We start from the raw sequence: 60,948 nt of genomic DNA on the forward strand, positions 1-60,948 counted from the left end.
TGGCTGCGTCCAGCCCCACTCACTGCCACCCCTATCCCGCAGCGTCTCTCCTCGGCTCGTGTTCCTCCTCCCCGCCTCTCCGCGGAGGGATGTGCCAGGGACGACTGCTCCAACTCCTCTCGCTTTGGTTTGCGGCCAGCGGACAAGGCGCCCGGCCCCGGCGCATCCCCCCTCCGGACTGTGAAGCTGCCGCACGCCGCCTCCGTCCCTCTGTCCCGCTGTCTGTCCGTCCACCCCCAGGACCTCTTCCCTGGCTGAGCTTCACCGCCCGGCCGTGCCGCAACCCGGCCGGGGTGGCGGGGGCTCGGTGCCGGGCTCGCCTCGCCCGTGGCTCGGCTGAAGGAAACGAAAGGCAAATCGGGTTTTTGCATGTTTTCTGGCATGAATTAAAACACTTAACTTGTGTATGTGTGAGTGTAAGTTTGTTTGTTCTAGCGTTTGTGTAACCGTTAGCAACAGGTCTTGGCCCAACGGATTGATCCATCAAGGTTTTCATCTTGCGTCGGTGAAGACTTGGCTCTGAGAAATACTAACTGTCCTTGTCTCACCCCTTCGCCCACCTCCGCCCTCCCCCTTCCCAGTACGACCAGAAGAATTTGAAAAATGTTTTTTTATTTTTTTTTTTTTTCCTCCAAGTACGATGCACTGGGTTTCTGTTCTCATCCATTCTCCCGTTTTAAAGTCAGGGTTCTTATATTATTTCTTTCAGACTGCTATATATAGAAAGGCTGTAAAATATCTAACCTCTTTTTTTCTTCTTTTCCACATCCCTCTGATTGGAGAGCATCCAGTCCTGCCAAATAATCAGCCATCCTTATGGGAATACCGAACAAAAAAAAAAAAAGTACGAGTATTTTTGTACCATGTGTAATAAGGAAATATTTATGCATCATAAAGAATTTCTTGTGTGTTTGTGTGCAATTAATTATTATTATTATTAAAAGAGAAATTGTAATCCTGTAAGATAAGTTAATGTTTAGTTAAAAGCTTGAACAGAGAAGGGTTGTCTTCTGTAACAATGATTCAGTCAGGCATAGTAAACAAGAAATTGTGCAATTTTTGTTTTAGCATCTTATTGCTTGGTATTGAAGTGCTTTAAGTATTATATGACCATGGCTGTCTCGCTTGTATTAAAAGATTTGAGAGTAAGTTGCTCTATACTTGCTGATCCTATGAGAATGTGAAACTGGATAATATATGAAATGCAACAGACAAACAAAAATATACCCAGAGGCTGCTGTGACTCTTTCTGGTGGTCTGGAGTGTTTTCTTCTGGGGCTGGGCATGGCCTGGGGCAGTGTGTGGGGCTCCTGGCCCCTGCCAGGGGTGTTTGGGGGGCTTCCTTCTGCCCCCTGGGCACAGGGCAGCATGGTTAAGGGGCTGTTGGTGCTGAGCTTCTCCAGGAGGCCTCCAAGAACAGGCAACCACCATGGCTTTGGGTGTTTTTCTTCCCCCTCCCCGGGGCCTGGGGTGGCCTCTCCTCCGTGCCAGCGCAGTTCCTTGCTGCAGAGATGTCCATAGAAGGCAAAACGGCCGGGGAGCTGCAGCAGCGCCCAGCTCCTCCTCCACTGCCGGGCTCGGGGCGAGCTGGGGCTGCAGGAGGGCGAGAGGCTCCCCCGGCGCTTCTGCCCTTATCAGTACCTGCCAGAGCAGCCCCGGGAGCAGCGGCCCTGGCCGAGGGGTAGTTGCTTTTCCAGGGGCCCTGCCGGCACAAAATCATCACTGGGGGCTTCTAACTGTGCTGGGAGGGCAGCCCTGTGATTATAAAAAAAGCTTCCCTAATCCCTGCCACCCTACAAAGGCTGTCTCCCCGCCAGCACAGCGGGATGGGGTGCCACCCGTGGCCTCCCTGTGTGGTACAGCGCACAGGGTGGGATGCGGAGTCAGCGGGACCCTGTGCAGCGTCCTGCCCCAAGGCTCGGTGTTTTCCTCTCTTCCCCAGGGCTTCAAGGCTGCTTGGCCAAGGCAAGGAGCGGGAGGAAAATAAACCAAAAAAAAAAGAAGAGAAAGAGGCGGCTCTAAATATAGCTCCACTGGCCACCGTGCCTGGGAACGGGCTTGGCCGCATGGGGAAGCAGCTCAGAGCAGGGTCATGGGGTGAAGGCAGCGGGGCCAGCGGTTGCCCTCCCTGCTGCTGCCTGAATTGGGGCCAGCTCGGCTGCGGGGCAGCTCTGCCCTGCCGGCTCCACCCGCACCTCACAGAGCTGCTCGCCTGAGCGGAAACACTTCTGGAGAGCATCCGCGGCGATGGGAGTGTGCAAGGCTTTAAATTATAAAGGAGATTTTTTTTTTTTTGGAGAAAAAAAAAAAAAAAAAGAAAGCCTTTAGCACATGCATTAACATGGCCAGGCAATGAATAATTTATGCCTGGCTCTATTAAGCTTTTACACCGGGACTGGTGCAGCGCAGCTCGCCTCGGAGCTAAAGTAGGTCACGTCTGCGCCGAGGGTCCCTGGGCCGGTGCCACCATGGGTGGGCGAGGAGTGGGCACGTGTCTGCGTCCATGTGGGCATGCGAGGGGCACAGGACCGTGTGTGCACCAGCGATGCCCCTGCCCTGATGCATTTAAGGGGTGTGAAGCTGTGGTGCTGCTTGCATTTACCCTGACCCCAACCTGGCTGAGTTGTGTCCTGCAGGAAGGGCTGCTGGCATGGAGCTCCAGGGCGCAGAGCTTGGACAGCTCAGCCACGCTTGTAGCAAGCCAGGGCATCTTCACGGAGGCCAGTGGGACATCCAGGTGCAATACTCAGTTCCTACTTGAAACGAGGTTCATAGGAAAGGAGAGCAAACACTTAACGCCTGCGTTTGTCCACAGACCAGCTGATCACAGGGGACCACAGCTCCTGTCCCCGAGGCCAGGGGTGTTTGGCAGAGCTGCTGCTCTCTTGGTGCTGTTGCTGTCACTGGTCTTTGAGAGTGTCCAGATGCCTCTAGGCCGCACAGGTTGCGTGCTCTAGCACCTTCACCCTATTTCTGCTGATGAAAGCAATGCAAGCAGCTCCTGCAAGTAATTAAAATGGCTCCTGCAAAGCCCAGCAGCTTCCATCTGCTGGTCTGCAGCGGCAGCGCAGGCAGAAAAGCCTCTGTCATGGTCTTTCCACATGGCATCCCTCCTCTCTCAGGCCAAAGTCCTTCATGGCTGAAGACCATTTTACCTCAGGACCAGTCATGTCCTCCAGTTCCTCATATGCTGCACAGACATCAACAGCCTCAGCCATGGACCAGCACATGGACCAGCTCTGCAGAGCCCCAGCCCAGATGCTGCATGTGGGGCTGAATAAAAATTGACTGGCCAAGCTGCTTGGTGATGGAGGCACTTGATACCACACCTCTTGGAGAGGTGGGTTTGGCTGGCGGGCGTACAGGTAGGCTAACCCAAGCCAGAAACATCACTGTGAGGGCAGAAAGAGCCAGGATATGCTGGAGAACAAGCGGGGAACACGCTGTTTGCACCTTGTCTTGCATTTCTTTATTGCACAGTGCCCCCTTTCATGAGTTTTGATCACCTGCCAGGCTGGTATAGATAAGACAGCAGATTGTCTTACAGCTCCAGAAATCCCTCTGATTTGCTATTCCCCTAACCACCCACTAGTTAAATTAGTCCCCAACCCCACAAGAAGTCTGTTGAGACTTGGATGCAGCATCTCAATATCCCAAACAGGGAGCACAGAAGGATAAAGGTGAAATATAAGAGGCTGCATAGGGATCATATAAAACCTGTAGGGACAAATTGTCGTGACGGGACAGGCCCTTGCTGTGTGCATTGAGACGAGCAGCCTGGAGTCAAGGCGCATTAATGAGCTGCACAGTACAGTGGGAAAGCCAGGAGGTGGCATCCAAGTCCTGAGCACACGATAGCTGGACACTTTTCCGAAGCAAGAGCTTAGCAGGAGGTTGTTGCAGCTTGGGATGGCAAGGGGGCAAGGGGAACACACACCTGGATTTTGTCTTGCACCATCCTCTTCCCCTTGGGAGGGGCAAAGTGTAGGCAATTAGACAGACACTTTGTATTGAACAGAGGAAGAGTTCGCTTTTTATTTTTTTTAATTAATTAATTAATTAATTTTAATTTTGGTCAGCTATAGCATCTCCACCCAAAAAATCCACTGGATCTCAGTGGGCTTGCTGGGAGGCTCTGGGACAGGTGTAGCCCAACCTGTCTGCAGTGGGATGGGCATCAGCACTGTCTGAGGTCGGGGGGGATCCCCTGAGGATGGAAAGCCCCCTGGGTGCTTGTCCCAGGGAGCAACTTCTGGTATTCCTCGTTAAAATCAAAAGGCAGAAAACCACAGCAGCCTTATGTGATGACATGGCAATGGCACATTCAGCTCTTCATTAGGAACCATGGTATAGCAACCACACAGACCTCCACCCCACGGGCTTTTGGGGGCCCTTTTTCCTGAAAAAGAGGGGAGAAAATGTCAGGGAACCAATGAAGCTTGGCAGTGGGCAAACTGGTCCATCTTTTTTTGCAAGTGAGGATGAGGAGACAACGGGTGTTACCACCACCCTACGGCGGTGTTGGGGTGAGGCAGCAGATGGCACTAGGAGATCGGGAAGGACTGAGCGAGCCAAGATGCCTGGATGGAGCAGAAGCCACCTCTGGACTTGCAGCTCATGGACCCTAACGCTGCTGGGCAGGAGACCAAGAGGAAAGAATTGACTGCAGCAACCCAAGCCCCGGGCCAGAGAGAGCATGGGAGCACCAGACCCTGACAGACCCCCTAGAAGTGTCTGCAAATGCATGCAAAAATGTCCTGCCCCCTTCATCTAGAGCACTCAAAACAGGAGAAATACCAGCTTCAATATGATGCAGATGGGTTGGGGTCTCCTGGATGTTTGTCCTGCTATGGGAATCCACAGCTCACCCCTTCCCTCCATTTCCCACACCCTCCAGGCACGGCAGACCGAGCACACGTTATCTGGTTGGCCTCATCCACTGGGCTTCATCTGGTGGGCTTCATCCCCTGAGCATCACTGTGATTGACACACTGTTGGTGTCCCCCACCAGGTCACCGGAGTGACTGGGAACCCTCAAAAATCTCCTGGGAACCAAATCTCCATGCCATTCACACCAGGACAGGAATTTCAGCAGGCAAGGGGAGGATTTCAGCTTGGGCCAACATGTCAATGCCAAATGGCATAGTCTTCCTCATGCTTCCTCAGTGAGGTTGGTACCTGCTTCTTCTGCAGGGGCTTCCCCTTCTCTGCCCACCTCCAGTGGTGGGCCAAGCTCATGTAGGATGTGCTGGAGTTTCTCAGCTTGTCCAGCCCCACCAAAAGGTAGCTGGATGAGTGCTGGGGAGTCGTGAGCCAGGCCTCAGGCCCACACTTTGGGCCTTTTGGGTATTTCCAGCTGGGAAATTGTGGGTGCAGTGCTGGAAGTCCCCCTGAAAACGGCTTTTCTGTTTGTTTTCCCAAGGCAGCAGGGGAAAAGCTGTGCCCCTACGTCTGCACTGTGGCACTCGGTGGCACAGAGGAGACCGTAGGGAACAGTGAAAGCAATGGGTGAGCTGAGATAAATTTTGGAAAAACACAGCCTGGGAGAAGCCACTCAGCTGAGGGTGCCCACGTGTGGCCCAGTACGAGGTGCCTGCTGGCCCCGCGGCTCCAGCCCCTTCCCCCAAGCGCCTTGCTCTGGCAACAGGCCCTGGTGCTGCCGACGGGCCGAGCCTCGAGTACCATCACTGGCCAAAGTCAACAACAGCCAGTACTGTTTCCGTGTACCTGGCTCCCTAAGGCTCCCTAATGTGTTGATAGATGGCCTGATAAGCACATCTCTGTACTGCAGGAAGCTTTGTGGCTTCACCCACCTTCCTGCCAGCCTCTCACGACCAGCATTTTGGCTTTTAAATCCCAGACCTGACTGCCATGCGGAAATACGGCTTCTGTGCCAGAGGAATACTCGAAACACCAGGGTTGGGCAGCCGGCAGCAGGACCTGGGTGGAACTGGCTCCCCAGGGGTGCTTGTCCTTTCAAGATGCTGGAGCACACGGCCCTCGTGGTGCCTGGGTGTTTGGGAAGCAGGCATTACCTCCGGTGTCACCGCTGCATGGGGAAATGTGCTAAAGATCTCCGCTGCTCTGGGAGTCTGTGAGGCCAGACCACTTGACAAAACCCTTTGGTTTTCATCCTTGCTCTTGGATGAATCAAGGCCAGCCAGGGATGAAGGCTTCGCAGGTGGAGTGGCCGAGAACTTTGGGCATGGAAAGCGCTGCCCTGCTGAATCGCCTGCACGGAGCGAGTTTTTCAGCCAGAAATGAATGCATTTATCAGGCTTACCACCACCACTCCCCATGCCCCACGGCTGAGTCTTTATGAGGATATTACTCAACAAGAGCATCTCCAGTCCCAGGGGCTCATCTCTGCAAGAAAAGCACTCCCAAGCAGATCACTGACCACAAGTTGTGACTCTGCTGTTCCTGAACCACTCCTTGCATTTGTGTCCTGAGCACATCAAAATGCTGACAAGGAGAAAGGGTAAAACTTGATTACATTTCATTTTAAAACACATGTTTTTGGGTTACTCCTCTAGTGTAGGCACTTAGAGATGGGGATCAGTAAGGAAACATTGCTTTTCCAGGGAAATTGTCACCTGCAAGGACATTCCCTATTTTACAGAGGTGGTTTTGGGGGTGGTCTGGGGAAACTGGGATGAATTATTTCTCTTTTGCAGGTGAGCCCAGATGCAGCAGCATCCTTCTAAAACACTATCACTGAGTTTTTCAACAGCTGCATCTTAAAACGCCATCTCTTGGCTTGAGCTGAGCATTTGGACAGGGACTTTTCTTAAGGTCCAAAAAAAAAAAAAAAAGGCTTTCTTGGAAATCCCAGGGACCACTTGGCCTGTTGTCCTGGTTTCCTTTCTCAAAACAAAAGAAAATGAAACAAAATAAAAACAAAACAAAACAAAAACACAAAACAAACAAACAAACAGAAAACTTACCATTGCTAAAGACTGAAAGATAACAACTTGGGAAGTATTGAGTTCAGAAGATGGATATAGCTTTATTAAAAAGACAAAAGAAAGCTTATATCTGACATACGTAAAACAAACAGACAAAAAAACAGGTCATAGAAGCTTAAAACTATTTTAATACTGTGCTAAGACTAAATAGTTTTTCTTAACATTTATCTTAAGTGTCTCTGTTCTATTTTAAAATGTTTATTTTTCACTTCTGATGGAGAAATTCTGTGGTTAGGGAAAAAATGAAACCCCTCGGGAAAGAAGGGGAAATTCCAGTTGGATATAAGGGAAAAAAATCACATTGAGAGTGATGGAGCTGCCTGACAGCAACAGGGAAGCGAAGTGGGATCTCCAACCTTGGAGACTTCCAGTGCATGCCTGGAGAAGGCCTTGGGCATCCTGCCTTGACTTGGAGCAGGAGTGTGGACCGAGCTCCCCAGAGATCCCTTCAGCCCTCAGACTTTCTCTGATTCCTGCACTTTATGGAGACATTGAAGGGGAGAAGGGATACATCTGGCTGAGCATTTCTCTCTGGCCACGCTCCATAGGAAGTCATTTATCACTTAATACATGTAGATAAACTTTGTTTTAACAAATCTTTGCTCTAAAAAGAAAGTTTCTAGCTCAGAACAAAAAAAAAATACATATTGTTTTAGGGATTACATTTATCTTACCCACTGAATGCAGCCAGGATTTTCCAGAGAATTTAAGCATTTCTTAGTGTTTAGGCACTTCTCATCACACATGCCCTTACAAAAACACTATGTAAATGGAAAATGGAAGCTAACAGCTTTTTGAACTGTCTATAGTCCTAAGAAATATTATTACGCACATACACACACACAGCTAAAGCTGGTAAGTGCCTTGGGTGTCTGAAATATTTTGTGGTTATGTGAAAGGCGATCTCCCAGAGGTATTTGTTTGTGTATCGGATCAGAGTAAAGCTGCAGTGCACTTAAGGATCTTGATCTAGAAAGTGGAAGCAAACACTGGTGACACAGAAGATGGTGTTGAGTGAGGCTTGGAAAAAACAAGGCAGGTTTTCTCACATTTTCTGAGTGGGGATAGCCAAAACTATGGGGCTTTTGTTTCTGAGCAAAGTCCTAAGTGTGAATATTAGATTGGAAACATCTGCAGGGGTAGCTCCAAATGAAAGGGAGGAGATGGCCAAGGTCAAAGTCATGATGAGAAGGGGAGACCTGGGCTGAGCTGCTGTGGATAAAACCAACCCCAGCCACCAGAACTAATTTTTGTTTGTTTGTTTGTTTTCAGCAGACTGTGGAAAATAGTATAGTTATAGCTACTTCCATTTCAATTCACACTGTTCACGTCATTCCAGTGTAACCTTCTTGCATGAACAAGGCAGGATGCGAGGCAGTTTTGGGGCAGATACAGGAGAAACCCAAGTGACAGAGGACTGCTAAGAGCTAGAGAGGAACACCTTCTCCTGAGCTCGAGATGACGGAAAGGTACTAGGAGAGAAGATGCTGACTTCTAGTCAGCATTTAGTGGGGCATGTGCCCTTCCTTGGACAAGGTCCACCACACTTCTTCTCAGGAAGACTTATGGGGCTAGGGAAAGGTGCACTTTGATCTCCAGCATCAGAATATGCTGCTGTGTCTGTTTTCCTCCTGTGGATTTTGGACTGATTCCCAAATGCCCTCTGCCTGTCATTCGCCTCCCACCCTTTTACTCTTTTCCTGGGCTTTCCCACTGCTGTGGGTATTTCTGGTCACTATGTAAGTGCGCATCAGCTCTTTGTGGGGAAAAATGATGTCGGCTGTTTTCAATCATTTTGAAAAAAATCTTTTAGGAAATTGTGCATATAGACTTAATATCAGCATCGATGCATGTGTGACTGGGACCTTTGGGAGCAAAGCTTGGGCTAAAGAACAAAGAAGTGTTGTGCAGGAAAACATGTATTTTGGTAGAGAAATGCTACATGGGCCATTTGTTTCAAAATAATGTCATTAAAAATAACGCTGTGAGAAGATGACTATAGAAGGATGACCATGGAAAAATAAAAGCAAATGCACAGAATGCATTTTCCTCATTTTCAGGACTAAACAGCCTCTCTGTGCCATTATATGTATAAATCAAATTTCTCCTAATAATTGCACAAAGATCTCCAGCAGAGAGGATAAGCCGAACTGGTGAGTCAGGCACATTGCACAGGACCGAGGTCATGCTTGATTGACACAGAAGTGGCCTCTCTAGATGTTTTCCAGTGTGAAAAAAATCACAAAACTGAAGGACTGGGTTTCATTTGCCCCAGCGGAGCACTTTCAGAGTGCTGCAAGCAATTCAGTACATCTCCGTGACTCGTGCTCTCACAGGTAGCTGGGCCTTTGCTCTCCTCGCTCCTTGTTTGCCCCCGTGACAGCCCCTCCTGGGCGAGGCTTGAGCACCACGATGCTCGTCTCACTGCCAACAGCGGCAACCTGCAGGAGCAGGAGGTTTTAGAGGTGCTGCAGGGATGGGACCCGATGGGTGGTGATGGAGAGATTTGTGAAGTCACTGCCTTGCTTGCGAGGTGTCTCAAAGCAGCCTCTCCTTTCCAGTCTGATGGAAACAACAGGCAACCTGGTGCAGCTCACAGTAACAAACAAACAAACAAAACCAAACAAAAACCAACACAAAACCTCTGTTGTCTTCTTGGAGAGGGTGGCTTCTCCACCCATGGAGCCACACCGTGCCTTTCCCTTTGAGTCATCTTTGCCCACAGCCAGACCAAGTTCTTCTTCTCTTCCTCAGATGAAGTATTTTGGACTATTCCAGCAGTAGGGGAAGGCTCTGGGCTTTTTCCCAGCTCTGATATCTCATTTTCTTCTGACCCTTTGCATCCTGACATCCCCCCTCGTCTTGTTCCTCCAAAACTGCATGGCTGCCCTTCCCCATGGGCTGTTTCCCAGCTAGAAAGGACAATTCTGGACACATCCATGTCAACGGGGACTTTGCCTTGCAGAGCTGCAGCTGTACTGGTGAGACAGGAGATACCACGGGTGCCAGCAGTGCTCCAGGCTGGGCCTGGGCCATGGGGTCTCCATGCGTGCCAAGCACACGAATCCTGCAGGACTTTGTGCTGGAGAAGTTTCTACAGCAAACTCAGATTGTTAAGTAGAGAATTGCCCAGGCTCAGGCAAGAAACATCTGAGTATTAAAACTTCTGCTAAAGTCCTAGACAGAAGCACAGCTTGTCCTGCTGCACACCAGGTCCCATAGTAACAAATGCCTGTGAAATCCTCGTTATTGTCTTGGTGCAGATACCCATCCCTCAGCTGGTGATGGGTATGCAGGGATCCTGACCAAATGGATTCCTGGCAGGAGGGTTAGAATACAACATTTTCTACATTAGAAAAAAAAAAATGCAAGCTGCAATTCTGTCAGAGGCTCACTGCAGGTTTGTAAAGCTAACTGCCAAAAACCCTGTGTAGAAGGAGCCATTGCCAAGATGAAGAAGGGTCCAAAGCAGGATGGCTGAATCCAAGGCACGCGATCATTTTCATTGAGGTTTTAATTCTATTGTACTGAAGTCTAAAACTACTTTTTTTTTTTTTTTTTTTTTTTTTTTTTTAATCACCAATATTCATCTCTAAGAACCCCAAAGCACACTGGATTATGGCCAGAGATGGTTTTCTGCCCCCCTGTGTGGCTACCATTGTGAGAATACAGAAATTGGCAATGCAAAGTGTGGGCAAGAGCTGCAGTGTTCTGTCGAGTTTGTCCCCAGGAGTAAGCAGTGAGCAAGTAAACAAGGACACAATCCTGGTGTTCAATTATGAAAGAGCTTCCCTAATAAGACGAGCAGCTTCCAGTTCAGTCAGTGCTTTAGTAGACAAGAAAACACAGGACTGAGTCAATCCTGAAATCTCTTAATGTGTAACCCAGCTGCTATGCTGGAAAGATGAAGGGGACGAGCAGGTCATACGTGGCATCTCAAAGACCAAGCCATTACCGACAGTCTGCAAGTTAGGGCCAGACTTGACATCTTCCTGGCCACTTTCCATCTTAGCCCAGGGATGTAGAAGGTGGCCATCTGCCAAGGGTTAAAAGAGCAGCCTCCATACTGTGCCACCAATCCACCAAACAAGTTTGATGCAGCCTTTGCCGGGTTTCTCAAGCACCATCCTGTTTCTTTCTAGGCTCTGGGCTTCTACTTCTTGCCAGGGCATGTTGCAGGCGAGTCAGCCAAACCTTCAGGGTGGAACTCAGAGTTCCCAACACCCCATGAAGATATCACATGGCATAGCAAACCCTGCTATAAACCAGAAGAGATTATTCAACTAAAGGGAATCAAAGTAGCAAGGCAGGAATCAAAAAATAAGAGGTTTATAAGAAATTTTCTCCTTGCAGTTGACCTTTCCTCCAGACCTGGGGTTAGTGAGCTCCGTGGCTTTGAGTCCAGCTCTGCGTGGGGCCACCAGTCCTGTGTAATGTACGAAATTAGAAGAAGCAAATCACACAGTGCTAAGAGTTGTCTGGGGGAAGCCTTGCAGATGGGCTCTTGGGCCGGTCTCCAGGGCAAGCTTCAGCACAGGATGCATCCCCCTACATGAGCAGGTCAGTTCAGCTATGCAAAGGAGTTGCAGCCCATGGGTGTTTTCTGCCACTGGGAGCAGTTGGTAGTCCACATGCTGAAAATAGCTGAGCATTCATCAGAGCTACCTCTTATTCCAGCTGCCAGCCTGACATCTTCTCTGGCTCGTGGCTCCCTACGTTGGGACAGCTCTTGCTTTAACATCCTGGCATGCATGGTTTTCCTCCTCAGCTCAACTCAAACTGTTTTTCCATGCTCAGCCTCCTCCTTCAGCACTTGCTCTTCCACTGCATTTCTCAAGGAATGCCATTCGAATGTGGACTGTGGGCTGTTCTCACCAAGCCCAGCTCATCTTTCCAACCACACCCAGCTTTTAGTTATTTGGCCCAAAAAGGCTGCTCCAGATCATACCAGCTTCTCACAGTGTGAGGGTGAGTATGCAAGTCCCACATACCTATCACAAAAGTAATGCGTAGTCTCTGGCACCTCCTAATACAAATGCCTCAGAAAAAAAGCTGACAGTAAATGGAAAAAATATGTAGCAAGGCCAGTATGTGAGAGATTAGCAGCTTCACACCTCCAAAAGTGTCCAGAGGAAAATGTGGGAGCACCAAGAACATCAGAACATCTGGCCAAGGTAGTTTCCATAAGCTGGAGGTACCTCAAGACTTTCTGAAGACACACTGTGGAACAATACTTGGATGGGGAAAATTTTATCACTGATCCCTACAGACTGGTAGAGAGCCACTCAAGACTGAGACAGCAGAGTAGCAAAAACGAGATGCAGAGATCTGGGACTCCCCGTGTCTTGCAGAGGAGACAGGGAACCTGCCCCATACCTGTAGGTGACAAGACCAGGAGGAACCAAAAGAGAAGCCAAGGGAGAACTCTGGGAGGAGTGGGGAATGAGGCAGTGTGTGATTGCAGAGATATGTTTGCACTTTGGGTGTTACCTTTGAGGGCAAGGGAGAGGGCTGTATGCGACTCTCCACAAGACTGCAAAGAGGTAAGAGGGTTGAGAGGAAGGAGGGGAGGAGGACTTGCAGGAAAAGAGGAGGTTCCCTAGAAGGATATCTGGTGTCGTCTGGAAAGGGGAAATGCTTCCCAAGGATGAGGTCTGGAAGGGTGGGATGATATGCCAGGAACAGGATGGGAATGCCATGTAGCAGTAGACAAGAGAGGGACTGAATGGGAGCTGTGTTTCCCTTGTGGCTGAGTATTTCAGAGTGGGCAGTGCTTTGTGACCTCCCTGAGCTGCTCTTCCCCCTTGGCAGAGGTACTCCTTGAGTCCTTGGCAGTCCTGACAGCAATCAGGAGCTTCATCTGCTGTTAGAAGATCAACAGTCTTTGGGAAGGAGATTATTTGTCCCCAGTCTCTGCTGCTCTCATCAGTAAGAGAGGTTTCCCTGAGTCCTTTGGATGTTTCAGGAGCTGGACTTCTGTGCAACAATCAGGCAGACTTAAGGTGGCACCAGGGTTTGTCCCATGTTTGCAGGGCTCCTGCTGTCTGGGGAGAATTTTCTGTCAGTGGCATCCCACCCTGCCCAAGAGCAACCTCCCCTGGATCCAGGAGGCATTCAGGAGCCCTCTGGGTCCCAACACTGGGCACATTCCAAGTCCCTGCTCCGGGGGACATTCATTGCATGGACCACTTGTGTTCATCTCATCTGCTCATGGTGCAGAGCTGTTTCTTTCCTCAGCATCTTTCCCCTGGACATTTACCCAAATACTCTAAATTGTTTTTGTTGAAATCTCAACCTATTTTGACCATATGGACTGTTAACACTGTCTGGGGACCAAGATGGGGAAATTCCACTGGGGCCAACAGTTATCCTCCTGCTCATACTCATCTCATAAACTGGGTCCACATGACAGATTAGAAACGAGAGCTTCACCTCCTGAGAAGAAGAAGTTTTTCAGGCCCCTGTGAGATCCAGAATTCATTTCCAGCCCTGCGTGGTTGAATTCATTGTAAATAGGTCACTTTTTTTTTAACAAGAAGCAATGTCAACATTTTTTCTTTTTCTAACTTCCCAAACAAACCTTGAGCATTAGGTCAATAACCTGGTACCTAGTTTCCTTGCTGCACTTGGTGTTTTTGTTTCCCTCTGTTTCCTCATCTGTTGAAGGAGTGTGGTTTATGACTCATTTCACAGCACTTAGATATTTGAGATGTGTTTAAAGACATGATGTTTTTATGGCATCCCTTTGCACTGCTGGTGTTGTACTTCACTGTGGATGGTGCAGACATGGATCAGATGTGATTACAAAGCAAAGCAAACAGCTGCCTCCAGCCTGCTGCTGCTGGTGCTAAAAATGGCCAGGCTCTTCCAGGAAACATGCTGTGGGGAATGGTCTGACACGAGGAAGAGACAAAGTGCAAAATCTGATACCCAACCACAGCCTGCTTTGGGGTATCGATCCCTGCTGAGAAGCACCTCAACTTTCTGTGTAGCCTGGTTCCTGTGTGGAGAATGTGGTAACTTCCTCATGTGTTATCCAAGCTCTGTTGCTGTTCCTCACCACCCTCCCTGTCTCCAGCACATAGCCCAGCATTCCCTGTCTGCCTCCAAGACTCCTTGTAGCTATTCCTTCTCTGGTCACCAGTCCACAGCTCTCACCAAGCCCTGCTTGTTTTGTGGTCTGTTATCCCACGTCTCTCCTCCACCTGCAGGGAACTTTCTGCTCTTTCATCCAGTCCCACAGGTATGAAACAGCTCCTCCCAAACTGGAGACATCTCTCTTGCAAGGATCTGTCTATCAGTGCCCAGCTTCCCAAGAGGACTTAATGGTGATTTCCAGGCTGTGCCACTAGCCTGGAAAAAGCTCTGATAAGCATCCAAGCAGCTTCTCTGTCCTTCCATTATCAAAGGACATGGCTCTTTCCTATGGAAAAAGATGGTGACATACAAACAGCCCCAAATTTAGGCTGCTGACTCTATTGCTGAGCTGTGCTTTGTAGTCATATGTGCCAAGCTGTTTCTCTGTGGATGAATGCAAGTACCACATGGCTGGGTCTTAAACCATTCTGGTATTAATGGTGTGTGAAGAGAAGCAGAAGAAACTGAAGAAAGGCAAAGAGACAAGCACAATAATCAGGCTTATACAGGCAGGTAGCTTCAGGGCAGTACACAAAGAAAGGGATGCCACAATAGAGGAGAAGTAACATCACTGACTGCTTGACTTTGCCTGCATTCATGGAATCAGGACTTTGAGTAAATCCTTCTGGAGGGGTGTTGGAGAAATTGGTCACTACAAAATCCAGCAGAGGGTCACTAATATGGCTGAGGCTGGAGAACATGGTATATGAGGAGATGCTGTAGCAGCTGGGCATGTCTCACCTGGAAAAATAAAGTTTCTGGGGAATGCAACTGCTGCCTTCAGTTACCTATAGAGAAGACAGAAACAGACTTTTCTCAGAGGTGCCCAGAGCAAGGACAACTGCTCAAACTGCACTAGGGACATTCTGGTTGGACGTAAGGAAAAAATTTCACCATGTGTGGTGCAGCTGTGGGACAAGCCCAAAGATTTGGAAGGAGATCGCCACCCATGAGGACATCTCCAGCCAAAATGGAGAAGACCCCGAACAACCTGATGTAGATTTGAATTTAACCTTGCCTTTGCCTGGAGACCCCTGCTGGCTCCTTCTAGCTTACATCTCTCTGTGATTGTATGATGACAAACTTTGGTAACTGCATTTGTTTGCCCCATTTATCTCATCTTGATGTGTAAAGCTCCTGTGGGGCCAGAAAGGATCAGATAACTAGATTTTATTTTGTTGTTTTGATGTGTTGTGTATTAGAGAGGTCACTGCTCATAGGGCATTAAAAACTTGACTGCTGGTGTCTCCTGCTCACCTTTGCAGGGTTAATACTGAAATTGAGTTCAGGCAGGAATTGAATTCAGGCAGGAATTTCAGTAGGGCATTGCATAGCTGTAGCATGTGGATGATCGTGGATTAAACATTACCAAGTACTCCAGGCTTCTCTCCTGGATCAAGACTCTTGCAGTCCAGTTGCCACGTCTGGGCAGCTGGCTTGGACCACCTCCCATGCTTAGCTCTCATGCATGCGAGGTGGGGAGGCAAGTTGCTAGAGGAGATTTGGCAGCGTCTTTTGTGAAAACTAGATGTAAAGTCAGTAAGATTGTACTTAAAGAAAAAAAAAAAAAAAAAAGGACTGGAGCAATTGTATGGGCGTGATACGCTGGGCTTGACCTGACTTTGGGGTGACAATGTCAGTCTTTGAAATGCACTAGCAAACAAATCTTGCTGCTTGTAAAGCTATTTTATGTCTGCAGACACCTGGGAGAAAATTTTGCCCTGTAAGCTTCCGGGAGCAGGACCAGACCTCGGGGCTTTCTGCTCCCATCAGCCTTGGGTTCAAACCCTCCCCTACATGTACCCGAGTGCTTCAACCACTAGGTACTTATGTAAATGTAGAGAGATTTGCCACCATCCAATGGCTTAGGAAATCTGGCTGAAAAGGGGTGTTTCTAGGCAAGTGAAGTAGGAGTTGGTCATGGAGTAAAGCAGCGCCTCTCTGGGTTGAAGCCCTGATCTTGGATCACTAAATGCCACCAAATTGTCGTGGGTGACAACTGGGCAGTTTGCTCCTGCTTTTGAGACAAAAGCTACACCCACCTCTGCCAGAACAGGAGAAAGTGCATGCCCTTCATGCTCCCAAAAGGCTGCCACAGGCTCTCCATATAGTTGTCTCATAATGAGATTACAAATGATCATCTGACCATTACAGTACAGGGGAAAAAAAAAAAAAAAAAGGGAAAAAAAAAAGTTAAATATTAATGGATGGGAGGATCTGAAATGTGATGTTCCGTAAGTGTGGAGAAGGAAGTGAGCAGCTGATGATTGATTCCCATGAAATTATAAATAGAAGCTACATACAAGCTATGCAAATAACTAACTGTATGCTTAGGAGATTTCTAATTGGTTGAATCACAGCATCCATGGAAAAGGCAGAGTGAGTGATGGCACGTACACACAACAATAGGTGAAGGTCTTGACTCAGAGCAGAATGATCTTGCAAAAATTGATAACCAGCAGCCACGAAGTCTCCCAGGATGGATCCTCTTTTGTCATTACCCAGCTATCTGGGCAGTTAGAAGTGTTGTATCTCCCTGTATTCCTCTATCTGTCTTCTTGATGCAGCATCTTGTGAAGTGCTAGGAGGGCAAGGAGCAGAAGCAAACTCTGTGGAGCCCTCAAAACCCAAATAGAGGAAAGGAATTGCTTTGGAGTGTGTGGTCGTGGTGCATAAATATTTTAAAGTAAGGAATGCTGGTAGATATTTTGAGCTCCAGCCCTGTTTGCATGTTTGGCAACACAGGATCACATTTTTGGAAGAAATCCTTTCGAGAGAAAACTATGAGGGTTTGATGATGACTTCATGGCTGAGAAGCAGTCACGGAATTGCCGTTCTTCAGGAGGGAGTGTCCTATTGTGTTTTTTGACTGATTTTTTTTTCTAACTGTTGACAAAGGTGCTGGTAGATCTGAACAAATGGCCACACAAGGCCCCCAAGCCAACACGAGACCCAAGGCCGTCCCATCATTTGGGACAGCTGCAGTAGCTACCTCCTACTTACTGCAGGGAGCCTGGGGTCCGAGGAACTGTCCTCATCCTGCTCTTTGCTTCCTCTCGCTCAGTCACTGTACATCTTCCTCTAAGACCTGTGGATGAGTCCCCTGAGCCCATGCCACCACTCTCCACATCTGAAATGGTCCAGGAGTGTTTCATAACTAGCAAACAAGGAAAATGCTGATGTTGACTGACATAAGCGAACAGAGTTACAGTCATGTCAACAAAGCACTTATCTCCTCACAAAGCAGGGAAACAATGATTCTGACTATTTAGGTAAACACATTTATGTTAAGCTAATACAAAATGAAGCTGTTTCTGTCAGTAAGGATTGTTTTGCAAAGTCAATTTATGATTGAAATATGACCTTTGTAGCACCACTACTGTGCACTTGAGGGAAATGTGTATGACCTCTGTGGTTAGAAAAAGTTGGACACTCATATGCTTCCGTGAAAAAGAAACAAATGTGCAACTAAGTCCTAGGTATGTTTTGTTTACAGCTTTCTTTGGTTGGCAGTCAAAAGACCTCGCCAGGTAGCTAAGAAGAAAAACAAATGGAAATAGGCCATGGCAAGAGCTTCAAAACTTCTTCTAAAACGGGATGCCTGAGGACTTCATTGAAGCTGGCAAAGTCCTTATGATCTTGAAGCAAAAGCACTCAGTCTGCATGCTGGACCTCCCTGCCAGGCAGCAAATACTGGCAGAGAAAATACAGAAAACATGAAGTGCACCTGATCCAGAAGGAAAGTGTAAAAGAGGCGGGGAGGAAATCAAAGACCTGGTGCTGACAGTCATGGCAGAGGGGAGCAGAAGAGCTGAAGGGACCAGTTCTCCTGCCTCTACAAAAAGGTGCTTGTCTGCCCAAACACTGGCAAGGATCCACCTTCCTCCACATCTTGCTGCAGGGCAGGGAGCAAAGACTTGTCATGTGTTGGCTGAGGGTATCACTGCACCTTGAGAAGAGCCAGCACCACCAGCTCCTCCTGGAAGAGGAGAAGACGGCACTGAAGAACTTTAAATATACTGGGCTCTTCAAAGCATCCCCTGGTGTGCAAAAGCACATTTAAAGCAGCAGAAAAGTCACTTCTGCAGTAAGACAAAGCACGTGGGGACTGCAAGACACTTTTTTTAGCTTGCTGAATGCACCTGCCATCAGCTCGGCCTGTTGCTCTGGGCCCGTTTGTTACATACAGAGGAAATCTTGGTGTGTGCTGCAAAATGCAAGGAGCCAAAGCTGCTATTGCAAGGGAGCTCTGAGAAATGGGAGCGGTTTCAATCAGAGAAATTATCTGGGACAAACACTGAGCCTGTGAGAAATTTCCTGTGACAAAAGGAAGGATTAGGCTGCATGGAAATCGCCAGCTTCATAGGCATCCCTGGTCATGCTTTATTCTGGGCAACTCTGCTTATTCAGGCATTTATTTGAAAATCAGCAGTTTCCTCTGCAAAGTGTAGTTTGGAGGCTAACAGCACTACGTCCCACAAAGGGGAGCCATGAGCTGGTGCCTCAGAAAAACGAGCGTGTTCAGGAGGAGATGGCCTCTCACCATCTTTCTGCAATTTGCAGAAATGTAAATACTCTGGCTTGTTCCACTGAGGACTCATCAGGAGCTGTGCTGGTGTGTAAACACTGAGTAACACGTTTCGTCACGGCTTCCCTCGTACACACGCTCCTGCCCTCATTATAACCACAGGGACAGCTCATGGCCACTGATTACGCGCTGACTGTTACTCTGATAAACGTTGCCATGAATGACTGATACAGCTGACCCCGATATGAAGACAAGAAACGTTATCAGCCCCAGTCTGCCTTCAAGGTCACACGCAATTACAAAAAGGAAAGTAAGCTCAGAGATACTCCCATTCATGTAAGCAAGCAAATACAGCAGGAAAACGTAGTAACATTAGAAGTTCGAGCTATTTTTAAATGGCTCTGCGAAGTGCTGCATGACACATCCTGAGCATTTACTACTATTATTATTATTTTTCCAAGGAAGTGCCAGCTCAAACAGCTTTCACTTCAAGCTGCTTGGGGACACCGGGGTGAGCGAATTCCTTGATACCTCTGCCAACGCTGCTTGCAAAAGATCTCGGATGCAAAGCACCTTATCGCTGAAACTTCCTGAAAGCCCAAGCTTTTTCCCCAAAAAGCAATCCCTGCCACCGAGCTCTCCTCGTTCAAACCGTGCTCGGAGAGCACTCCCCGCAGCGCGGACCAGGCCTCGGGCCCGCATTTTGCTGCCTTAAAGCCCAATTTCGAGGGGTGCCCCGGGGAGAAGGAGGGGGGGACGAGGCCTGAGGCAGGCCCGGGGCTGCAGGCACCGAGCCCGCGGGGCCTGGGGGCGGTGCCGGGCCCTGCGCGGAGGGCGGCCGGGGGCAGAGGGCGGCCCCCACCGGCGGAGGCCCCGCCGCCGGCCCTTGGACCCGGGCTCCGAGCCCAGCCGAGCCGAGCCGAGCCATGGCGGCGCCGGGGCAGAACCTGGCCGTGGTGGTGCACCGAGCCGGGGACCTGCGCCTGGTACGGGCCGGGGCGGGGATGGGGACGGGCCCGGGGCTCGGCTCGGCTCGGCGGGACCCGGCAGCGGGGACGGCTCCGCAGCGCCGCGGCCGGGCCCGCGGGGTTCGGGGGGAGGCGGCGCGGCCTCGCCGGGGCCCCCGGGGCTGCGGGAGGTGGCGGCCGGGGCCGGAGCCGGGGCCGGAGCCGGAGCCGGAGCCGTGCTCCCGGAGGGCACCCCCCGAGCAAAGGCGGCCCGGAGGGGGCGAGCCGGGAGCGGCGGCGTGCCTCGGCGGCTCGGTTTGCGAGGGCAACCAGCGACAGGTTTTTGTGTTTTTTTTTTTTTTTTTTTTTGGATACCCAAGCAGCTCGCCCTGTTTTACCTCTATTTTACCGTGGCTGCGCAAGGCGAGCAGCACGTGCCCGAGGGCAGGCGGTGTTGGCGTGGGTTCGCTGCCAGCGGTGACACAGCCGCAGGCTTCGCTGGAAGAGCCTGCAGCAGCTCGCCCTGGCTTCCACGGCGAGCAAAAGGCAGTGCCACGGCGGGTGCCGCCTCACCTCTGTCTGTGTTGTGGTGTCCGAAGGGGCTTACACCCAGATGTGAATTTTATTTGGGGTTTTCTCACTGCTAGGGACATCAGAGGTGGTCATCAGTGCACCCCTGGCAGCTCTTCCGAGCTGTGATCCTCTCAGGCTGCTCCGTGTTTCTCTTCCACAGTGTGAACGGCCCGCACTGCTTCGCCCCACTGATCACATGAGGAGTTTAGACAGTAAACTCTGATCTGCGTTATTGATAGCTCAGGTTAGGTGAGATCATCTTTCCTGTAATGCCCACCCCACGCCCTTCTTCAATCTCGGGGACCTGTTTGCCATTGGAGTCACCGTGAGTCACTCAGCAGCTGCTCTGTGTTACCTGAAAGTGTATTGGCGGCTGTTTCGGTAATTTTCCTCTCGATCTTCTGCAATTGCAATGGGCTCTCATCTGCTGCCACTTCAGGTTGTATTGTTTCATATGCATTTACCATATCTTCACGAAATGTGCCTCCTTTCACAGAGAACACTCGCTACATCTCCCTTACATCCTCACACCTGTTACTGTCTCTGAACTTCTCCATGAACAATGGGCAGCAAACAGAATGTGTGTCCAGAAAATGCTTCCAGCTGGGTCACTCAATATTTTACAAATCAGATGGGAAGATTTACTGTCCACCAAAACATCTTGTTTTCAGTACAGATATTACTGAAGAAAGAAACACTTTTTTTTTTATTATTTTTTATTTTTTGGAGGGGGGAGCTGTGAAATGCCACGTATACATTTTCAGCTAAAAGTTGTGTTTTTTTTTTTTTTTTTTAAATCTCTAGCCATGGACTGTTCTGTTTGATCTCTTTGAGATATCTGAGGCGGTCTGTGCCTTTGATGTGTTACCAGACTGCACACACATCAGACATTTTCTACGTAAGGGGCTACATCTAGATCAACTTCTTTTAAAACTAATGTTCTGTGCTGTGCCCTTGGTGGGACAACACAAACATCCCCCACAAAAATAAGGGCAGTTCTAAGCATTGAAAATTTCAGTAGGTTGGGCTGTGCTTCCATTTATGTCCTAGTCAACAGAATTTCGGCCATGCTGACCACAGGCAGCACTGTTTTAATAGAGCTGCACTGTGTGAGCTGCATGTATGCATCAGGTTTTGTCCAGCTTTCCCTTCCTTGCCCCATTGATGTGTCCCCTGGTTCTCAGTTGTGATGCAGTCCCTGTGTAATCAGTCAGCAGGGTTGTGGTCTTGGTAATAGATGAGCTTCAGGATTGTTCTGTCTGTTTTTGCACTCATTAAATTTAAATTTGTTGCTGGGATTTTAATTTTCTAGATTTTTTTTTTTTCTTTTCTGATACCTAGATTAGTGAAGTAGAAAGAATGGGTTGAGAAATACCGCTGGGGTTGAGAATGCAATTTAATTAGCTTAAATGCAAAACAGCACTCCTCAAAAGCAGGGGGGAGTACCCCACTTTCTCTGCAGTAAAGCAGCAGAAAATCCCATGTTGTTGCTTCTAATTGGTGTAGTTAGCAGCTATAAAGTGATTGTTCATCTCATGAATCCAGAGATCAATTTCCTTGCTAAGATGCTCTTGCAGAAAGATACAGCCAGAGGTAGCACTGCAAGGGACGATAACCAGCCATGGGCTCGCTGTTGTGATGTCCACCAAATTCTCCCTATTAGTGCAGGCTTTAAACAGGAGCCCTGTCAATAAGAGGTCTGCTCAAAGGTCTTGTGCTCAGTTTTGGGCTGTGGGCAAAGGGCGCTAGGATGCGTGAAAATGTGAGCAGCAAGTGGGTTCTAACGAGTTCGTGGTCAGCACAGCAAACTTTGGTGGGGACTTTCTTAGAGATGTGACCTTAGGGGTGGGTTTCAGGTGGATTTCTTGTGGGTTTGAAAACAAATGGAATGTATTCCCGTTTTCTTTCTTGAGGTTAGGAAGAAATGTATGGCTGAGCCTGTTTAAAGCTGGGAAATTCATGGGTCCTTTCTGTGTTGCAGTAGATAACTCATGGCCAACAGCCAGCCCTCTGCAGCTATTTCTAAAAGCCGACATTTATCATTTATCCCATGCAGATCTGTCATGGCAATTACAAGAAGAAGACATGACTTTAAATGCAGTTTACAGTGTATTTACAATTGTTTTATACAACTAGTTGTTATTCTATGGTAAAAAATATTTTCTGTTATTTATAATATTACAGACATTGAAATATTACCGCTTCACAGACACACATAGCTCGGAATCTTCCTGGTTATGTAAGATTGATTTTTTTATTTTCTTTTCTCAGTGTGTGGGGTGAGGGATTCAGCTGAAACTTGAGGCTGTGCCAGGGCAGGAAAGTTTAGTACGTGACTCTTGTCTGTGCAGGGAAGGGGGAGTTACTGCAAAGTAAGTTAGAGAGTAGGTTTACAAACTGACTGTGTGCTCGTTCCTGCATGCTCACGTTACACCTCTGTGCAAGAAAAGTGAGGTGAGCTTAGCGAGGAAGTGTGGACTACACACTGATACCCTGCTTTGTTCCACAGCAGTGTCTTACCAAGCAGGCAGAACCAAAAACCTGATCGGCATGTGGACTTGACTGATGTACCCTGGACTGACTTTCCACAAGGTTTTCCTGTTGCTGTGCACAAGCACCTGAATCCTTTTCTTTTTCTGTTTGTCCACAGGAAAACCGTCCAATCCCAGAACCGGGTCCCAATGGTAGGTCTAGAGCTGACTGCTTCTGCCTGCTGCCTTTGCCAATCTGTATTCTCACTCTCTTTTGTCTCTCTATGATACTACAAACATAAAATATTTCTGAGAAAGTATAAAATAATCCAAGAAAAAAATCTGCAGCTGAAACAGATAATGCTTTGTTTCCCTTTGTAAAGAATTGCTGGAGCAGCCACAGATATATCCCATTATCCAGCTTTTTTTTGCATCCTGTTTCTTCAGTTCATGTATTTGACATTACACAGCTCTTGAGACTGGTCAAGTGATCTAATTGTAGGACTAAATATTAGTAGGCCAGGTGTATGGGCTGATGGGAATTTGATTCACTCACTCTCTCCAGGGATGAAATTGTAGCTTAGGGAGAAATTAAATGGGCTTACTCTTTTCTTTTTGCTCCAATAATAGTCGTGTCCCTCCTAGATTGTATTAGCTTTCATTGACAGGGGTCTTCCCATATTTTAAGCTTTCCTGAGGTGCAAATCCTTCTGTAGTTTTATATTTCAGCAGGCGTCTCATGAATATGCCATCTGTCCTGAAGTGTGTTTGTGTGGTTCTGGTACGTTTATTCAGTGCTGGTAAATGTGGATGTTTCACCGCTGGTTTGGCCATGGTTCTGGGGTGCAGGGACAGCAAACATGACTCTCTCCCAGTGCTCAAGAAGGTAAGTTTTTCTACAAGGTACTTTTCATCCTGTTCTGGCAGAGGTCCTCCTGCGGATGCATTCTGTTGGGATCTGTGGATCTGATGTGCACTACTGGCAGCATGGTCGAATTGGAGATTTTGTTGTAAAGGATCCTATGGTGTTGGGGCATGAAGCTTCTGGGACTGTCATCAAAGTGGGATCGGGAGTAACTCATCTGAAACCAGGTGATATGGATCAAATTTCTCTTTTTATTTGTTTTCCTGCTAATCAGTTCCTGTGAACGCAGTGATATGAGGCTGTGCCTTTCCATGGTGTTAAGTTATCTGGTGTTATGAGCTGTGAATTGCACGATCTGACCTTCTCCTCCTTCCAAGAGTGCTACAGTGCTATGCATCACCCAATGTTGCTGCAGTGACTTATGGCTTATGGTATTTTTTAGGAGTATCTTGATATCTTATTATATCTTGAGCTGCTCTGATCTTATTTTAATGCAGGTCAGAGTGCACAACGATAAAAGGTGCCTTTTGAACTAGCTGGAGAAAGCTTCAGAAACCACGTACTCTTGCCAACAACCTGCTGTTAATGTTTTTTCACTGTGTGTGTTTGTGAAGGAGCAATGGACCTCCTGCAGTGGAGAGAGGTCGCTGGAGCAACTGGACCAGGCCCTGTGTTGTGACCTCTACAGTTTGCTGTGCTCATGAATGTCCTAGAAAATGGAATTTTGCAGTTTGCTTATGACTGCAAGTTAGGCAGAGTGAAGAGGACAAGGGAGAGTTGGTAGGCATTGCAGAGGGACTTTAAGGGTGCCTGGGCAATGGGGTGCAGATGAAATTCAATGCAGATAAACATAAAGGTGCCCATGGCAGAAGAAACCAAACCAGCTTCGTACCTAAAATGATGGGCTGACCATCACTGCTGATGAGTGAGGCTGTTGGCTCTGACTCAGTGTGTGGGAATGTTGGCTCAGTAAGGGAGAAAAATGCAGATCAGTGTTAGGAAAGGCTCAGAGCACATCGCCACACCTCTCTGTGCATCCCCACATCTGGAGCTCTGCGTGCAGGTCTCTTCTCCTCCTTTCCATAGCAGTGTAAAAGAAGTGAAAAAGATTCAGAGGACAGCAAGGTGGACCAGCAGATCTATGACAACTGACTAAGCTAGGAACTCAAGCTAGGAGCTAAATGGACAGCTCCAGGTTACATGACAGAGGTCTGAAAGCTAATGGAGGACGGGGAGAGGGTTGTAATGTTAAACAACCTTTGTTATCTAAATATTATAAATATTATCTTAAATACTATCTTAAAGATAATAAAGATTGCATTTTCTCTGGCTCTTCCAGCTTAAGAGCAAAGGACAATAGAATCTGGGTGTGGTGTGCACCTAAGATGTAGCAGACCTACCTGGCTCCTTGGCAAAGGATCATAAAAGATGCTGAAAGATTACGTGGTGGAAGTTGACAGAGGTGGTGTTGATGGTTACTAAATACAGAGAAACCACACGTTTGTGATTCCCTAGAAGTGAATATAACAATGCTGGGAGAAGATTCAGCATATCCTGCTCCTCCTCCTACTGGATGTTCCCTGTGTGCCATATCTCCGACGGTGTAGTGGGCTAGAATGGATCTTTTCTTTGATCCGTCCTCTTGTTTGTCACTGCGCCTGATTAGGAGCCTGGCAGAGAGGTATACTGAGAGATTTGGCATTGGCTGGCTTCCTCTGCCAAATAAAAGGGGCTGTCTTGTGTCCCTTGTGTACTTGCAGGTTGCAATGTGGTCCCATGGTTGTTTGCCTTAGTCCATTCTGCAATTAAATAATCATTCTGTGTCCTGCAAGATGTGTCCTTCCAGCCTGGACTACACTACTGTAGCATCAAGATATCTCTGTACCCTGTTGAGCTCTGCCTGGTTCCTGGGTGCCACTTCTGCATCTTGAGTTCCCTTGCCAAGGAACGGGTCCTTCCAGCTGGCAGCTTGGTGGCCAGCAGAGCTCCCCTGCTCTGGCATAATTATTTCCTGTTCTGACTAGAGATTCTGAACCAAATGTGAGTGCCGTGTGATTGCTTGGGGTGAGGGCTGCCTTTTCATCTGCTAGGATTGAGTGCATGGCAGCTGGGGAGGGGTTTGTGTGTGACTGAGCCTCCATCTGCTCAGTGTCTGTGCCTGTGAAACACCAACTCTTTTCATGTAACTGTGAAGATCTTGGTGGTGAGGCCACTGTAAAGGAAGTGTTAGGAACTTGCCTGCTGCGTGCAGTGTGATCTTTCTCAGTTACCAGATGTCCCTCAGGCTTCTGTGCCAGGGTTTCATGCTCTCTTTTGCGGTTGTTCTCAGCTACGTGTACCTGCGTGCCCACCTTCTCCCCGAGTAACAGTCTCCTTTCATCCTGGCAGGTGACCGAGTGGCCATCGAGCCTGGCGTCCCGAGAGAAACGGATGAGTTCTGCAAAACTGGCCGCTATAACCTGTCCCCAACCATCTTCTTCTGCGCGACACCTCCCGACGATGGGAACTTGTGCCGCTACTACAAGCACAGTGCCAGCTACTGCTACAAGTCAGTCGCTGTGCCCTCTGTGGAGGAATAGATACTCCCCGGGGGGAATAGCTGAAGCAATTGCCCTTGGCCCTTTTGAGTGTCACAGTGAGCGTTCTTTACTTGAACTCAACATTTTTTATTGCTTTCTGATCCGTGACTAACACTCATAAGGCTTGGATGGTAGCCACTTTGCAAAGGGTTTATCAGGCAGGTGTAGCTATCCCCTCTGGTGCCAGACATAAGCAGACATTTCTAGCATGTTTCTTGGGATGTCGCTGTTGTTTTACCCTATAATTGCTTTCCTTTCCTTATTTGGTCCCTGCTTTCGATTTGTTTTCTGTTGTCTTTTTATATCTTTGCCTTCTTACACTGCTGTCTAAAGGTCTTTGATTGCTTGAGCTGAGCTGGCTTTATTGTTGCTTCTTAGGAAGCACGGTATCAACTGCTGACACTTCACTCTGGCATTTGAAACAAAGTCATCCTAGTTACAGCAGGAGAGGAGGAGAAAACAGTGTCTTTGCTAAGCTGATCTTTTTATGTGCCCCTGAGAGGCTCCACTAAGCTGCCAGCATCACACATCAGTTTTCATATGCAGTTGATTAAACTTGAGTGTGCTTTTAATTGTGCCAGGACTGACACGTTTGCTTAAACACAAGTGCATGCTTAAGTCCTCTGGCAAATTAATATGTTAGAAATTTGCATAAGCCTCTGCAATGTTGTACCCACCTAAATGCATTTACACAGGGAGTTAAAAATACTGTAAGGTACTGGTCCCGTGAGACTGGTCTCTCTCTGGAGCTTTTGTTTCTCAGACTGCGTGGAGCATGAGAAGGAAGGGAAGAACAGCTTCTTGAGCATCCCCAGGATTTGTCTTTGGTGTCTGCAGAGGTAGCGTTCAGGATCAAGTTATTCTGAAGTAGGCATTTGAATGCTTTTACTTCTCATGAGAGTCTTCATGCAGGAAGCTCCTTTCCAAGTGGGTCACAGGCAGCTGCTGGCAGAACGAGATGCTGGTCTGCATGGGCCCAACTTCTTGCTGCCCAGGCCCACTATCACTGGTTCTTGTGTTTCAGTAAAATAACATTTGCTAACAACATATCACAAGTTTCTGGGAGTAACTGGCTGGTTTGTAGCTGTCTCCTAGGGAAAGATCTGTTTTTTGTTTGTTTGTTTGTTCTTTCCCCACTGTGAATAATTGGGGATATTACGTAGCTAAACGTTTTTTCTTAAGCTGTGAAACACAAAGCCTGTCACTCCTGGGCTCAGCTCAGCAATGCCATGGTCATCTGATGCAGAACATCAAGAGCAGGAAGTTGTTCTGCACAGATTTTCCAGGAGAAGTTGATGACGGAGCTCAGTGGGCTTTTGCACATTTGGGCAGGTATTGGCTGTCCTTCTGCAGGATGTGATGCCAGACTCTCAGGCAACCAAACTCTTGGAGTCAGCCTCCTGGAGATAAGGGACGTATGGATGTCTTACAGCTGCCTTCCCATAACTGTCGTTTACATTACTTTGGCTTCTTTTGGCCTGGCTGATCTCTGACGTCAAGCTTCCCTGGGCTGTCCTGGCACCTGCTGTGTGAGAGGCTACACTGGTGGTTTTCTGGAAGTCTGCGATTTATTTCTCATAAAATGTCAGCTCAGAAGGGTTTCACACCACTGCTTTTTTCTGTCACTTCTGCTTGCTGCATTACACTGCTGTTTCCGTCCAAAAGGTGTTTTGATCCCTTCTGTACACATTTACCCTGGTTGCTGGGAGGGTGCACAGCTGGAACCAGTCCACTGTTTGAAACACTTAATGCATTATATCCAGGGCACAATGAGGAGAGCTGGTTCTGGCTGCCTTTGCTTTATGTGTCATTGCCATTGGCTTGTCAGGCAGCAAGATGTTTGCTGATCTCTGGAGGTAGATGACTTGGCCCAAATGAGGGGGCTGGGATCTCACTGGTGGGCCCCAGCTGTAGGGCAGCATTTGGGATGATGCATTTGCAGCTGCATGGTTTATTTTCCAAATGGAAGGAGCAGCAGAAGAGTTTTAGAGTTGACTTGCCGAGCACCGGACAGATGGTATGGGGAAGTTTGTGGGTCCCTCTGTTTGGTGCTTAGGCAGACCTCACTGGTAAATGGCTGAAATGTACTTGATGGTAAGAAAACATAACCTGGATAACCTGGAGTGCCTTCCAGCCCTGCACTTCTCAGGCCGTGGGTAAGAGTGTATTTTGCAGCTGTGATTTACACCTGTGTTTGGTTTTCAGGTATCAGTGTTTTCCTCACCACCTTCATAAACCTCTTTGGTGACTGTTGTTTTGTGTCTGGCTCTTGCAGGCTTCCAGATAATGTCACCTTTGAAGAAGGGGCCCTTATTGAGCCCCTTTCGGTGGGAATCCATGCCTGCAAAAGAGCGGGAGTCACTCTGGGAAGCAAAGTCTTCGTGTGTGGCGCTGGTATGGTCAAACATACTCAGTCCTTGGGTTCTCTGCCAGCTGTGGTGTGGGGGGCGATGGTCAGGGTGCAAGCTGTGCTTCTAGGCTCAGCTGTAAGTGTGGGTCATGGCAGATTACAGGGATGCCAGAGGGCCTCAAGTCTGTTCTTGCTCATGCTGTGCTATAACACTGCATTTTGAGCAGCCCGAACACAGAGTACAAGGGGCATACTGCTCCTTCCACCTTGAGGGAGCAGAGAAGTGGGTGGTGTTTTCACTGCAGAGTCCCTCTTGTCGCAATACTTTGTCTCACTACCCTGGGATTGAGGTGATGCTGTGATCCCCGAGCTGCCCACCTGGAAACACTTTCAGAGCTTCCTTTAGCCCAGGAACATGGCGAGCTCTGGGCACCTTCAGAGCTTATGGCTGGTGCTGCCTGACAGCTGTATGTGTTCTTTTTCTCCCCTTTGTACCCAGGACCAATTGGCCTTGTTAATGTGATTGTTGCCAAGATGATGGGTGCAGCAACTGTGGTAGTTACAGGTAAGTTCTTTAAACACTTACTAGAGTGCCTTTTTTCCATAATACAGCAAACACTTTGAATAGTTCCTTATTATTCCATCGGGCATCCCAAGCACGTCCCATTTCCTAGGAGAAGACATGGATCTTTGCATTAATTGGAATCTATAAAACATACAGGTTGCAACTGGTATTTCTCTGCTAGGTCAGCAGACCAGGCTAATTACTTCTGCTTTCTAGCAGAGACAGGTTGTGCAGGGGGAGTTGCTGCAGTGCTTTAAGAATAAACCAGGGGCTAGTGAGCGGTCCTTGGCTCAAGCCCTAGACTTCTGTCAGCCTTTGAGGAGGCCTGTTGAGAAGAGGCAATGCATCTGTATGACAGGCCTTGTAGTTACAGATGCTCTTCTTGCTCCTGGTGCCTCTGGTCACTGGCTGTTTTCTTTTCATTTCTGTTTTGAGCTCTTGACCTCAGTTTTCAGTTTTTTGGTTTGTGTTGTGCCTTTGACTCATAGGTCAGGTTTTCTTGCTTATTATATTTCCTCTTCTATGTCATGCCTATAAACATTAATTTTATCTGCTTCTAATCATCACCTTGATAAGGCAGGCAGATCCAGCATGTTTTATACCCTGCTTGGTGCTATTCTTGGAACTTTGCTATGAGCAGAGTCCTACCTCTTGTTATGCCAAGTGCTGGCCTCTACATAGTATTTTCAACGTCCTTTCTGTGTCCAGCCACATTGTTCCCCTCCAGTCCTCCTTTGCTGTTCTTGCTGCTGTCCTGCTCGGGGGTTCATTTTCCACTGAATATCTACAGTGATCAAAATGACCTTTTCAGGCTCCCTGCATTTCAGAAATCCCGTGTCCTGGAGATATCTAGTCCAACTAGTGTTTGCAGACATGTTTTTGTTTGGCTTGGTCTGGATAACCTCTGAAGTTGGGGAACCCACCTGTCTGGGTACTAGTTCCAGGACTGCACCACCTCCTAATGAAGAAGCTTTTCCTGGGGTCCATTCTGAACCTTCCAGACTGCAGTTTGTGGCTCTTTTCATTTTCTGCAGCAACTGAAACGTGTTCATAGTCTGAAGTCCCAACCTGGCCTTTCAGAAGGCTGTTCTTCAATCTTTCTGCTTTGAACGAGGCTCACTTTGACCTCTCAGTTATTGTTTCCCAGTCTTCAGGTTGAGAGACAGAATTCAGGTTCCACCCTCTTGCCTTTGCGGAAGCATCCTTCAGTAGTCGCTCATGTCAAAACCTAAGGCAGATTGTTGCCTTCTCCTCCCCAAATCCTCTTGCTGCCAAGTCTGGGGCATATTTTGCTCTGCTGGCCCCACCCTGCTGGGGTGTGCTTAGTGGATGTAATCAGTCCAGGCCTTACATTTTGCTAAGTGTTGTCATCTGAGGATGATGGTTGCTATAGCAGGAAGATCAGCTCTACCTCTTGAATCACATCTGAGGAGCCTTGCTGCAGAGCTGAGCTGGTGCTGGGGCTGGTGGGTGACCCAGTCCTTGGGTGGGGAAGGGCCTGGTGAGCTGGCAGGGGGTGGTGGGGCTGCTGGCTCACCCTGCTGCTGCAGCCCTGCTCCTGTCCGGGCATATTCTTCCCTGCAGTGCAAGGAGCTGCTGTTGCCTCAGTTTGTGAACTGCTTCTGGAGCCTTTGGTGGTCAGGTCTGAACAGTGCCACTGGGCTCCAGGCGGCCATAAGAAACCAGGTACTGTTCCTGGTACCTGGTTTGTAGGGTGAGCAAGCTTGGCTACGTGAATTAACCCCTTTTTATCTTTGAGCCTTCATCTTGGCAATGATCTGGACCTGTAGGCATCTCCACATCCCCCACCTGACAGGCTGAGATGCTCAAAGACACCCATGTAGGTGCTGTCTCTAGTCAAATATTTGTACATTACACGAGCTGAGAAAAGAGTTTAGTTTGGCTTGTTGCCTCCGGGGAATTTGCTGCGCTTCTCAAGGAACTGCTTTTTGCGTCAGCTTCAGGAACCCATACCTCTGAGGTGACTGTCTGCTCACAAAGGCTCTCTTGTCCTTTGCTATCAAATTGTTTTAATTCACCGCACAGAGATTTTATGATGTGTCTGTCTGTGAAGAGCTTTGTCTGTGCAGCGCACTGAAAGATCATTACTTTAAATGTTTGTGTTTGTTTTGAAAAATTACATGCAAATGCAGAAATAGCTAGAAGAGTTTTCTTCTGAGCTGGGGAGAACTCACCTCCTATGACTGTACTGAGTGCCTTTGGCATAGCTGGATTCAGTGAATTTGAGAAAGCTGCATCGCTGCTGAGGGGTCGGGTCCCTTCTCTGTGACTCCTGAAGAAAGGCTGGCTTTTCCAAGAGGCTTAACAGTTGGCCATACCTTTCCCAAAGGCTTGTGTGAACCAGAACTTGGCTTTCTTACCAGCTATGGCAGCTTACCTGGTACAAAGTATTAGTTCTTCTGATAACTTGTGTTCTTCTCCCAGAAGTGCTTTAACCCCAGCAGGCTGACATTTTTCCTTTTTAAGGGGCTTTTAATGTATTTAATGACATGTTGGGTGCTGAAGCTGAATTTGTTCATGGCTCCTTGTTTCCTATTCCCTCATATCTACAACTTTCTCCGCTCCATTGCTAAGGGTGTGCTTGATATTTATGGGCAACCTTCTCCTGTCCTTCTGCCTTGCTGTGGACATTGTTGTTGCTCTGAAAAGCTGCTTTTCTCCTTAAAGGCATGTAAAAGAGCAGCCTTATACCCAGCAAGTGAAGTGACAGTTTGGGTATTTGTATGACAGTATCAGGCTGTCTTGTTTTGCTCTGTCACTTAAAGTACACTTAGTATTTCCTAATTAAGGGAAATTATTCCCCTTGTGCTGTATAAATCTGAAGTCCTGGGTGCCAATGCCTCTGAAAATCCTGGAAGTCAATGTTACAGAAGATGAATAACTGGACTGAATTCAGCTCCTTTATGAAGGATGATCAGCACAGAACATGTAAGAGCTTCAAGGATATTTGCTGGTTAAATTTACTCATTGGCTTAAGTGTGATTTGATAACTTCTGGGGGAGTGGAGACACAAGACTGGGCTACTTAGTCTGGCAGTGAAAACGTTAATTAGCTCCAGCAGCCAGGAAGTGAAAACAAATTTCTGCCTGAAGGCAAGATGCAACCCTTTAACTCTGTAATTGACCGGTTACCCAAGAGCTCTGTGGGGTTCTGCCATGGTAACGTTTAGAACCTGAACGACTCTGTCCTTCTAAAATCTCACAAGTGTCTGAGCTTGGGACAATACGATAGCCTTCTCATTTGACAATGTGCAGATCTGGCAGCTTTAGGAAATGCTGAACAGTGATTCACTTAGGCCAAGCGCACAAAAATGTTACCAGGGTCCTGACTGAGTCTGATGGTATTGTTGCTGTGTCCTGCATTCCTCTCCTATACAAAGACTTCTTGATGAGTGCGTCAGAAAACTAGATGCCAACTGCAGAAGTTTGGGTTTTCTCCAGAGACTTTGCTGCCTGGGAGCTCCTTTCGTGGTCAGTTTGAAATGCATTGGCTGGCAGGGTGGGCTGTCTCTTCCTTTGCTGCAGGACACTGCCTCTGGGTGTATTTCTGCCAAAAAGACAGCATAAAATACATTAGCAAATGGGCAGCAAACGGTTGGATCCAGCTACGTGTGCTGCAGGCTGGGGTGCTTCACAGGGAGCATCCTTACTGTACTGTGAGATTTGAGAGACACCAGCCATGCCAGGCAGAACTGCTCCTTAGCTCTGCAAGTGCTTCAAACATAGCAGCTCTTGCTGTTCGGGAGGTCTCCGGGTGCAGCTCCATGTCAAGCGTGACCACGCACGTGGCCCGGGGCCCAACGCTCGGAGCTTGGGAAGGGCAGAGGTGACTAATGCCTCCTGCTGCCACAGGAGAGGAAGCTCACTGCAGGGCTTCCAGGGTGATGCTGCGCTTAGTTTCCATCCTTGGGTTTTCCTACATCGTCTGCTTTTTATTACCCTTTGTTCTCCCTTCTTGAAACTCCCTCCGTGGCTTTCCTGGGTGCTCATCTCGGTGGGTGTGCCTGCAGCCGGCCTCCCGAGCCCTCTCGCTGCCGGCAGGGACACGTCCATCGTCTGCCCTGGCAGGAACGTCACGTTCCCCACACGAGGAGCAGGGCAGGTCCTCTGGCCTTGCTTCCTTCCAGTGCTGGGTCTGAGTCAGAGCGGCTCGTGTCAGAGCAGCAGGCTCGCCACGGCTGTAGCTCTGTCTCCAGTTCTCCTGCTCTTCTCCCTTAATAGTTTTCCCCACTCCAGCCCCATCTCTGACTTCTCTGAAACTGGACGACGTGCTGTGTCCTGGTGAGAAGGGTGTTTTAGTCTTTGTGGTGGGTGTGCTGTGAGTCCTGGAGAGAAATATTCCTCTGGGAAAGGCATGATTTTCTCTGTCTTCAAGCCTAGGACCTCTGGCAGGAGACATTGCCAACCCCTCAACCTTGGGTGTAGGAAATCTTGGCTGCTATAGCCCAGTTTCCACCTTTGATCCAGGCTTCTTTTCTAGTGCAAACACACGCCCCTCTAGACAACTGCTTTGGCAAAGAGATCATCTCTGCTTGAGAAATGCTGCTTCTTTTCTGCTGTCCACCTCCTCATCTCCAGAGATGTCCCTGTCACCAGTGCTGCCTGGTGTTTTGGGTAGCGTCATGTGAAAGAAAGGACACACGCAGCATATCTGTGGGCATTGGGGAGCAAAGTCAAAGCGACCATATCTTAGTCTGCAGGTGCCCTTGAGAGAGATGTGCTTGATGGTATCAGCAATAGCCAAACGCCTTGAGAGCCAGGGAAGGAAAATGCAAAAGAAGTGAGTGTTGGGATGTTTCAGATTAACTTGCTGAGCTTGTGCACTGTGTTTTTCATACCATCCCTTTTCACTAGTGGACTGAGGTCCCATGTGAATTAGTAAAACTGCCTCATGAAAGAGTGATTGCCAAGAGGCAGTGAGCAACAGAGCAGCACTATTCAAACAGGGTGAGCGTTGTTCCTGTACTGCCTTATGCCTTTTCCTGCCCTGAGGAAGAACACCCTCCCCTGTAACTGGAAGGACTCTGTTATCTCCTAGGTCTTTCAAGTGTCCTCATTGCTCACACTTCTCCGCTTTCCCAAAAAAATGAACAGGTCTCCTCTTTACCTCCTCATTGAAGCCTGAGTGAATTTCAGGTAGGAAATGTAGACAGACTGTTTCCTTTCCTAGTTGTGTGCTGCCCTGTGAACCCATGTTCAGACCGCAGAGAAATATGCTTCCAGCAGGGCTCCTTGATGGTGGCCATCAACTTCCATCCAGGCTGAGAAGCCCTTTGGTCTGGGTGGGCTACGTAAGTTCTTGAGAACTATCTTGAGGTACGTGACAGCTGGTCACTGAACGAGGTCGTCCTGCTGAGATGTCGGATGGGCAGGAAGCAGATTGCAAGCTGAGGTCCTTGCTCCCCCTCTGGTTTGTATCATGCTCCAGTTCGTGACGTTTTGTCTTTCAGATTTATCTGCCTCTCGCCTGCAAAAAGCCAAGGAGGTGGGGGCAGATTTCATCATTCAGGTAAAGAACGAGTCCCCTCAGGAGGTGGCCTCCAAAGTGGAAAGTCTGCTTGGCTGCATGCCTGAGATAACAGTGGAGTGCACAGGAGTGCAAGCCTGCATCCAGGCTGGCATTTACGTGAGTACCCCTTGTTCCCAGGCGAGAGCAGTGCTGGCTTTTGCTTTCTCTTTCTGGGCTGCAGTGGTGGGTGATGGTTGTTTCACTACCCCTGTGCTTACTTCAGTGTGTTTAGTGCAGGGGAGAGAAGGTGCTTGTTAGACGACAAACCAGGAGAGGTGATTCAAAAAATTTGGTCTTTGCAGACAGCATGCAAATAATTGTCTGATTTGCTGCTTACTGAGGAGACCGCAGTAACACCCCAGACCAAAGCATGGCAACGCAGCAGTGCCAGGGAGCTGGTACAAATAGGACAGCGTCTTTCATTATGTCCCAATAAGGAGAATAATTAAGAAAATTAATTCCATCAGGTGGAGAAAGCAGTTAAGGACAGGATATTTTGTTGTCATGAACTGCATAAAGGGAAGATGTGGATAAGACTCTTCTCAGAGGCTGGCAATGAAAGGGCAAGAGACAAATGGGACAGGCTGCCAGAACAAAAATTCCAGTGAAACATCAGCCCCTTAGATGTTTTAAATCTCTGCTACTGAAACCCAAAGGTACTTATTGTACTTCTAAGTGCCAGTCATTTTTCAGAATGAGATTTAGATACCAAAATCCTTCAGGGATTTTCGAAAGATTGTTTTTTAAGCCTTGTTTATCTCATGTTTCACACTTAGAGCCTCCTGACAGCATCCTGCCTCTCCCCAGCTTCTCCACCGTGCCTCAGGCAGTCCATCATACAAGAATAGCTTTATTTATTTATTTATTTTTTTACAGACAACTGAGCAGGCTCCGGCAACTAATTGCATTTTGCAAAATGTAATGCATTTGTGTGTCTTTTCTTCAGGCCACTCGTTCTGGTGGGACACTGGTGCTGGTTGGGCTGGGGCCTGAGATGGTGACCGTGCCCATCGTGAACGCTGCCGTGCGGGAGGTGGATATCCGGGGGATATTCCGCTACTGCAACACGTGAGTCTTGTGCAGGGCTGGGTGGGCTGATGTGTCTGGGTCTTTCATCCTCGATGTCCTCTAGAAATTCTTGTTCTCCACAAAGAGAGAGGGCATGGAAAAGGCTGTTTGTCCATACAGTTGGTTAAACCTCATTTCAGTCACTCTGAAATCTGTCTGCAGTGCAGACAGTCTGCCTGATACGTCTTGCATTTTATCCCTTGGTTCTGGGTAGAGCCCTTCACTGTAGACTTGACCACAACAACCAGCCCGCCTACAATCCCATTTCACACATCATTTGGCACAAAGAAAGGTACAGACACAAAAAACCCTTGCTCTGCTGCAAGCAAGCAGGCCAAAATGAAAAAAAAAACAAAACACCCATACTTAACATTTGTGCCCTGTAGAAAGGAAAGTCGAGGTACTAGAGGTGTTTTGAATGAGACTGACTTGTCCACAAGTGAGCTGACTCATTGAGAAGACTGCCTGAGAGCAACACAGCTTTTAGCTGCTTTCAACCCTTTGTGCTGGGAGGTGTTTAAGCAGCAGCGTGGCCTGGTACTGGCCTTTCACACTGCTTTGTGAAAAGCTGTCTGCATGCTGCCTTCCTAGGTGTTGTATTGTCCATTCTGAGGCAAAGGATATGGGGAATCTTAATTCTGGGCAAAGAGTCAGAATCCCAAATGCCACATCCTGTGCCAAGCCATGCATACCCAACCTTGCTGGTGGTGCCTGGCTCTGCTTGCCTTGCTCGTCATGGAAGGAAACCAGATCATCAGTCTTGGTGGAGATCAGTGCATACTTGCATGAACAAGAGCCATGTTTAGTCTTCATATTTTGCTGGAGCTGAAGATATGTCACCAGCCAGTTTGAAGGCATATGCGCTCTCTACGGAGAACTGAACTGCACAGCTTGCAAACAAGCAGGTCTTTGAGCATACTGAAAGTTGGCCTAGCACTGAAGGCAGGAGAAGCCCAGCTGTCCTCTTTGGTCTTGTTACAGGGCTTGAGACACAGCATCGCACATTTGCAGCCTAGCTTCTGCTGTGCTCAGAGCTTCAGTTTCTTGCTAGCTGAGCAAGAATCATTGCCTAGTCTCTAGAGGTTGATTTCCAGGAAAGCTTTATAGGATTTAGTCTTAGCCACTGCCAAGCTCCTTCTTAAAATGAGAGATGTCTTCAAGTATGCAGTTTGGGAATTGGATTAGCTGCTGCATCTCCCATCATTCTAATTTGGCCCAACAAAATGGAATGGCAAGGCAATCAAATTGAGTGAGTCTCTGCCAAAGAAGAGGTTGGAAGCTGACAGGATTCTCTTTTCTTCTTCCTGCACTGAGTTGGTGAGTCTGAACTCCACAGCAATCATTCTGCTAGCAAGGAGGCAGAGCAAGAGGAGAGCAGCATGCAGCAATTTTGTTTTTAATTCAGTACTTCAAATATACATTTTTTTCCTTTGATTTTCACTTGCTCAGTCTCCTGAGGATGTGTATTGGGTTTATGTGGCAAGGACTTGGTAGCAGGGGGCTGTAGGGGTGGCATCTGTGAGAAAAGCCCAGCAGCTGCCTCATGTCAGATCAGAGCCAGCTCCAGATGGTTCAAAAAAGGGACCCACTGCTGGCCAGAGCTGAGCCATGAGTGATGCTGGTTGTGCCTCTATGAGAGCACATTTAAGAAAGGGGAAAAAGCAAAAAAAACCCAAAAAATACAGAGTGAGAACCAACCCAAGGTGAGTGCAGCAGGATGGCAGGAGGTGCTCCAAGTTCCCCTGTGGCCTGTGGAGAGGCCCCTGGTGGAGCAGGCTGTCCCCCTGCAGCCCATGGGTCCCACATGGAGCAGATCTCCACGCTGCAACCCGTGGAGGAGCCCCTGGTGGAGCAGGTGGATGTGGCCTGGAGGAGGCTGCGGCTCATGGAGAGCCCCCGCAGGAGCAGGCCCCGGGCTGGAGCTGCAGCCCGTGGAGAGGAGCCCACGCAGGAGCAGGGGATCTGGGGGGAGCTTCTGCCCGCAGGGGACCTGTTTGCTCCTGGGGGATGGACCCTGTGGTATGGAGCCATGTGGGAGCAGTTCTTGAACGGGGGACCCCATGTGGAGCAGGGGCAGGGAGGAACTGTGAAGGAGCGGCAGAGACGAAGTGTTAGGGACTGACCACAGCCCCATTCCTCTGTCCCCTGTGCTACTCAGGAGGAGGATGTGGGAGAGGGTGGGTGAGGGAAGGTGTTTTCAGTTTGTTTTTAGTTTCTTATTGCTCTAGTCTGGTAGTGATGGACAATAAATGACATAATCTCCCTATGCTGTGTCTGTTTGCCCATGGTGATAATTGCTGAGTGATCTCCCTGTCCTTATCTCAACCTTTGAGCCCTTTTCATCATATTTTCTCCCCCTTTTTCCTCTAAGGAGGGGGAAGTGAGAGTGGCTATGGTGGACTTTAGCTGTCCAGCATGGTAAAACCACCCTGGGGTGAAACACAGCCAGCTGTCTGCGTATAGCCCTGCCTGCCTTTATGGTGCTTGACAGCCCAAAGCAGTTGGTGTGTCCCAGCTCACGTACATGATGCTTGAGGTCCCTTCTCCAGAAGATCATTTCCAGGCAAAACTCCCTTGGTTGCCTGGGCTGAGGAAATTACTGTAATGAAGCCAGGCTCCTCTATGCTCTTTCCTTAGGGCTCCAAGCTGGTGACTGCTCTCATCTTCTGCGCGCTGTTTCCCTTGCAGGTGGCCCGTGGCAATTGCCTTGCTGGCATCCAAGCGGATCAATGTCAAGCCCTTGGTCACACACCGCTTCCCCCTGGAAAAGGCTCTTGAGGCGTTTGAGGCCACGAAGAGGGGCGAGGGGGTAAAAGTTATGCTGAAGTGTGACCCCACTGACCACAACCCCTGATACGCCGCGGTGCCCGGCCCTCTCCCCATCACACCGCCTGCCTGAGATGAGAAGCATGAAGCCACAGGAGGCTGATGTATGGCTGATGCATGTTTCCAGTCACTTTATGCAGGCAGTGCTTTGTAATAGAGCTAAAAAATCAAACGATAATGAGGGTGGATGGCACTGAGGGGTGAATGATTTGAATATTAGCAGGCAGATACAAATGGAGAAAAAATAGGAACTAGTTTGAATTAAAACACTGCTCTTCGATTAGATGGGTCACGCAGATGGCTCTTCAGCAGACCACACGTGGGTGAGCCTGGGTCTCTCTGCATGTGCCACACAGCCTCCCGCATGGCCACGGGTTTGTCTGCACAGACAGACTGTGGGAGGCTGTCACCAGCTGCATGGGTGAAGTGAGGACAGAGGTGCTTGCTGCAGCTCTTCCCACATGGCTGTCCCTGGGCGTGGGATGGCCTTGTGTGAGCACCCTGCCTTGCAGCTGCACCTTCCCTCAGGGACTGTAACAGCCTGTGGAACAAAACCCAGCCAGCCTGTCTTGGCAGGGTGCATCTGTACATTCAGGTCGTTCTCTCCATGTTCTTTACAAACAGCAAACTGCAGGCCCCAAAAGCCCAGGGCTTTTTCAAGGAGAAGCTAGGCTGGAGGCCAGCTGGGACCATATCTGCTGTGTAGTCCCTTCCAGCAGCTCCCTCTGGGGTAGAAAGGACCGCTACAGAGTGGGCTGGAGTGTTTGCATGGACACGGCCCTGTCTTTGGTTTGGAGACCAGATCCTGGTCCTAACGTGGCTCCCAAGGAGGGGCTGCTGGTGGGGGCCACAGCTTGCTTTTAGCATGGGGGGACATGCAGTAGGAGCACATCACTCAAAGGTTTTACCACTATGAAGGAATTGTAACTCCTCGGGTGTATCAGCCCTTCCTGCTGAATTAGTGAGCCATGAACGAGGTACTAAGCGAGGGGACAGGTTGCAGATAAAACATAATCTTAGATTGCAGTCATGCTAATTTTAATACTAGGAGATCAATCTGAGATCCCTTTCTTGGGCCGGTACTGGACTTTCCACAATAAATGCTACCTACCTGGTGTCTCTGTGTCCTCTGAAGTGTGGGATGGGTGGTTTGAAGGGGTCTGTGACTTTGGGCCCCGGGGAGGGTGTAGCACCTGGGCTGCTAAGTCTCACCAGGCTGTGGGAGAGCTCAGCAAAACCTTAAATGAGCCAAGTGCTTATGCATCAGAGCTGACGGCAGAGGTGGCAAAGGTGATTAGGCAGAAGAAAAGCCTGCAAGGTCATGCTGTGTTTTATGGGGCTGGTATGGCCTGGGCAGACTTCCCTTAGTCATTGTAGAAGCGGTCAAAGTACCACTCAGATTAACTGAGTTAATGTGTCATCCTGAGCAAGGTTTCACTGGGGGCATTGCCACTGCAGGGGTGTTGCTGGCGATGCTAGGACACAGTCGATGGGGCTCAAGTCCTTACCCCTCCCACCCCCAGCCCTTCTGTATTACCAGTGGAGGGGAAACTTTCTCCTGTTTAATGTGTTTCCCAGTGGGATGGTGCGAATGCTCTGTAATGGGAGCAAGACCCATGTGATGCTACAACTATTGCAAGCCTGCAGGTGACTGAGACGCAGCACAGGACCCAGAAAGTGATTGAAAACTTCAGTCAGCTTTATTTAAGCAAAGATAAAATCCTGTTGCTCAATCACAGCCCGCAAGAGCAGCAGCCCAGCGATGCATAGCCAGGCATTAGTTAAACAAGCACAAATGATCCCTGATCAAAGTGATGGGGATGCTGCTGAAAGAAGCCAACACAAACACTGCTAAGGCCCTAAGCAAACCCAGGGAAGGCTCAGAGCACTGATGAGCAGGCACAGTAGCAAAGCTGAGCCCGTTTTCAGGAGAGGGGCAGTGGGGAGCTCACTGCCTCCTCACCCCATGTGCGTGTCCCCTGCCCAGGTCTGTGGGCAAAGCTGTGAATTGGGGTTGTGCAGGCACCAAACCCCTTTCCTGAAGTGCTTCAGAGCCATTCTCCCGTGACCCCACAGAGCACTGCCTCCAGCTTGCAGGATCAAGGTGGCAGAGCTGGGCTTGAACTGAATTTTGGGTTCCTGCATTGAGACACACAAGCCGCCAGCACGTGGGGCTCATGCAGGGCGATGCCGGGAGGGCGGTGTTCTGCCGGTGCACCAGGCGTCAGGTCTTGGCTCCTGTGTGTGCCAGGCTGCTCGTGGTCATAGGTGGGTTTCTTCCAGGGATGGCAGCAGGTGGGAGCCTGGGACCACAACCACCCCCGAAGCCTCGCTGCATGGGTGCTGGGGTCAAACACACATTTCCCATGGTGACTGCAGTCCACAGGAGTAAAACATGGGTAGGGTTAGAAGTTCTCGTAGTGATGTGCAAAGTAGGCCTGGTCCTTCTTGTTCAGCTGCTGGCAAGCCTTCTCCACGCTCTTCGTCATTCCAGGTGGACCACAGCTGAACACCCCGATCTTGTGCACCTGGGGGAGGAGGGCAGACAAAGGGGTCAGCCTGCTCTGGAAGCTTCAGGCACGGACACCAGCCTGAGGAGGCTCTCGGGGAGGTTGTCACCTCCCTAGGAAGTTACAGGGGGAAGGATGAGGACCTCAGGCTTGGAGCCCTGGGTCCTCTGCCAGCTCCAGGCACTGGAGGGGCACATATGGCTGTTGTGGGGCATTGTTGACCCTCACGGCTCATCCCAGCACCGGAGGGAAAGGAGGGTTTATGGACCTTGAGGAAAGGCTGGGAGTGGTGCCACCAGTGTCCTCCACACCTACAGGTGGGTGTCCCCCTCCTGTCCCCAAGCAGATCGGTGGCACTAACCTCAGGGTGCACCTCCTGCAGCGAGTTGAAGAAGGGTACGAACGGCGGGCGCCCGAAATGGGTGATGGAGCGCAGCCCCGTGAACAGGCTCTTGTTCAGCACCTTCTGGAAGTGCCGCTCACAGATGTACTGGAAGAGAGATCAGCACACGTCAGGTGGCCCAGCAGGGCCTGGCGGCCTCCCCGCAGGTGGGCCTGGCACGGGGCTCACCAGCATGGTGGTGCGCAGGTCAAACTTCTCGGCCAGCTGCGTGATGTAGATGTGCACGGAGACCAGCTCGTTCTTGTCTGCCTCCTCCACCTCGCGGATGATGTCTGCCAGCCACTCGAACTGCCGCTGCGTGCGTGTCACCCAGATGAAATAGATCTGCAAAAAAGAGGGATGAGGCTCTGTGTAGGGCTGGGAGCCCTCCTTAAATCCCTGGGGCTCTTCTCATCTGGGTAATAGGGAATTTAATCTCAGGAGGGCTCCTGTCCTCCAGATGCTTCCCCTTACCTTCTTACACATCAGCTTGGAGTTGATGGATGACTTGAAGACCAGGTCCTTGAGGATGGATGCGAAGGGCGTCACCCCAATGCCTCCTCCCACCAACACTGACACCTCAAACTTGTGCCACTCCTGGTGGCCCTCCCCGAAGGGCCCGTCCAGATAGAGCTAGAAAGGAGCCAGCCATCAGCAGAGCACCTCCCTCCTCTGCTTGCCCAGGGCTCGGTCACCTTCAGGGCAAGAGAGGTGTTTTGGGCCAGGCACAAGCCAGCACCGAGATGCTCTTGGCTTGGGTGTTCCCATCCCCGGAGGGACGCCTCACCTTGGGCAGCTTGCCGAGGACAGCCAGGCTCTCCGGGGCATAGAGCTCCCGCAGGCGGGTGGTCCAGGGCCCCACGGCACGGATGTGCAGGCTCAGAGTGTCCTCGTGGGGTGCCGAGGTGAGGGTGAAGGGGTGGTACTCGTTGGTGCCCAGGGCCATGCAGGCAATGCGCACCCACTGCCCGGACTTGTAGTCAAAGTCCTGCGGCCGCTGGAACCGCAGGTGGGTGACGCCTGGAGGGGGGACAGGGACCTCGTTACCTCTGTCATTAAGGTGGAGACGTTGAGTGGTGGAAAGGCTCAAGGGAAGACAGAGCGCTAGAGTTGTCCTAGTGATGGCTGGGACAGAGCTTGAGGACAAATGGTGGAGCCAGGCACAGTGCTCAGCATGATGGAGAGGCTCTGCTGGGCTTGGGTGTGATGGCCTGAGCTCTGTGCCTCAGTTTCCCTAACTTTGGGAGGTGCAGAGGAGGCCCTTGCCATGCAGGCATGCTGTGAAAGCATCAGGGGATCGTGTAGTGGGATGTGGCTGCCTCTTGGAGGTGCCAATCCAAGCCACTGGCCTGCAGGACAATCAGCAAGCGAATTTCTGGGGCCAGAGTCACCTGCACGCCACCGGGCTGGGGACTGCTGCCATGGGGCACCCCACAGACCCCCACCCTGGGGGAGCTGTGGTTCCTTCAAGCCCTGCAGCCTCCATGCTCTTGTAAAGGGCCTGGGCTGACCTGGCACCGTGCGGCCAGAGGGATGGCAGTACCTGAGGGCAGGAGCTCAGCTTTCACCACATTGATCTCCACCTTCTTCCTGCTCAGGCTGAGCAGCTTGTCTGCACCGTAGATGAGAGCTGGGATGATGAAGTAGATGTGGAAGCGGGGCTGCTGGACCAGAGCGTAGCTGCCATGGATGATGACCTGGGCAAGGGCAGGGGGCAGCCCTCATCAGCACGGGGCTTGGCACAGCCTTTGCTGGTTCGGTGGCAGCTCAGGAGCAGTGGGGTGCTAGGACTGGGGCCACTGGGTCCCTTGGAAGCTCCCATGGGCTTGTGGTGCATCGACCCTGTTCCTCCCTCCCCATCCCATAGGCTTTACCAGGACGTAGAGCAGCACGTAGAGGTGGTGGGTGATCCAGAAGGCCTGGAAGCTGACACGTCGGAAGTGGTGGGTGGCAAACACGTACATGATGGCCAGGATGATGAGCAGCAGCACTCCTGTCATGCCTGTGAAAGGGGTTGGGAGGTGCTGGTAGGGATCTGGGATCCCTCATGGGGCTCCCCTGGAGCAGGGCAGAGGACTACCTGCAATCCTCACCTGGAATGGACTGGAAGACCCACCAGTAATACTTCTGAGGGAGCTGTGACCTAGAGGGGGGACAAAAAATTGCACTAGGGAGTCGGCAGACCTGGGAGAAACCAAACTCCTGGCTTCCACTTTCACTCCCATCTATGCCTAACATGCTCTGCTTTAAACTTCACCTACCCATCGTTCATAAAGACACTGGAAAAGAGGCAGGACAGGACACTGAGAGGCGTGACTGAGAAGATGTAGACGTTGACTATGTGACCCGCAGTGTGGAGCACTGTAAGAGACAGAAGCCATGAGAGAAAAGCGTCACCACTGCGGTGAGTGGAGACCTGGCAACCCTGCTGTTGTGCTGGGGACACGGTGATTCCCCCTGCCAGCAGCTCACCCACCTGAGAAAATCAGGGCTGCCATGGCAATCCAGCGGTGGAAGTCCACGGCGGCATCAAAGGGGATGTAGTGATTGAGGAACGTCTCCCGCAGGACAGTGATGAGGTTGCGGCACATGGTGAGCAGGATGTAGGAGTACATGAAGGAGACGCAGGCGGCTGATCCTCGGGAGATGATGATCCCAACAAAGGTGGTCTGCGCAATTCCAGTGCTGGGGGATGCAAAGGCGTAGTCTGGGGGGGAAGAGAGCAGAGCGCACATCATGTGCCTGGTGGTGAGGACCGTGCCCCTTCCTGCACAAAGGGGACAGCCGCTTGTGTGGCTCCACCAAGAAAACATCATCTGGATGGGGCTGTGTGGGATGGGTGGGAGCTGGGACATGTCCCACAGGGCAGAGGGTGAGGGAAGTGGGCTTGGTCAGGCTGGAGAAGATGGGGCAGGGAGCACAGTGCTGTGTGTCACCACGTAGTGGGTGTTACAGAGGGGAAGGAGCCATGCTCTTTTTCAGAGCTGCACAGTGAAAGGATGAGAGGCAACAACGTGACTCTCACAGAGGGAAATTCAAGTTAGATGTAAAATAAAAACACTTCACAGGGAAGATGACCAGACACTGTCACAGGCCTGGCAAGGCAGTGAGATCTCCAACCCAACAGCTCTTGAAGCCCTCTCTAGATGGCAGCCTGGTGTGGCTTTGAAACTGGGCCCCCAATGGTCCCTTCTGACCTCAGGAATTCTTTGGTTATGCCAGGGGAAGACCAATGCTGTTGTTCAAAGCCGTGCCGGGACCTTTTGCACCCCAGCGTGCCCCACGCAGTGAGCAGCTCCTCCAAAGGGACTGGGGGGACACTCACAGTATGCCCTCTCCACAAACAAGCCGGCGGTGATGGCCGAGAACAGGACCACGCAGACGATGTGGCGCCGGTAATTCTCAATGAAACGCTTGAACTCCTGGATCTTCTGCTGAACTTTGTTTCGCTGGTACTTCTTCCGCTGTGCTTCGGTGTACAAATGCAGCTGGTACTGATTTTCCCTGGCAAAAACAGGAGGACCGGCGTCATTTTGAGGTTCAACCAGAAGGGCATGGCTCGGGGTCCTCCTGATCCATGTGGTGGGCTGCAGGGTCCAGATTGATGCATCTTCCTCCCTCTGCAGCACTGCAACCACCTCTGCACGGCAGCCACTGCAGTGACCACACACGATACCAGCGGATGATCTTAGGCCATCAGCTGGTCTATGTGACAGATCATAACAAATCATCACGTAGTGACTCACAAATGAAACCACAGATAAGAACCATAAAAGATGATTCTCGTTGTAATATTCAAACCTTCCAAAATATCCTGGGGTCAGGTAAGGTTCTTGGAACTGTCAAGGCAAACCAGGTTATTATAAAGAGTATATTACTTCTGGCCATGAAAAACAGCCAGTTAACTGCTTCCTTATATAAGTATTTGGCAGTGACACAGCGGTGAGGACAGGAGCCTCTCCTGCAGCTCTTGCAGGCAGCCCACATGTGAGTTAGAAGAGTCCCAAGGGGCAGAGGAGGGAAGGCAGGACTTGCCATGAGATATCTCTCTCCATGCATAAGGCATACACCCCAAAAAGTAGTCATGTTCTCCAGAGCTGACCACTTCGTTATTATTTGGTTTTGTCATCAGAGAGACACCAACACCTCTCCAGCTACAGCAGGAAAGGGGCCAGCCCTTTGCTGTCCCCACAGTAGGTACTCAGCAAGGGCTTGATGTGCCTCCTGGGGCTGGCATCCCCTCCCTGCAGCCGTGCCACTTGATCTATGGTGTGAACAGACGCAAGAAACCCAAGGAGGAGAGGAGCATACTCACTTTCTGCCTGTTCTCTTCCTCAGCTCCTGCCCTTCTTGATCCCTGTAGTGGGCCGCTGTCTCCAGGTTTGGGTCTCTCTCCCCATCTGAGACGGTTCTGCCAGAAAGAGGGGTATGTCTCACCTAACGCTGTCCGTGCACACAGGGCCGTGGGTCAGCCAGCCTGGCCTCGCCAAAATTTTCCCTACTACCACCCCATGGACACTTTCCATCTCAGGCTCAGCTGCCAAGATGTCCTGCTGGTGTGAACCCTAACTGCTCGGCACACGGGGTGGGTTCCCTCCAAGATAACCCGCTGTCCCTCTGACAGGCGAGGCCGGACTCCCCCCGCTGCTCTGAGACACCCCAGCCATGCAGGAGATGCAGCGGGGGCTCTGCAGGAGCCACGGGAGGGCAGAAGGCAGCAGCCCCACAGTGGTGGTTTGCTCACAGGCATGGCCCCACATGGTAACCCCCCCATCCCCAGAGCTGGGGGTGCAAAGGCCTGGGAGGAGCATTTGCTGGAGAAGCTGCGGTGAAGGATGGGTGTGCATAAGGGCAGAAGAAGGAAAAAAAATAATAATTGCATGAGTGAGAGCACTTACCCTCTGGGCTCTTTCTTTATGAAGGAGACACGGTTGTGCACGTTTTTCTTGAACACCTCGGGGACACCTTTCAGGAGATAAAAGGACAAAACAGCCATTTACAGAGGGGTGATACGGTGGACGAGGTGTTGGCACCTCTGCTGGGCAGGGCTGTGTTGGGGAGAGGCTCTGCACGGAGCAAAATGTGTCATGCAAGGAGTGACAGCCCGTGCCCGCTTACTGCCCCATGGAGAATTGGAATTGGAAAGATTGATAGGACAAGACTGGGGAGCTAGGCATGGGTGCTGCTGTTCCCCCCCCAAGTCCTGCAGGCCCTGGGGCAACCCAGAGCTCCTGCTCATTTCCCGCTGACCTTTGATGCAGAGCTGGGTGAAACGAAGCTCGCTGTCGTGGTCCCGCAGCATGTAGTGGAAATCCTCCCACGTCAGCTCATCCCTGTCCTGAAACCCTGAGGCCCGGAACATGGACTCGGTCACCTGCTCTGCCTGCTCCCTTGACAGGCAGTTGTTGGAGATCTCAATGAAGGACCTGGAGCAAGGAGGAGAGATGAGAACTTCAGAGGACCATAGCTTCAGACCTTGAAATAACACAGGGCAGAGCCCCAGACAAGTTTCATGGGAGAAATGGGCTCCTGGTTGTCAGTGCTGAGCCCAGGGGCTCTTGTGTAACTTCCTTGGGGTCTGAGGCACAGAAGCTGGGAGTTGCTTGTGAAGACACTTTTAACTTCAGATATTGTGAAAATGCTTAGCGAGCTGAAGAGAAGTACCTGAGCATCCTCAGAAACTCCTCCTTGGAGAGGAACCCATTCTCATCAATGTCATACATCCTGAACATCACCTTGGACTTCTCCTCTGAGGACCCTGGTGGCAAGGGAGAGAGGTAAAGTAACAACAAGATCCTAGTTTCACCAACAAAGGTGTTTTCAGACATGTCTTTGAGAGTCTGGACCTGCATCAGTGAAGTCACACAGCTCTCAACAGTCTGAAACCACACTGCTGATCACAGTCTGAATGGCAGCTGAATTTGCTTTCAGAGCCCTGTGCTGCCCTTCTGCTTGACTTTCCCAAGTGCAAGGTTGGGTAAATACACATTCGTTGTTGGGCATTATTTTGCAAACTCACTTTTGCATAGCAAAGAATTTTTCTGGGAACTGCTGTGATTGAATCTGGCATTCATCACTTCCACCTGTGAATCTGTCTTTCCAGTGATCATTAGGGATGGCGAGAACTGATACCAGATATGGCTGTTATCAGCTGCCAAGGATAGCTGCATGGTACATTCAGGAGGTAGGGCAGAGTTGCACATGGAAGATCACTGATCAGCAAATCATTGCTCTGAGATAGCTCCCCTCATGAACAGCCTCACAGAAAACATCATTACATTGTCACTGCCCCTTGAAGGGAACTGTAAGCTGTAGAAGTGCCTACAGATAGACCTGCTGGGTGGATCTTGTCCTTCACTCTGCTGATGGCATTATCACAGCCTGGAAATGGGGCTCAGGGCAACAGATGAAGACCCTAATCCCCACCAGTTCCCACCTTTCATGAAGACCACCAAGATGTCCAGGAACTCCCTGAAGGAGATGTAGCCATTGCCGTCCTTGTCCGCCAAGGAGAACATGGAGTCCACGAACATGGAGTGGGCTTTGAGCCCAAGGGCCTCGGCGAACTCAGCCCTGCTCAGCTCACATGTCAGAGACTCCTTTGCCTTCTGTGAGGACTCAAAGTTGAGCTCTCCAGCATCGGACTTGTCGATGTCCAGCACCTGCAGGTTGTGTCCCACAAAACAAATCCCATGAGTGTTGGCAGAGCAGCAGGTTGGTGCTCGCATGGAAAATCTATTGCACAAGGACTGGAGGCTCTCTTGGCACAGAATTCATGGCAGATGCCACGGGGAAGTCTTGTGTTTCTCCTGTATTGTGCACCACTGACCATTACAGAGACTGTGGCTGCATCACACAAAAGTCTCTTTGCAACTTTAGCCACCCATATCACCACAGCAACAATCACTTTGTTTTCTACAAGGGAAATGGTCCCTTGGTCCTGAAAATGTTGGCAGCTTCCTTGTGCGTGGCTTAACAGCTCTTACAGAGCCCAACAGCAGCAACATTCATTGCTCAGTCAATACAGAAATACCTTCTTCCATGCATCAGAGCCTGCCACACCCAAACATACCTGAGCAAACAGGTGCCTGAAGAAAGTCTCCAGAATTTGTTTCCTCTGCTCCTGGGTGACTGCCCGTTTCAGCAGGCTCTGCTCCTTCATCTCAGACACAAGCAGGTCAAGGCAGCTCTTTCTCAAGTATTCTCGTAGCTTCCCCATGAAGTTGCTCCTCTCTGCCTCCTCGTTGAACAGCAGCACCTGCCCAAGGACCCACCAAAGGCTGTGAGTGGCAGAGGCTCAGCCACGCTGGGGCTGGACATCACGCCCAGCCAGCTAAAAGCCCATGCTCTCCTCAGTATATTTTAGTGGCCTGACCTCCCCTACCAAATCCACCTCCCACATGCCATTTCTGTCCATGGGTATCACCCAAGACCCAATTTGCTGAAGTCTGGAGGAAGGTGTCTGCCCCCAGCTCAGTACAAATTGCTGCTGTTCACCACAGTGGACGCTCCATGGTACAAGCTGGTGGCTCTCAGGAGGCCACAGCCACCCTTCAGGGACCTACCCTGCCCTGGGATCCCAGAGCCCAGGTCTGAATGGTGCCATGAGCAGCAGCAGAGGATGGTGGAGGGTCCAGAGGAGGCCCTCTCCAGGTGTCATGGTACTCACCAGGTCATACTCCTTGGGGCTCTTCAGCAGCAGAGCCTTGTTCCCTTTGTTGTTGGAGAGGATCACCTCCACCCTTCCATGGGCTTTCAGGCTGATGCTCCGCAGCACCGACCCTCTCCCATCCAGCACTTTGAGCACTTTGTCAGCTTGGAGTTGAATGTAGACAGGAGAGCTGTCTGTCTTGGGACCATGCCACTCCATGGCTGAGGGGACAGAGCACAGCATGCAGTTGGAAGGGGGCACCTGCGCTTCTGTTCATCCCAGCACCTCCTTCACCCCAACGTGGCTTGTGAGAGATTGCATTCAGCTTGCAACCTAGGGCTGGCAACCCTTCATTCATTCCCTGCCAGTAACAGATACAGTACAGAAAACACTCTGGGGGCCACAGCCTGCCTTTGCTGCAATAACTGTGCCATTGTTGGTGCAATGGTACAAGCGTGCACAAGTGTCAGGGGTAAGCTCTCCCATCCGATTTCTGAAAATTTAGACTAGCAGTTCTCAGTTTTATTTATTCTCTAACTGCTGGCTGAGCATCTGCCAGGAGACCAAACTCATGTTAAAATGATGCTCTCCCAAACACAGCCCTCATGTGCATGGGCACGGAGCTCACGTACAACTCATGGAATAGGGAGGCAAATTTTTTTCATGTCCAGAGCAAAGAGATACAGTCCCTGTTCTGTAGCTACTAGTGCAATTGCCTACATGGATTTTCTTCAGGTAAGGAGTGATCTGGGTCACAGGATGGATGGGGTTGGAATATATCCAGTTTAGCTATAAGCTCCAAGCCCAAGATGCCTGGATATGTGTCCTGCCTTCAGGAGCATCACCAGGCACCACCATGGGATCGATGGTGCCACCTCACCTTGTATTGCCTCGCTGACCACCTCCCGCCGCACACTGGCCTTCTTCTTCTCCAGCTTCTTGAAATCTCTCTTGCGGAGAACGGCAACGATCCAGGCAGCAAACAGACTCACTGGGGACACACGGGAGGAGGAGGCATGAGATACCCCAAAGCCCCTTTCTGCTTTGGCAGCATCACTTGTATGATCAAGGTGGACAGGGGCCCATGGGCACTCAGCCCCTTTCTCCAGTAGGAGAGGAGATGGCCAAAGAAATGGGGAGGCAAACCTAAAGGCAGGCAGAAGAGAATAACGATGATGATCCCGAAGCCTGCGCCACTGCCTGCAAAGTAGTCCAGGACGGTCATGGGCGTGCAGTTGGCCAGGAGTTCAGCTGTCAGCTGCTGGGGCTGGGGGCACGGGTCTCCTGCATGGGGAGAGACAGGCAGTGAACGTCACAGGACTTTTACCCTTCTCACCTCCACTGTCTCCAGGAACCGCTGCGACTGAAGTGCTGGTGAGGTTCATTGCCAAGTGACCCAGGAAACCCTGCAAATGGGGCTGCTTGAGATCTTCAGGAGACAAGCCTTGTTTTCAGGCTGAACCTTTGCATGCCACACCAAACCACGTGCAGAACTGGGCTCTGTGGAGCTCAGCACCATCACCTCTCCAGTGAGTAAGAAGCACCTTGGGCCATGGCAAGCTGGGGCTCAGAGCCTCTGCTTGTCTGGGCTGCCAGCTGGGTGCTGCAAATCCAGGGAGTCCTCCTGGTGCACTGCCAAGGGAACCAAAACGCCTTGCAAGGGATGGAATGTGTGCTGGATAAAAGGCTTTCAGTACATGGGAAAGGTGTGGCTAAATCCCAAGAGGAAAAGACAGGCTGTGGATAGTGCCAGGACTCTCTGGGTCTCAGTGGGGAGAGAAAACCTCATTGCAAGGACAGCACAGGAGGTAACCTTGGTGATGGACCACATAAGTGTGGGACTTGGGGTTTTAAGGCTGCTCCTAGCCTGGTGGGAACACGAATGCAAGCCCTGAGCCCTCAGCGGGCTGAAATCTGGCTGGTGCAGTTCACAGTGTTGTTGCAAGCACAGTTGCAGGAAAGCCTGGCCACCCTCCCAGCAGCCCCGGTTAACCAACCCTGGGCAGCTGATGAAAGGCAGAAGCAGGCAGAGTTACACAGCTATGGTACGCAAGGCTTAAGTCATCTACAGAACTTCATTGTGTTTCAGGTTGCTCACGTTTAACCTGCAGACCTGTGTGTGCATGTATATGGAAGCAGAAAAAGGACACGTCAGTGAGGAGCATGACACAGCACGGGGTAGGCAGAGGCCAAGCCTTAACCCCAGCACAACCTCCTGGGGCATCGTTGCATCTTTTGTACCTGGGGATCCTTCCAGGACTCGTGCAATGCAGATGCCTGGACTTCAGCCCACTTTCAACTCGTGCAACCATTGCATTTTGCATGCTCCTCGCTGTCATGCATTGCAGCCTGGTGTTGTTCCCCCCCTCGCCCTGGCATTGCAAGCAGCACTCACCCTGCCTCCAGACGAACACGTTGCTCTGGAAGTCTGCAAGGTTTCCAGAGGTGACTGCAGCCAGGACATCACGGAATGTGGTGTTACGGATCTCCCTGGCTTCTGCCTCTGTGAAGAGCCTGGGGAAAGAGTGGTGGAGTCAAGTGGTGGCCCCGGGGTGCCGTGGCTCAGCCCAGAGACCTGGGGAGCTGGGGTTTGCTCCCTATGCTGCATTAGGAACCGAGGGAACCTGCTCTGCCCACCCAATGGGGAAGAGGCATTTACCCATTCTTGGTGTTCTCAAACCAGAATCTGTCGCCGTCGCGCAGGCGCACAAACTGGTCCAGGATGATGGCGCTGAAGAGGGGGCTCTCAGCTTCCAGCATGCCTCCAGGGAGCATCTCCAGCCTGGCCGTGTTGTTGGCGTACAGGTCAGCAACGTTCTTCAGGACCTGGCCAGAAACCCACGTCACACACATGTGAGCAGAGGGGATTTTGTCAGGGCTTCACAAAGTCCTGGCAAGCCTCAGAAGGAGCAAGGAAAGTGCACTTGCCAGGCATCAAGTCTGTGGGCTGGGAGGTTGCTCAGCCCCATGCAGCCTTGAGCTCATAGCTTGGACTTGAGCAACTAAACATCTGCCCCAGGAGGAGCAGAGCACACAGCAGCACAGGAGCTCAGCACCAGGGCATGACAGATTTATTCCTGCCGTGTAACTGTATGGTTACCCCAGTGCAGCAGCCCCAAGGGCACAGGAGTGAGCTAGTGCAGGATGCGCACTGACGTCCCTCTCCACACGCTGCTGGAGAGGCCAGCTACCTCTTGGACTACCCCAAGATGCCCTGACATGCACGGTTTCCATGCCGGGCCATTTTCCTGTTACCTCTTGCTCCAGGTGTGGGGCAAGGTCCATCCAGTCCTGGAGAGGCTGCAAACCAAACCTCTCCCGGGCTTGGTTGTAGGTGGGCAGGCCAAGGTCGCGTCCGCGCTGCAGCCAGCTGGCCATGAAGTCGGTGCGGGAGTACTTCAGAGGCCCGTACCAGTAATCTGCAGGTTGAACCAAAGCCACCGTGATGGTAAGGAAGAGCTGAAACGGCAACCCCAGCTGTTCTGGATGCCTAGCTGGCCTTGTCGCCCTGCCACGGGCCTTGCTGAACATAGAGAACACCTCTATGCCCTTGTGAGGATACCCTGTGGCTTCTCTGCACCTCTGTTAACAGGGCTGAAGCTGCTTGGAGCAAGTGGTTGGGTGCTGACAGCAGGATGGGACCTGACTCCCCTCCTTGTCCCCCACATGGCTCCAGGAGAGAGGGTTCCCCCCAAAAAAAACACGCCAGCTGAGGTGTGGGGGAGCACAGACCTTGGAGATCTTCCACCAAAATGTTGTCCTCCCGCTCAGCAATCTGTGAGCTCATCCCCAGCAGGAGGCCATCCACGTCTTCTGCCTGCACCCCAGTGCTCTGAGGGGAAATGGGAAGACAAGGAAAAGACAAAGGATGTGGGGCTGCCCCACACCCTTGAACCATTGCCCAAAGAGGTACAGGCTCCAGGCAAAGGGGAACCCATGGGTCTTCCAGGCTCATCTCCTCTATGTCACCTCAACTTTGAGGTCTTAAGGCCATTGTGGCTGAAGAAGGTATGTCTGGATGAGGGGGTTCTCACACTGTGTTTGGCCATCACACTCTGCACCCAGTTTCCCTTTCAGCCCCCTGTGTGGTCCTCCATAATGTAAAGCACTGAATGAAGCCCCCCGGTAATTCTGCCAGCTTTAATACAGACTGCCCAAGCAGGGCACATCCACCACGGACCCAAGTGACCACTGGATTTTCCTGGCCATGGCACATGTGTCCTGCAGAGCCTGGGGACACAGTTGGATCAGGAGCTGTACCACACAGGGCTTTTGGCATGAAAGTGGTCCTGCCACCACCACCAGCCATGGGGACAAGAGCGACCCAACCTGGACCAAGCTGGAAAATAACCCCAAGGCAGGGGATAGGAGGGTAGAGCTGCTCTTCAGACCAGCACTTCCCACAGCAGTAACTGTTTTGTTTCTGCACCCAGCAGAGAGATTTTGTCCTCACATCCCTGACCTCCTCAGCTGAAGGAATGATGATCCCTTCTCTTTGTGGGAAATGACTCCTCAGAGGGATCTTCCCAATGAAAAGACAATTTGGGGAGAAATGGAGCTTCCACTGCGTGTTGTTGCTCCCCTCTTCGTACCTCTCTGCTCCAGTAGTTGTTGCAGAGCCGCATTGCTGGGAAGGTGCCACCAGGGCTGGACACATTCTGGAACTGGCAGCTGAGGTCCCTGCGACAACAGAGAAGTGCTGGACACATAGACCATGGCCAGGGATGTTCCCAAGCTGGGGCCAGGCAGGAACCATCCCCAGCCCCAACCCCAATCTCAGGCATCCCCTTCCCTGGCATCGTGCTCCCGCTGCCCAGATGAGATGTTCCTACCTCTTGTAGACACCCGGCGGCACCATGGTGGCCAGAAAAAGCTCCGCTGCTGTCACGAATTCCGGCGAAAGGCTGGGGTCCATGTGCTGCTGGTAACCTGCAGGGTGGCAGCAGTGGCTGAATCCAGCACCCAGGACAGAAGGAAAGGGGACCAAGCCCTGACCCCAAGCTCCCCCAGTCCCTACACACCCCACGGTCCCATTGCTGCTGTGACTCTCACCTGTGTACTCCGGGACAGCTCTCCCCAGCAGCGCGGGCAGCCACTCGTACAGCACGATGCTCTAGGGCACAGGGAGCCAGGTCAGGGACGTGACCAGGGAGAATGCTGGGGAGCGTGGGGTCACGGCCCTTACCTGGAAGGTGGCAATGACCTTCTTGCGAGTGTGCTGGAAGATGTCCTCATCGGACCAGCTGGGTTGTGCCTGGGCCAGCTCCGTGGCAAGGTGGTTGTGGTACCGAAACCAAGCGATGCTCTCAGCCTGCAGGAAGCGGTTCTCATTCCCCCAGGCGTTCCCCAGGTCTGCAAGAGCCACCAGGGACATCAGAAGGAGACACAGCCGTGGGTGAAGACTTGGGAAGCTCCTGCCTTCATCTCTTGCTCCCCATCCGAGGGTTTTCCATGCCCATGGTTCAAGAGGCCCCCAGCCCCATGCCCTTTTAACCTCACCATTTCTCGATGGGGAGGTGAGCAACCTGAGCAAGGAAGAGGCAGCACAAGCCCCAAGCACTGACCGAAGGTCAGGCAGATAAGGAATTCAAAGCAAGCTGAGCTGGTTTTTGTCATCTGCATCCTCTTTCCCAAGAAGAGATTGCCTCGGATCCAAGGCACGAGCGCCCGCCAGCCTCCGTGCACACGCTGGGAAATGACTCAATGCCTTCTGGGGACACAGCACCTCCAGTTCACCGTGCATCTTTGCCAGACACTCATCTTCCTCCCCCTCGGGCTAGGACGCTGCCTTCTGTCCCATGGGGCTCCCGCACACCCCACCCTGTACTTGGGTCACCTTCAGGCATTTCCCTGGCCACGCTCATTAATGGCCATGGCTCCCTGCCAAGGTGAGGGGGAGGATGCTGCAAGGCAGCACTGGGTGACCTCTGCCTTGACTCATCCCACCCCGAGATGGGGAAAGCCTCCACTGAGTCACTCAGCTGGGGCGAACGTGAGGAAACCACCAGGGAAGCTGCAGGTTGTCCCTTACCGTAGATCCCACGAGGACCACCCTGTCCGGTGGATGGATCCAGAGCTTTCCACATGGGGACCCTCCCATCCGTCTCCTTGGGTAACTGCCCGCTGGGCCCTGCTGCCAGCTGTCCCCCCGAGAAGCTCCGCAGGGCATCGCTCCAGGAGTGCGAGGGGCCATAGATGGAGCTGCCATCCAGCCAGCCTGTCACCTCGTTGGTCTAGAGAACGAGCATCAAAAGGTGCAAAACATCTGAAAAGTCCCATCCCGACCTGTCTGGTCCTGCAAGCCACCCCATCCCCTCTTTTTAGGGCAAGCTATCAGGGTGAAAGTACAAACACAGCCAACCTCTGTGCAACCTGGTGGACTGACTAGGAGTTAGTGACAAGTACAGGAAAAGACCATCATAGGGTTTTCAAAAGTACATTTATATGCTCTTATATATTATATAATAATAAGTAATATAAATAATAATACTTATATAGACACATATATATTTTCCCCGATTATTTTTGGCTGTACCCAGAACTGGATGTCAGTGAATCCCTATGTAGGCAAGGCAGGGCTGGAAAGGGGCTAAATTCAATTCTGGGGATACTGGGAACACTGGGGTTGTGCCCTCTGGGGATTCCTGTCCTCGCAGCTGGCAGTCCTACCACCCTAGCAGCATGTTGAAGTATCTCCTCTGCCAAATATTTCCTTGAAAACATATTTTTTTCTTTTGAAAGCATGCTGGAGTTTTCACTTTCTAAGGTTTGAAAAATACTGCTGAAAATGTGACCTGCTAATCTGGTCTCATCACGCTTTGTCATGCGAAAGGTGTGGGGCAGAGTGGATTTGCTTCAGCAATTTTGGCTGGGAAACTTCCCAGAATTAAAAGAAACAGCACATTTGACTTTGGAACACATCCAACCTCAGCACAACAAAGTATGGAGACGTGGAAGTCAAGAGGGTTTACAACTTTATGACAGTACCAACTCAGTTTCATGACATATTTTAAAGAACAGAGTTGCCTAATAGATACGTCTTAATTTCTGATCTTCTGGAGTGGTACAAATGTAAGAATCTGTTACTGAAGTTCTTTACATGTGCCATAAAAAGGTCCTGGCTATCACTTGTTTCACCAGTTTCTTATCCAGTACCAGCGGACTTATCTTTGCTCATCTCGATTGAAACAATAAAAACTCTGACAGCCAAGGAAGACTGTGAACTGTTCCTTTACATTTTCTCTTCTGCTCTTGCTAAACCATGCCAGATACTCAAATGTGCATTAAAGTAAGTGGCATGAGCAGATCTAGAGTCTTTCCTCCCTCCCCCCCCCAAAAAAAAGTACTGATCTTGAGCAACAACAGCTGTTGCTCCATGCAAAGCAACACCTTGGGAGGCTGTGCTTTGGGCTCATCTGTAATCAGTTAAACACTTGAGAGAATTATCTTTTTAAAGAAAGAGCAGTGCTCTCCTTTTCTTTGGAAATGCTATCTCAGCTTCTGTAATTCCAAACATCTTGTGAAGAGGAATTAGAGGAATTTATCCAAAAGGGGAAGAGCAGAGGACATGCAATCTCCTACCTGTTCTCGGGGGCTGTTGGGGCTCTGCCCTGTTTCCAGCGCCCAGTGGATGCGCTGGAAGGGCAGGACCACGGTGCCAGTTCCTTCAGGGTCAAACACAAGGTCCCCAGACGGGATGCGGATGTTCAGGAACTCAGCGGGACAGCCAGGTTTCTCTGTCCCCATGATCTCCGAGAGAACGTGGAAACCTGCCAGAGAGCCAAACAGGGGCAGCTGTTGGGAGGATGGTCACTGGCACCCGGAGCAGATAGTGCTCCTGCTGCTCCTAGCCAGACACCATGAGCAGGGAAGGATCATCCAGGGACCAGGGTGGATAAATTCAGTCAGTGGTTCAGCAGCTGGACCATCTGCAGGCCACCACTTATTTCTCCAGGAATAAGGCTCAGCCGTTACTTCCCTGAGCTCTTCTATGCTGGTGACCTTCAACACTAGCGGTTGCTGCTGATGTTGAGCTCAGTGGCTACTGTTGCTGTTGGTGAACTTAAGGTTTAGTGGGATGGGAATATCTGCCTCCAGGGAGAAATTCAGTGGTACGACAGTGGCCCACCTTGGGGCATCTGGGGACGTGTAAGAACTTCGTGCTCCACATCTTTGACAAATTCAACCTGTTTCCTCAGTGAGCCAACAGTATTTCCCAGTGACCAAAGACCCCTCCAGTCTTCTGAGCAACAGCAGAAACTGCTCTGAATTGTAGCAATTCTGCCTAGCAATCACTCACCGTGTGGCTCTTATCAAGTCTGTTGGATGTTTTGCAATGAGATGACTCTTCCGCTTAAACAAACGCAGAAGTTTCCAAATGACAAATATCAGCATTTGGGGCAACTGTCAAAGGTCACCAAAATTCATGCTGAACCGCACTGTGGTTGGCAATATGCAAGGCTTTATCTTTTGGGTGTGGGTCTGCTCTGCAGCAGTAGGTGTGAGGACTGCTCTGATGTGCAGCCTGGGGGCATAGGAAACCTACGTCCTCCTCCTGTTGGCAGCCCCCAGCTCTTACCAAAGAAGACGGCCAGCACGGTTGTGTTCCTCCCGGAGGGCAGTCCAGAGGGTCCCCGTGCCACCACGTTGCTGAGCTGGCGAGCGTTGGGCACGTGGGGCTCCTGCAGAGCCTGGTAGACGCCATCCGCGTAGTTGGCCGGCAGGAGACGCAGCAGCCGGGCACCTGGGGCACCAGAACAACACGGTGTGGGGCCAGCGGCACATGAGACATGGAGCCATGGTAGCAGCAGTGTGTACCAGTGTGTGTGAAGGTATAAAAGAGACTAGAGGCACTTATCGTGGCCAAGGACATGCAAGTTTTGGTGCTGATACCAACTCCTCAAACTTCTTACAGCACAGGGATCAGTCCTCTTAAAATGAGGGATCCTTTGTGGTTGTCCTTCTCCTCTCCCTCTGCATCCCCTTTGCTTTCTGGGGGCCTGGGGAGCTCAGTGGTGTGCTCCAGGTGGTAACTGGAGTGGTGTTGAGCTGCCGGTGTTCTTTATATGATCATGTGTAAATATGGCAATTACCAACATTGTAGGAAACGGGAGAGGTAACAGCCACAGAGGTGCAGAGATGAGGGAGAAGAGCACCCTGATTTGGCACCCACTGCTTGACCCATAACTGAAAAGCTGGGAGACAGGAACTGATGGGCAAATTCTTTTATAAAATATTCTTCAAAAAGACTTTCAAAACACTCTTCATTTAAAAAAACTGTGCAGTGGGCATCTCTATTGAAGGGGATCCCTAAAACTGGGGGAAATTCTGAATTTACTGACTTAGTTTCAGGTTTAGGTTTGTTTTGAAATATTAGGAGTTGACCTGTGTGCTCTAGTAGAGAGAAATCTTGTTTGTCAGGACCCACTGGAACTCCCTGATGGGCTTTCATGTCACAAGAATAGTCTGCACGATGCCTGGACTGTGAACTTGTCTGTCTCTGACTTGGTGTTGAATGCTGCTCAAACAGAATGCTGGTTTTGGCTCAAGATACCTTTTCCTGGCTCTGGGATCCCTGACCATCAGTGAAATGCCTGCTGGGAACAGCTGTGTCCACCCTACCTCAGATATTTTGAACTGGCCCACAGTGGCTCTACTCTGGCATAATCCAGCCCCAGCACAGCCCGCAGATGGTGCCTGTGCAGAAGGGAAGAGTGACACAGCCACGGCACTACAGCTGGGCTGCTTGGCCTCCTCGGGCTGCTCTGACAGGGCTGTCAGGTGCATTTAGGGATCTACCATGAGCAGCAGGAATTACCTGGTCACCTCCTGAGTTTGGACTCAAGTGGGAAAAGGTTCCTCTCTCAGTCCAGATATCAAAGTGCCAGCTCTCCCCACCCCACCACCCCCATCCCCACCTGGCACTCACCCACGGAGCCACGGCCGTGGTGCAGCAGGTTGTTGTACCAGCCGTCATAGCGCTGGACCTCCCAGAAGATGTTTTCCTGGGCACCTGGAAAAGACCAGATCCATCTGGTGAGCAGCACAAAACACGCATGAAAAGAGTATCTCCATTACAGAATTATATTGTACTGTTATATTTTCCGATATTCTTTCTGAAACCTTCTGTCCAAACAGGTATTTAGAGAACTTTTACCCTTCTTTTGAGGGATAAGGAATGTCTAAGATAAGAAAGTCATGCTTGTGATCCTGATATTCCCAAATCAGTGTATAAGGTTTCTGGCTTCCACCAGTCTATTCCCAAAGGATCTTCATTTTCTCCTCTGTGTCAGAGGTATTCCCTTATTTCTCACCCCCACATTACCTATGTGAGTCAAGTGAAGACCTTGACACTGAGGTTATGCTCCTCTATTTGCACTGTGTTTTAAGAGCAAACCTTTGTCAATAACTATTTGCCTTGTTTCCTTTCTGTTAATTTTTATTTATGCCATTATAACGCTAGGAAGAAGCTCCATTTCCTGGTTACAAGCTGTGTACACACACGAAGCACGCTAGGGGAATCTCCCAGACTGCAGGATCCACACACTCAGGATTTTGCTCATTTTTCTTATCTCCTCACAAAAAGAATCATCCCCACCTCTAATATGATATCCCATGAAACTACTTTGGATCCAGGATCTACTTTTGGACCCCCTTCCCAGGAACTGTCCTTACCCCCCAAGGTCCATGTCACCAGTAGAGCCACAGTCAAACACAACATCATCTCTGGGGGCTGCATTGGCCACGGGGTCCTTGGAAGAAACAACCTGCAAATAAAGAGGACAAGGAGTGAGCTGGAGCGGGGCTGTTCCAGCAGTCTGGGAACATCGACAGACCACGATGTCGGCTCCCTCTTGTGGTTTCTACTGCCCAGTGAAACCTCCGCAGCCACCCATCAGCAGTGTCGCCCGACTCAGGCTGCGGGATGGTGGCAGGGGCCATACGGGAGCCCATCACCCTGGGAAAGCTCTGTCAGGAGGCACCATCTGGCCTGAGATGGCCTTTCTGATGAGGCAGGACCAGCACCCCTGCCTCGGGGTAGCTTCAGATGTAGGTTCACAATTCATCATCTACGGCAGGAAGATGTTAAGCCCTGCCAGCTCAGTTAAGAGAAGTATGCTCTTCCTTACAGAAACAGACACGTTTAAACCGGCAGTTTCTCTGCATGCACATTGTCCCATCCAAACAAAATCCAGCTGTGAACATGAAGGGAACACCCTCAGCATGCAGCCAGGTGCCCCCAAATATGCCAGTACTGCAGTAAAGATCTCTTGGTCATCCCTGGTTATCTCCAAGCAAGTGCCCAACACCACTGACTCGAGACCAGCCATTCTCATGATATTTTACTATCTTACTTTCCACAAAGACCCTGAATCCAGAGCAAAAGTCATCAGTGGGACCTGAAACTTCAGATCCCCAGCCAACACATAACTGAACAGAGAGATTTCCTGCCATAAAAAGCAAAGGTTACATTTTTTCGGCCACAAATGCTATAAAGCTGCCACTGGCTTTCCATGCACAGAAATGCTAAACATGGATTTAACTCCAAGATAGGGCTTTCAACTAAACATGGTATTTGCCCACTTGTGCCGATACTATGGCTAAGTAACAGAACTGTAGAGGCATATCCAAGGGCTAACGTCATTTTGGATGAGCTGCATTGACGAGAAATGCAGAGATGCACAGGTTTCTCTGTGTCAAACATCCCTTCTTCCTACATTGCTCTGTCACAAGGCATCCTTTTAGCTTCTTTTTGTCATTGTTCTAATCAAACCTTAAGAAACACTGGTTTCAGTAAGGCTTACATGTTGCCAGTAGTTCTGTAGGTTTTATTTTTGATTACCTGGGAATCGCAATGGGGATTTATCACATAATTATCAGTGGTGCAAATTACAGCGTACAGGTAACTAAATACATTATCCACTTCAGAAATGAAGTGGTTTGAGATTTAAATGTTATCATTTGTGCTCACAGTTTATTGCATTTGTAAAACTGGATGT

At 50.3% G+C, this 60,948-nt stretch overlaps 3 protein-coding genes across 3 annotated transcripts in view; 2 read left to right on the forward strand and 1 right to left on the reverse strand.

The window, feature by feature from the left end:
• Positions 1-1,019, forward strand: part of RBPMS2 (RNA binding protein, mRNA processing factor 2) — a 24,957-nt gene extending 23,938 nt beyond the window's left edge. Inside the window, exon 8 of the mRNA XM_084293293.1 lies at positions 43-1,019. The gene's annotated coding sequence lies outside the window, so the exon portion shown is untranslated. The remainder of the gene's footprint in view (positions 1-42) is intronic.
• An 18,504-nt stretch (positions 1,020-19,523) lies between these two features.
• On the forward strand, positions 19,524-38,631 carry SORD (sorbitol dehydrogenase). The gene is made up of 9 exons (XM_084293676.1): positions 19,524-19,619; positions 22,804-22,837; positions 23,552-23,716; positions 25,878-26,037; positions 28,344-28,462; positions 28,918-28,983; positions 34,454-34,629; positions 35,459-35,580; positions 38,269-38,631. Exons 1-9 carry the CDS (start codon positions 19,560-19,562, stop codon positions 38,432-38,434), a joined length of 1,068 nt encoding a protein of 355 aa, XP_084149802.1. The 5' UTR covers positions 19,524-19,559; the 3' UTR covers positions 38,435-38,631.
• A 2,180-nt stretch (positions 38,632-40,811) lies between these two features.
• Positions 40,812-59,687, reverse strand: DUOX2 (dual oxidase 2; the record flags this gene model as incomplete). Its single annotated transcript, XM_084293697.1, has 33 exons — positions 40,812-40,934; positions 41,278-41,406; positions 41,488-41,643; positions 41,773-41,931; positions 42,086-42,318; positions 42,842-42,995; positions 43,173-43,300; positions 43,392-43,441; positions 43,560-43,659; positions 43,775-44,005; positions 44,624-44,802; positions 45,614-45,709; positions 46,197-46,263; positions 46,549-46,724; positions 46,963-47,056; positions 47,735-47,960; positions 48,371-48,556; positions 48,968-49,170; positions 49,830-49,940; positions 50,096-50,233; positions 51,345-51,463; positions 51,609-51,775; positions 52,205-52,368; positions 52,682-52,781; positions 53,542-53,629; positions 53,782-53,878; positions 54,002-54,062; positions 54,135-54,301; positions 54,981-55,182; positions 56,531-56,718; positions 57,528-57,692; positions 58,878-58,961; positions 59,624-59,687. 33 exons carry the CDS (start codon positions 59,685-59,687, stop codon positions 40,812-40,814), a joined length of 4,605 nt encoding a protein of 1,534 aa, XP_084149823.1.
• Positions 59,688-60,948: the final 1,261 nt, after the last annotated feature.

The sequence above is a fragment of the Netta rufina genome (genome assembly GCF_964035555.1).
Source record: "Netta rufina genome assembly, chromosome: 11".
In the NCBI taxonomy this organism is placed as follows: domain Eukaryota; kingdom Metazoa; phylum Chordata; class Aves; order Anseriformes; family Anatidae; genus Netta; species Netta rufina.

Coding starts and splice junctions, on each gene's coding strand:
- SORD (XM_084293676.1), top strand. CDS start 19,560: ATGGCGGCGCCGGGGCAGAACCTGGCCGTGGTGGTGCACCGAGCCGGG. Junction 28,984..34,453: donor AGCAACTGTGGTAGTTACAG/GTAAGTTCTTTA, acceptor TTTGTCTTTCAG/ATTTATCTGCCTCTCGCCTG. Junction 35,581..38,268: donor ATATTCCGCTACTGCAACAC/GTGAGTCTTGTG, acceptor TTTCCCTTGCAG/GTGGCCCGTGGCAATTGCCT.